The sequence below is a fragment of the Oncorhynchus clarkii genome, chromosome 21, assembly GCF_045791955.1.
Source record: "Oncorhynchus clarkii lewisi isolate Uvic-CL-2024 chromosome 21, UVic_Ocla_1.0, whole genome shotgun sequence".
Taxonomy (NCBI): Eukaryota; Metazoa; Chordata; class Actinopteri; order Salmoniformes; family Salmonidae; genus Oncorhynchus; species Oncorhynchus clarkii.
Window position 1 is genome coordinate 34411998 of NC_092167.1, and position 71538 is coordinate 34483535.

Sequence of the window (71538 nt, forward strand, 5' to 3'; positions counted from 1 at the left end):
TTAAAATAAGTGGTGATCCTAACTGACCTAAAACAGGGAATTTTAACTCGGATTAATTGTCAGGAATTGTGAAAAACTGAGTTTAAATGTATTTGGCTAAGGTGTATGTAAACTTCCGACTTCGACTATGTGGACTGGCAAACATTTATATGATTTGATTATTTATTTAGCAACATAATGGGACCCACCCATACTTATGGGCCCTGCTCAAAAGTAGTGCACTATAAAAAGGGAATAGGGTGCCATTTGGGATGCAATTTTAGTGGGGAAAACCCCATCAGTGCAGAGTTGACACAGCCTTAAGTCATGTGACTTTACCATCTGCAGCAGTTTGATGTGATTTCCCAGTGGTTTTGTGAAATAAGCCATGTAATAGCCAAACACTATGTTCTGCAGTGTGTACAAGGGGGTGGTCAGTTTAGGCGTTTTAGGGATTGGGCTAAAGTACAGACAGCAGTTTACTGGGAACTTTTGGTTAGGTGAGGTGGTTGAGGGTGGAAGGGTTGGAGGGTGTCACTTCAGAATGCGACAGCTGTCGCCACTGAGCCTTGTGTGAGGTGGCTGACGATGGGTGAGGGGGTGCAAGGATGAGTAGAGGGTGCGTTATTTTTGGAGGCTAGGGTCCAGATATCCTGTAATCTACACCCCTACCCCTCGTCCCAACCCTGAGTAGGGGGCTATTTTTAAAAGCACAGGGTAAGGGCAAAATGGAGCCGCTCTCAGCAGCTTTCACATGAGGTAGGTGGAGGAGGGCGGGACAGGTGACCAATTTGGAATGATCTGACACCACCTTCTACACACTGCATCTACTCCCCTCTCCCCATACAGAAGTGGTGGTGTGTAGAATACACAGAAGAACACCAACCAGTGTAAGACAACGTCTTCCATGAATGTCCACTCAAGAGTAGCTAGACTAGAACTTGCCCTGGATTCAGGGTCAGATATTTTTACGGTTATGGTTAGGGAGGGGTTGGGTAATCTGATCCTAAATCTGTGGGTAATGGGAACTCCTACCATGCGTCTATATTCTGGCCATTGGCCCACAGTATGTATGTAAGCATGTATAAAAAATACACAGGCATATAGGGTCAATATATATCTTAACGTGTCGTAACAGAGAGGGGTCCAATGTTTAATTGACATGAGCAGAGGTCAGGCCTGAGAGCGGCAGTGATCTCTCCCCTCTGTGTGTGTGTGTGTGTGTGTGTGTGCGTCTCACCTGTAGGTAGGCCACATGGTACTCCAGTAGGGCCTGGGCGTTGCTGATGTTCTCTTTAGTTCCCACAAAGACAAAGGGGACCATGCCCTGGAGAGAAGGACAGTGTAAGAGAGTGGACTGTTACGCTTCATTATACATTTGGAGGTGGACGAGTCCTGATGTTTAGTCATGGACATTTGGACACATTTGTACATTTACACAAGGGCCAAATAACTGGTGTCTTTAAATTGATGTACATAGAGGTTTCTCTTTGAAGGGACATTTTTTTTTAAATAAAGTGGGGAAAAGCACACTGAACAACAGTGATATACACCAACCGATGGAGTGGGCCCAAGCAACCCCTCCTAGAATGGGTAATGTACAGTACAGACATGCAGCGGAAACTGAAATGGGACAACTGACAGCGTCGACAGACCAAGCCTATGGATTGCAAAATTCCATTCACCTCTTGTTTAGGGGCAGTGTCTTCTCTGCCAGCCCCCTGCTTGCCTACCTCCTCACGGGGAAGCTTTTTGTCATTGTCCCCCTCGATCCGGACCCGCACCACCCCGGACTTGTCCACAATCTCCTGGATGACTTTGCCATTCTTGCCGATCACTTTTCCTGGGAGAGGAGAGAAAGAAGAGGGGGCATTTGGAGACCAAGGATTAACTGGATGAATCCGTAAACATGGGCACCCTCATAGATATCATCCTGACCAACTTGCCCTCTAGTTTATATCAAATTATAAAAGATGCCACAATTCAGACAATCTTTGTTTCTCAGTACATGTGTATGCAGGAACTTTCCTGATTGACTAAATCATGGGGGTGGGGCATCACTCACCTACGAGGTTCCTGGGCACCTGGAAGTAGTCTTCTTTGAACTCCAGGAAAACCCTGGCCAGCTTCACTGCTTCTGGGGTCTGCAACGCAAACACAACATCAATCCAACCTGCCATTAAACACATACAGAGAGAGATAAAGGCTGACAGCCTGCCACACACACGCTGACACACACCAAGACCCCACTCTCACCACAACATACCCACCCACCTCTCCGTAGATCCTGAAGGTGCAGCTCTCCTCCTCCAGTTCGATGGCGGTGACACCAGGCACCTTCCTGGCCTGCTGGATGTTGGCACCGTGGGAGCCAATGGCCAGACCCATCAGGTCTTCCCTTACCTTCACCTCTTCCTGGTACGCGGACGCCAGCTGCTTACTTGTCTGGGGGACAAGGACAATAGGGTGTCTGTCTACATGTTGATGGCCAGTCTCCAAGTTACATTCTCAAGCGTGTTTGATTCTAACTGAATGAACATGGGGTGAGAAGTGTGTGTGTATACCTCAAGGTGTTTAGTGGCTTCTTCGTTGCGGGACATGAGCATGAGCTTGGTACGGATGCTGCGGAAGTGCATGTCGCTCAGGAGAGCAGCACGCTTCACTGTTGTCTCATTTGTTGACTAGAGAAAGCAGAAGTGTTAGTCTGAGAAAGCTGGTTAAAGAAGAAAAAGGGACATTACTAAAAATGCTAGCCTTGAAGCACTGCTCTCAGAGTAGGAGAGCGGATCTAGGATCAGGTCCCCCCAGTCCATATAATTGCCTAATAATGAACTAAAAAAGGCAAACTGATCCTAGATCACTAAGCTTCTCAGAGTAGGAGTGTTGAATACAGCCCCTTAAAGCAGTAGTGGCTGTGATACTGACCAACACGATGAGCTCGTGTGAGGCTGCACTGTAGAAGATGCAGTTGGCTCCAATGGCTTTCCTGAAGTCTTTATGGATGTTGTCGTTCGCACAGCTGTTGGTTAATAAAAAAAGAAAATAACTTGGGTCAAACCACAGTTATTCACAACAGTGCACTATGCTGCTACTGTGAAAGGCTGATGGCCTGCCCAAAAGACAGCTCAAAGACATAGCTCCAATGACAACATTTCGATGTGTATAACTGTCTAAACAAGAAACCCTTCACAAATAGCACCCTATTCCCTACACTATGTAGGAAGTAGCCTTTCAACAGTGCCGCCCCAGTGGTGAGGATGGTGTAGTGTAGTGCACTGCCGGGGTCAGAGGTCAAACACTCACATGTTCCGTAGGTCTTCTGGGATGGCGATGGGGACCTTGTGGAAGGAGTTTCGGGAAGAAGGGCTGTTGGGGTTGACGGGCCGGATGCGTTCGTGCGTGACGATCTCGTTGTATGTGGCGTCGCACGCTGCGTACTCGATAACGTAAAACTAAAGGGTTCAAATAGAGAGACAAAGGTTCTCAGAGATGGCGAAATTGCAAGAGAAAGAAAATATTTAATGAATAGAAATAGACCCAGATTAATATAAATATGGGTAAAATAACAAGAATAATTTTTTTAAAAAGAGTATATTTTACACAGAGCTCCACCATATACCTTTATTAATAAACAACGTTTCAATCCTGCAAGGATAACAAGGGTTTTCAGAGATTGAGAAATGGCAAGAGAAATAATGTGTGCCGAATAATAATAATGGGGACTATAGTGTGTTAGGCTAGATGAGGTACTTCTACCAAACTACCTAGGGAGTAAACAGAGCAAACAATCAAACAGCCACAAAGACGTCAATTATTCATTCCACACAAGACAACTTACATTGAATATTCATAGGGCTTTGGGTCAAGGTTAATCAGAAATGGCACTTCTCTTTAAAAATGTAATTCAGCTAAGGTTTTATTCATGTGATAAATTAACCAATAGTCATTTTCTTAGTCCCTTCTGACAGAGCGAGGGCAAGAGAAAGAGCGCGAGAGAGAGAGCGAGAGAGATGGAACTCCACACAAAGCACAAACCACACAAAGCTGGCATTCCAAACCTTTATCACTGATCAAAATAGTGGTCAAATCCAGCATCAAGCCTCACTAACGGCGTCCGTATGCTTCCCATTCGAAACAGTTCGTGCATATATTATGACGACAATGTGACGTTTCTGTTAGTTTTGGTCGTCGGCAAGGTTTTTTGGGGAACTGCTAATAATACTAGGTACATTTCGTATTCACAAATGCAAATGGTCTAATTCAAAACCAAACTTTATTCACTTTATAAATGAACTTAAACAATATGGCACTACTTTAACTAAAATGAAAAACACAAACATTTTTCTCGAGCCAAGCGGAATTTCGGAGCCAAAGTCCACACTCCATTGGTCATTAGTAGGGATTCTTCAATTAAGTGTTTGTTGTCATTCAACGATACTCGTTTTCATGCACATTGACAAATAGGCTACAGCACCAAACATCTTGGACGTAAAATCCCATTCCTCCTCCAAAACAGCTCGAGATCAGTGAGGTTGGATGGAGAGCATTTGTGAACAGCAGTTTTCAGTTCTTTCCACAGATTCTCAATTGGATTCAGGTCTGGACTTTGACTTGGCCATTCTAACACCTGGATATGTTTATTTTTGAACCATTCCATTGTAGATTTTGCTTTATGTTTTGGATCATTGTCTTGTTGGAAGACAAATCTCCGTCCCAGTCTCAGGTCTTTTGCAGACTCCATCAGGTTTTCTTCCAGAATGGTCCTGTATTTGGCTCCATCCATCTTCCCATCAATTTTAACCATCTTCCCTGTCCCTGCTGAAGAAAAGCAGGCCCAAACCATGATGCTGCCACCACCATGTTTGACAGTGGGGATGGTGTGTTCAGTGTGATGAGCTGTGTTGCTTTTACGCCAAACATAACGTTTTGCATTGTTGCCAAAAAGTTCAATTTTGGTTTCATCTGACCAGAGCACCTTCTTCCACATGTTTGGTGTGTCTCCCAGGTGGCTTGTGGCAAACTTTAAACGACACTTTTTATGGATATCTTTAAGAAATGGCTTTCTTCTTGCCACTCTTCCATAAAGGCCAGATTTGTGCAATATACGACTGATTGTTGTCCTATGGACAGAGTCTCCCACCTCAGCTGTAGATCTCTGCAGTTCATCCAGAGTGATCATGGGCCTCTTGGCTGCATCTCTGATCAGTCTTCTCCTTGTATGAGCTGAAAGTTTAGAGGGACGGCCAGGTCTTGGTAGATTTGCATTGGTCTGATACTCCTTCCATTTCAATATTATCGCTTGCACAGTGCTCCTTGGGATGTTTAAAGCTTGGGAAATCTTTTTGTATCCAAATCCGGCTTTAAACTTCTTCACAACAGAATCTCGGACCTGCCTGGTGTGTTCCTTGTTCTTCATGATGCTCTCTGCGCTTTTGACGGACCTCTGAGACTATCACAGTGCAGGTGCATTTATACGGAGACTTGATTACACACAGGTGGATTGTATTTATCATCATTAGTAATTTAGGTCAACATTGGATCATTCAGAGATCCTCACTGAACTTCTGGAGAGTTTGCTGCACTGAAAGTAAAGGGGCTGAATAATTTTGCACGCCCAATTTTTCAGTTTTTGATATGTTAAAAAAGTTTGAAATATCCAATAAATGTCGTTCCACTTCATGATTGTGTCCCACTTGTTGTTGATTCTTCACAAAAAAATACAGTTTTATATCTTTATGTTTGATGCCTGAAATGTGGCAAAAGGTCGCAAAGTTCAAGGGGGCTGAATACTTTTGCAAGGCACTGTATGTGCTTCCTGCTGCATTAGTTATCCCAATTAGCCTACATTAGAGTGCTGTGTGTGGGTCTATACAAGGGATGACTGAGGGGTATCCCGCAGTGGACGGAGCGTGTGTGTAAAACGCTGATGCATCACACAACATGCACATGACATTGCACAAATGACTACTTGGACTGATCAAGAAAATTAAAAGGGGACTATTTAGCAACAGTACACCAAAGTCTTGGTTGAGATACGGGGATGTTCATCACCTCTTCACACAGAGTGAGACCCGACCATGTTGCATGCAAGCACACAGAATTGTTTTTAAATCACACACACACACACACAGTGCCCCCCCCTACCGACCCCATGCCGGCCCCAGCGTGCACCCGACCCCTAACTCACCAGTCCCTGACTCACCTCTCCCTTCATCATTCTCACCCGGGCCAGCCACCAGCCACATGGCTCCTGCTCATTGGCCCTCGAGTACACCTGTTGGAGGGGTAGACAGGAGATGATTATACCGGGACATACAGGTGTTTATACCTGCTCGGGTTGCAAAATTCCAGTAACTGGCAGGTTTTACTGAAATTCTGGATTTCCTGATCAATTCATCATGCTTAGGGATGCCCCAGAGCAATGATACCAGAACAATTACAAGAAGAGGGGAAACTTTCTGAAATCTACCATTTAACATTAACCAAACAGGTCAGGCAAAATATTTAGTAAAGTGATTATGTAATGATATGATAAACAGTGAGATGGAGTGTCTCTCCATGGCGAAGATGATTAGAGTGCTGCTGTGCTGAAGAATGGAATCCTAGCTGGCTAATCATGTCTAAATTGGACTGTGGTTAATCCGTCTCCACATCGCTCTGCCGTAGTGAACAGGACTCTGGGTAATCTCTGGACTGGCTGGGACCTGGGCTCATGGGTAGTAATCTCCAGCTATGAATGGAATCACGACGGAGGAAGCAAACTAAACCACTGATAGTGATATGGATTAATGTGTGGTATGGAATGCTTTATGACATCACATGTGGGTAGGGTCAGTGCTATCCGGGATCCTTGAGAAATCCCTACCCTTACTTAAAATTAACCATTTTAAAAATGTCAACTTTAATGGGGTAGGGACATCCCAAGTATCCGAATAGCACGGAGCGTGTGGGCAATGGACTAAACAGGAGGTAGAAACCAACCAAGGAAGGAGTTTCCACTGTTTTTCTGGTCAGGTCACACAGTGAGGAAAAACTCCTGGCCCTCAAAAAATAATGAGGGGAATTAGGTTGGAAAATTCCAGAAACATTCCCAAATTTTCTCAGAAATCCCAGGTGGAAGATTCCTGGAATGTTTCTGGAATCTGTTTTGCAACCCAAGTGGGAGATAGTGGGATCTGGAGAATTTGGGGACATAACATGAGCGGGCAGACGTACCTCCACCTCCTCTCCCTCACCGATGTCCTTGTGGTAGTCAGCTGGGGGCGGCAGCCGAACGTCACTGAAGGGCAGCTGTCTCTCTGGTTGCCAGCTTTTTTTGGGGGGGGGGGGGGGGCAGCGAGGTGGAGAGAGCGAGGGAGACAGATCGGGAAAGGGGAAACAAACACCTTTCAGTTACAACAGTAGGAGGAACATCAGCTGACCCCCCCCCCCTCTTCTTGTCATGTGATTTATGAAAGTTCACCTCCTGTCCAACACTTTATATTACATTGACAGACATCGCCACACCAGTTCGGTCCAGAATAAAGTCTGGGTGTGTGATAGATCAGGCTGATGGAGGAGCTATAGGAGGACGAGTTCATCGCAATGGCTGGAATGATACCAAACAAACACATGGAAACAATGTGTTTGTTCCATTGATTCCATTCCAGCCATTACAATGAGCAAGTCCTCCTATAGCTCCTTATACCAGCCGCCTCTGGTGTGTGCGCATGTGTAGCAGAAACTTCCCGGAACACAGACCCTAATGAAAGTACCATAAAGAAACAGGAACGAGACCCAAAAGCGTGTCAACCCCGAACATAACTAAAGCTTAATAGTCATTCTGCCTGAAGCAGTGTTCTCTAGCTGACAGACAAATCACTTGGTGACAGGCAGTCAGTGGGGGCCAGGAAGTGAGATGAATGAGCGTTTACAAGAAGGGGAAAGCCATAAACCTAATAGAGTTACTGGATTACATATGGTAATGATCCTAAGACACCACCTATAATGTACATTAGATCATTTATCTATGGGAAGACTGTGTGGGTGAGAATCAAGCATCATATAAAACTAGGATATCCGGTAGGTAGTAGCGTGTCCTTTTACATAAAACACTCCAAATGAGAGCTCAGTCTAAAAACAGTTCAACCTACTGGCTTCAGATTCACAGAAAGATATGTATGTCAAATGTGAGGGGGTTCATCATAGTTGTATTTAGGGATGAAACGGTTACCGTTTTCACAACAAAAAAAATCCTGACGGTTAGCATTACCGTTTCAATTTTTAATAATTAAAACCATGTTTGATTAGCGAGGTTTGAAAAACTCACAGTAAAAACTGTCCAGCATCAACCAAAGTTAGCAACAGTCCGCCATGTTTTGTGTGAAAACATGGAGGAAGGCAGTGACAGGACCAAATCTGAAGTATGGTCGTATTGTGGGTTTTACAAGCGTGCTGAGGGAAACTGAAATCGAAGATGGTTCCCGGTCTACAGAACATGCAAAATAAATACGTTTTTATTAATAAAATAAATAGCTGCGAAAAGGGGGTAACACTTCAAATCTCTTGAGTCATTTTCATGACCACCACCTACTACTTTATAGCGAATGCAAGGTAATTTAACTTTTAGCTCAATGCATGATGTGGGGACTTTGGAAAGGGGGAAAATGTTATGGTTTGTCTGTAACTTACTAATAGCGTGTCAATAATGTAAACCGAAGCTGTCAGTGTTACCTACTCCTGTAAAAACACTTCACGTTGTTCTGCTGTATGTGTCGTGTGTCTGCAGACTATTTGCCCATTGCACACGATAACACGCTATGTAGTCGTCACCCTACCTAACATATTTTGTTCATTTAAAATCTGGCAGACGTCGACTTGGTTTTAAAGTGTTCCAACAGGAAAAACACTATAGACTCCTGTGTTTATGTCAATTGTTGGGCTCATTGCAATTTGTGTTGTTATTTTAAAACGTCAACACTGCACATTTGATTTGTTTATATATGGTTGTATTGTTCTCACATGCACATTGCTTTACCCGTGTTGTTTTTATATGCACATTTGATTTGCTTACTTTTTTTTATTTTACCTTTATTTAACTAGGCAAGTCAGTTAAGAACAAATTCTTATTTTCAATGGCGGCCTAGGAACAGTGGGTTAACTAAAACTGAAACTTTTACCTCTCATGGCCACATGGTGCCATCTTTAAAGTTATTATTTTAATGTTTACGCACAAAAAAAAGTGCATAGTGATTCTAATTTGATTGGTCGTCTTAGTGTGTATCAGTACATTTAGAACATTTCCAGCACATTTGAACAATACCGAGATAATACTGATAAGCATAAATTGTCACTATAATCATGATATGAAATTTAAACACCGTTTCATCTCTAGTTGTAATATAGGCTAGCTAGCCAATATAATGTAAAGGCCAACCCTATTTTGAAGTCAGTGGCTCAAATATGAAGGAGAATGGTGTCAAGGAGCAGTAAGCCAGCAGTCTCACAGAAAGCATGGCTTTTCATTCATTCACGTAGTATCTTACAACCAGCTACTCCTACACTTCCACAAGGCAAGAGGACAGGAGGGAGGTTGTTGGAACGGCAGAGCCATCCCAAGAATGGCAGGGGCCACTGTCCAGCCCCCCTGCCTGCATACCATAGGGAACTATATTTAGCAGGGGACTATATTTATTTACAGAGTCAACTAGAGAAAGAGGAACAGGGGGTAGGAGGAGGGTGGCTAGCGAGATGGGATGGAACAGTACAGGGGGATATGAGTTCCAGAAAGAAGGGGGTGGCGGGGGGACTATAAAGGTTTTGTGGACAGCTGTGTCCGGACCACAGGTGGTTCTGAAACGGGGATTTCAGGACAGTAAAACTAGGCCAAAGAACTGGGGGAGAGTGATGACTTGAGCAGAGTGGCTAGACTGGTGATAGTGTGCAACTCGGACAGATCTTCCATGAGTCAGTAACTACACAAGCAGAGGGTCGACTCTACACGTTATGTCACGAGAGAGAATGAAAACTTACTTGTTTTCGAATACTATTGTGAGTGAGTCTTCGTGGACATCTTTGATGAACCCCTGAAAAAGAAGAGAGAAACCCCAATCGTTATGTTAGGCAAACGTCTACGCCACTGACTGATGGGAGGGCAGAGGGACTAATGGGTAGACTCATAACCCATGAAAGAACTATGACTGTTACTGAAAAGACTGTGTAGCCATCTTGGGGACAGGGAAATATAACTGAAACTCTCTGGATGTGTGAGAGCTCTGGGGATGTGGCAAAAAAACATAATTATCTTGACAGCAGTAGACAGTCCTGCTGTGCTGGACATCTCTCATTTCAATGTAATAAATGTGGCTTTGCGTGTTGTCAGAGGGTAAAAACAGGTCTGACTACATGGGTATCAAAAGCGCACACGACCGTGCCCACTGGAGAAAGTAATGCGATACCATATCCTTGATCAACAACCATTACGAGACCCCCTCGCCCAAATATGTTCCTCATCCATCACAGTCAGCCATTAACAGATCTATCACAGTGGCATAAACTCTCCATCAGGGTGGGAGTAGAGCGGAGACAGGGGGGGGGGGGGGGGGGGGGTTGCCACGGTGCTCAGTGTTACACTGCCTTATATGGGGCCGATGTCGCTGGCAGTGGCACTAGGGCCTGAGAGGGAGTGTCAGAGCTGAGGTGAGGGAGTTTCACCTGCTGGAAATGAAAGGGCCGGCACTTCCCAGGAAAACCTGCTTAGATTTCAGGAGGCAGTCTAAGCGAGCATTAGGCTATGTATGAAAGCCCTTAGCATTAGATTCCCTCATATTACACATTCTCACAGTAACTTCACAGCTCTGCTGCCACTTTCTCAGGCCCCAGAGAGATGGCCAAAGAGCCAGATGGAAGCCAGATTGAACTGCAATGTCACAACACAAACAGCCACCATTTGTGTCGCTGTCACGCAAAAGTGCAGGCATGGGCACAGACTGGATAGGTAGTACCTACCACAGAGGAAAAACACTGTTCTGATAGCTGCTGTGATGGAAGAAAGGAGGTAGGCCTAATAGCTATATTCCATTACAGGGCCTACTGAAGTAGCCACGTGTTGTGTGATGTAGTGAACAGTGTTCCATTCTACTATCAGGTCAAGGGTCAGGCAAGCCATTTGGCATGGCAGTCGTGGTCACATGACCCCAGGAGAGCACAGCGGTTAGAGTGGTCATTCACGGCCGTACAGTGATGTCACTCCTTCTCCGGCCATGTGCTGTTCCAGGAGGACTAGAACTCCCCACATGCCCAAAGAGGGTCTCCTCTGGGGGTGCCAGGTCTGTGTAGAGTGGGGGTGCCAGGTCTACACCCCTGACATTACTGGTAATAGCAGGATATTCCTTTTGGCATCTGTGTATGGGTTACTGTAACTGTGCAGAAAGGGCAGCGCTGAAGGGGATTGTAGTTTGTGTGTGTTACGCATGTGCAAGACATCAGGCATGTCGTCTTCACCTAAATTATCCAACCAATCTGGTTCCTCTGGAAATCATAATCACACCTTTAGAATACACAGGGAGAACTCGTTCTCAAATAGCTTACCTGGTTAAAAACGTGAAATATATAAATAAAATCTGAACAAGAGTGAGGAGAGAAATAAGCGCGAATGTCCAGAGTGCAAAACTGTCAGCCAGTAAACAGAACAGGTGAGAGGAGTGTAAAAATAAACCACGAGTCAATGAGAGGGGAGAGTGGAGCTAGCTAGAGAAGAGACCGGAAAAAGTGAGGAAACAAATGAGACAAGGCTAAACAAAAGAGGTAGAGAATGACAGAATGGAAAGATGAGGAAAAGAGGGATAGGAAGAGAGCATGGAAAGGGGGAGGACTATGGTGTTGACTGACTGGCGGAGTGTTGAGATTAGGATAATCTGTTCTACCAACACCTGATTCAGTCCCTCAGTCATTGTCAACCCTGGGCCATTCAACCCATAGCAAATCACTAGGGCCTATTCAACTGTCTGCCAGTACACACACACACACACACACTTACACTACAGCAACCATTTGGCACAGACATTGAATCAAGTCATTTGACTCAATTTGAGGAGTCACTAAATAAAATGACTGAAATCGTTGACTTCCCCTTGTTGTGTCACGTATGGTTATTAAGCCATTGTGGTGTGATGATTTTTTTGGAAACAGTCATATGACTGACTGACTAACTAAGTAAGTAATTTGATTCAATGAAATAATGAAGGCTGACTCAGCCCACTCCTTGGAAAGAGAATTGAAGGGGGGGTTATTGCTCGGGATAAACCGGGCGAGCAAACAAACAGATCGATATTTCATTAGGTATCACCATTTCAGATGTGGCATCATTCTCCAATCCACATTCTCGCCAATTTGAGAGGTTAGCTAGCAACTCCAACCAAAGAAAGGAGTGCCCGGGAAGATGTTAGGTGATGCCAGACTAGGTAGCTAACTGGCTAACGTTAGCTAACTGAACAGCCCAAACAGAAAACATAGTTAAGACATTTGGAATTTAGCTAACAAAAACAGGCCACGACAAGCGTTCACCACAATGGCAAACCCTGACGAAGTAGAAATCTATGAATAGCGACCTTATCATTTGATGTTGGGCCTACTCAATGAATGATGCGACCCGAATCTGCCAACTAACAACGAAGATGAACTCACTACCTAGCTAGCTACTCTAGTTAAAACAAAACAATGTCGACTGATTCATATTTGTGGTTGTTTAACGTTAACGCATGACTATCCTAATTACACCGGTCATTTCCTTTACCTTGTAGAAGGCCCCGTTCGAGCCGCGAACCTCCACCGCCAACCCGTCCATAGTAGTCGGTAGGTCCCCACGACTAGTCTTTTCTGAAGCCGCTACGACTCCGTGCGGTTCCGGTACCACCCCCAGCTTCCCTGCCGCTGGCCCGTCGCCGCTCTCCAACCGTTTGTGGATTTCCAGTGTTTCGGGTGGTGGAGGGAGAGGGGTGAAGGGGCTGGGGAGTTGGGTGTTGATGGGATCAACAGATACCGTTAGGTAGATAGTCTCCAGCGGTCAACTTGACGTTTGCTCACACTAGTTAGCAAACTATCGATAGCTTTGTTAGCTGGCGTGCAACGGCAAAATCAAGGTGCTGTCCTGCGTTGAGACGGGGACCGCGGCAGTCAAGTTGCAATGTGCTTCAAAGCTAGTAAACTAATGATGTTAGCTATCGCTAATTACCTAAGTTAGCTATCACCAACACCTTGACTCCGTCACTTGCGGGGATGTTAAAACAGGCATACAAATGCAGCAGTCGATGTAATGTTTTTGTATAAAGTCGTCAAAGGGATTCCTTTATTTTATATTGAAGTACAATTTTGCTAGGAAGACTCCTCCCGATAAAAACGTATGTGGTGCACTATCGCCCGGCAACTCCTTTTACTCCAACCGCCCGTCCCCTCAAACGCACGCCGAGTTACGGAATGACCTCGAAAATCCCACCCCTCTTGAAAGATCCACCCAAAGCGACATCCTGAATGATTATTGGTCAAAATAATCGTCAATCAACTCTAGATTTGTTTTTATTGGTTCAATAGTTAGAGGTTGGTCAGTGTATTATCCAATAAATGAACCAAATATCAATTTTTGTAATATCTATTGGAGATGATTCCTATCAATTATGTTGGCCAAATTAACGTGCTCTTATGCTGCGTTCGTAACCAAGTGGGAATTTACCACATAAACTGAGAACTCCACTTGAACTGGCCTCCAACTCATAATTACCAGTAGGAAACAAATTTATCATCCTGAGCTCCCACTTCTCCCACATTCAGTCCTCTGACGCCACCTACTAAGGAAATTACCATGATAACAGCATTTTCGGCAGTTAAATGCAACAACAAAACATTATTTATAAAAAGCAATCTCTTAATATGGTTTTTGAACACTATAATTTGTTTCCTAGCATGATTGCTGTACTTTTAGTGTATGGTTGACACCGTTTGTTTGCTATTAGCCAATCAGTGTTTCTCAATGAGTTCAAAGCACGTAAATGCATCTAACTGGGGCCGCAGGTAGCCTAGTGGTTAGAGCGTTGGGCCAGTAACCGTAAAGGTTGCTGGATTGAATCCCAGAGTTGACAAGGTAAAAATCTGTCCTTCTGCCCCGGAACAAGGCAGTTAACCCACTGTTCCCCAGTAGGCTGTCGTTGTAAATACAAATTTTTTCTTAACTGATTTGCCTAGTTAAATAAAGGTATAAAAATAAAAAATACACTCAGATTTACTACTTCACAACTGGAAATTACCACCTACCTACCTGGTTATGAACATAGCATTATGGCTAGCCAATTTTGTGGATAACTACATGCCACCATTAGTCTATGGGTGGTCTGCAGTTTCTCAGTGAAATGTTATTGAATGAAATATGCAATAAATCGGTATGACACTTCTTACTGCTCTAAAATCTATTTGCTGGAAAAACAACATTTTGACTGATTTCACTTTTCTATGCATTATTAGAATATCAGGTATAATTCAGTTAGGAAATGCAGGTATTTATATACATTTTGCAACAGGTAAAATCATTTCAATTTCTAGTCCTAGTTGAAGAAATAAAAACAAAAGCTTGTAACCACAGATTCCTCCTATTCTACCCTGGTTGGTCGTTATGAAAGGACCAATCTTACAAAAACCCTATCCGAGGGACCATGGATGGCCATGACAAGAATAAGAGTTTCTTAAGCACAATGTTATGGTTTCAGCACAATGTTATGGTGTGTCTGTGATAAAGTGCTGCTTTGCTTTCTTGACATCATAATAGACCAAACAAGTCCTACAGGCCCTAGTTTTATCATACCTGGACTAGTGCCCAGTTATATGGTCAAGTGCTGCAAAGAGGGACATAGGCAAATTACAGTTTGCCCAGAACAAAGCAGCAACATCTGGCCCTTATATGTACTCGGAGTGCTAATATCAATAACATGCATATCAATCTCTCCTGGCTCAAAGTAGAGGAAATATTGACTGCATCACTACTGGTCTTTGTGAGAGGTATTGACGTGTTAAAAGTACATAACTGTCTGTTCAATCGGCTAACACACCTCAGACACTCATACATACCACACAAGACATGCAACCAAGTCCAGAACAGATGCTAGATTACACACAGTACTATACAGAGCCATGACTACATGGATCTCTCTTCCACCTCAAGTAACTCAAGCTAGCATTAAAATCAGATAAAAAAAACCCCAGATAAAACAACACCTCATGGCACGACGCAGACTTTGAAGAGACACACACTCTAAAACGCACACTCTACACACACCCACGCACTATTCTTAGTAATGAAATGTAGTATTGTAATATTGTAATGTAACAATGGAGCAATGTCAATTTGTATAATGCGCAATGTTTTGTATGATCTAATGTTGTATCTCTGTTTGGGCCCCAGGAAGAGTACCTGCTGCCTTGGCAACAGCTAAAAATACAAAATACTAATTATGGACCAGGGCCTGTATTCAAAAAGCATCTCACTGTAGTAGTGCTGATCTAGGATGAGGTCCCCCTCCGCCCATATTATATTATTCATTATAATCTCAAAGATCAGCACTCCTAGTCTGAGTTACTTAAAATGACATTAAGGGATAGGAAGTACTAGGGGGAAGGCTCGTCCGGCCTGAGTGGCAAGCTGTGGTAACCGAACATGAGGGGTCACAGGTCAAAAAGAGTGACAGCTATAACAACTTTGTCACATGGGTCTGACAGACCTATGATTAAATACATAATTTGGTTGAAAAAGAGCAAGTATGGAGATGTCATTGCATTTTCTTTGCTCCATGTAGGAGGAAGACAGGTCCCACTGGGCACACGTCATTTCACCATGTAAATGTGGGTAATATTTGGCGAGAGATTTCAACCTTTATTCACCCACTCAAAAAGACAGTCTGAAGTTGATTGAATTCTCAATGTGTTATTACTATGGAAAAACAATGTGTGATTTTTGGTTAAGTTGCCATCTAAATGTGTTATCACTGTGCTTTCAACCATTTAAAAGCTTAAAAGCCCAACAAAGTTCAAATGGGAATACCATGTCAGATATTTTATATTTATACAACAATTTAATGTGTTACCACTGTGCTTCATCTAATATCACAACTAAATGACCTGGATTATAGTTGAGATTACATTAAAAGTACACAGCGCAAGTGATCAATGCTGTTCAAGATTCTGATGGATTATTATAGCAATTGTGAACATCTCCACAGACCTGCGACCTTTGCATGCTATCTTGAACATGCATGCTTTCTATGATTACATAAGAAGACATTTATAGTTACAGTAAACAAACCTCAAAATATGGCTATGGACGTGTTACTAATTTCAAGGTTGAATAAATACAGTTACATTCGTTTGTAAGGTAGCCTTAACTTTAGGCTATTTACTGTTTTACAAAAGCATTAATGAATTGTGCTTGGTTGACAACGCAGACAAACATCAACATTTAAAGGATATATAATACTTGAATAGTTTCATCTGAGCCACTGGCTTAATTCTATTCTTGAACTTTTATTTTTGGTTTAGATGGAGACGTGAAGCCAACATATAATTTGTGAACTTGTCAACACTTTAGGAGGCTATTTACTGTAAAAGTGTAGTTGAATTGTGTTTGGTTTTCAACGTTTGAAGAAGATGTATCTTTTGTGCCACTGATTTAGTCTAGTCTAGTCTATTCCAGTTTGTCTGCAATTTAATAATTGATATGTTGGATTCACGTCTCCATCTCAACCAAGAATCAAAGTTAAAGAACACGACTAAATAAAATTAAACTTTGTTTAAAGTGCATTTAACGTTTGATTAGATTGAATGAATTTTTTATTTAGATTTTTGGTTGAGATGGAGACATGAATCCAACATATAAATTATTAATTTGTAGACAAACTAAAGCCAGAATAAGTCTGTCACGTTCTGACCATAGTTCTTGTGTGTTTTCCTTGTTTTAGTGTTGGTCAGGACGTGAGCTGGGTGGGCATTCTATGTTGTGTGACTAGTTTGTCTATTTCTATGTTTGGCCTGATATGGTTCTCAATCAGAGGCAGGTGTTAGTCATAGTCTCTGATTGGGAACCATATTTAGGTAGCCTGTTTTGTGCTGGGGATGGTTGTTTCCTGTCTTTGTGTTCTCTGCACCAGATAGGACTGGTTTGTGTTGGGGTTGTGGGTGGTTGTTTCCTGTCTTTGTGTTCTCTGCACCAGATAGGACTGTTTTGTGTTGGGGTTTGTGGGTGGTTGTTTCCTGTCTTTGTGTTCTCTGCACCAGATAGGACTGTTTTGTGTTGGGGTTGTGGGTGGTTGTTTCCTGTCTTTGTGTTCTCTGAACCAGATAGGACTGTTTAGTGTTGGGGTTTGTGGGTGGTTGTTTCCTGTCTTTGTGTTCTCTGAACCAGATAGGACTGTTTAGTGTTGGGGTTTGTGGGTGGTTGTTTCCTGTCTTTGTGTTCTCTGAACCAGATAGGATTGTTTTGGGTTTTGCCATGTTTATTGTTTTGTAGTGTGTTCATGTTTGAGTTTCTCTTATTAAAGAACCATGGACACTTACCACACTGCACGTTGGTCCTCCGATCCTTCTCGCCTCTCCTCTTCAGACGAAGAGGAGGAGGAAAACCCTTACAAAGTCAGTGGCACAGATGGAACTATCCAAGCAGAAGATCTCCTTTAAATGTTGACATTTGGTTGCATTGAAAACCAAACACAATTCAAAATCCAGTTTGTCTATAAAATAATAATTGATATGTTGGTGTCACGCCCTGACCTGACTATTTTTTTGTTTTCTTTATATATTTTGGTTTGGTCAGGGTGTGACTGGTGGTATGTGGGTTTTGTACTGTCTAGGGGTTTTGTAGGTTTACGGGGATGTTTACCATCTAGGTGTTTATGTAGGTGTATGGTTGCCTAGATTGGTTCTCAATTAGAGGCAGGTGTTTATCGTTGTCTCTGATTGGGAACCATATTTAGGCAGCCATCTTCTTTGGGTATTTCGTGGGTTATTGTCTGTTATGTTGCGCAGTGTTTCGTTAGCAGTCACGGTTGTTTTGTTTAAGTGTTCTTCGTGTTCTTCCTTCAATAAAGAAGAATGTATTCACACCACGCTGCGCTTTGGTCCCCTCCATACGATGACAGTGACAGTTGGATTCATGTCTCCATTTCATACAAAAATAAACATTTTATTCAAGGTTTGTCTACGTTGAAAATTTGTTACAATGATCAAATCGTATTTGTCACGTGCCGAAAACAATAGTGAAATGCTTATTTACAAGCCCTTAACCAACAATGCAGTTAAGGAAAATACCCCCCAAAAAGTAAGATAAGAATAACAAAGTGCAGCAGTAAATAACAATAGCAGTTGAAATGTTACCCTCAACAAAACAGTTAACTTTTTCAAATGCAATGTATTTTCTACATAGATTCCTCATCACAACATTGATTCAACCATTTTGTGTCCAGTGGTGTACTGCATGTCAAGTTGAGTCATTTCAGACATCAGCTCAGTCAACTAAAGGTGTCTGCTCTCAGATTTCCTCAATGCTTCTCCATGGTTGGTTGCATCCAATGATAGATTTTTGCCCATTTTACTCTTACAGTATGTAAGAGTATATTCCCATAGTATGATTGTTAATTTAGTCATTCACATATAGGCTTAGAGAAAGCTTTTCTTAAACCCAAACACTATAGCATGGGGAAAACTCCCCCTTCCCCCACCAATAGTTTTCACCCACACGGCACAATACCATATTGCTGATATTTGCTCAATCTCAGGGCGTAGGCTTGCTGCCATGGCTTTCAGAGTCAGTAAATATTAGCAAATACATTAGTAAAGGGTGACATACACAGACAATAGTAAATGGGCTGCCCTTTACAGTAACGTAGTATGTAACAAGGCACTTTTGATCCCTCGCAATCACCTCCATATTAACACCAGACAGTCACCAAGTCAAGACCAGCACAGACCTCTCAATAGGTGGGTCATTTTTCCTTGTTAACTCTCTGTTGTTACATGGACTGTTATTGCCACATACATATGACAGCAAAGACATTACTGTGTTACACAAAATTGACACCGTGTGCTAGAAATCAAGATTGATTAACGATTCTGTGTTTGGTTTATGCCAAGGTGCCATTTCGGTTCATATAAATCTAGCACTTTGTGACATCTGCTGATGTAAAAAGGGCCTTATAAATACATTTGAATTCAATTGATTGATGTACAATAGTGTTTTGGCTGTTACAAGTTAATGTACAATGTACAACAATGTCATGATTATGGTATTGGATCACAACCAGTGGAGGCTGCTGAGGGGAGGATGGCTCGTAATCATGTCTGGGACGGAGCAAATGGAATGGCATCAAACACATAGAAACCACGTGTTGATGTACAGTATTTGATACCATTCCACTAATTCCGCTCCAGCCTTTACCACAAGCCGCCCTCCCCAATTAAGGTGCCACCAACATCCTGTGATCACAACATCAAATCTAATAGCCTGCATAACACTCAAAAAGTGGTATTTTCCTTCTAGACATTTTGTGGTCTTAGCAGAGATGGCAGACGTTGGAGCAGTTGCCTGCTGTGAAGACATGGGTAGCTGTAAGAGCACAAACCTGTCTGTCTGTCTGTCTGTCTGTCAGTCAGTCAGTCATCTGTCTCTCTGAGGGACAGTCCTATCTCAATTCCATATTGAAATTAACTCAAATTATGATCATATACGAAGCCTTCATCAGCACTATTTACTCTGTTGAACTATATATAACCTCATAAACACCCAGTCCATCCTACGGGATGCTGTGGCTCCTGGTGCTCCTGTTGTCTGTGGTGTCTCACGGACAGTGAGCTTGGCCAGTGTGCGTGTCTCCCCCTGCTGGACGTGTTCTACTGTGCCCCAGTCCCATCTGTTGCTCTATCTGTGAGTAGCTCAATGAGGGAGAGTTACCACATCCAGATAAATACAACAGGTGTCATGACAACTACGACCAAGTGTTTTTCCTGACCAAGTCACCTGACCGGGAAAACCTCTAGTTAGCTCTAGTCCTAGTTTTAAATTCTCTCTCTGTATGACCGGCAGACAATTTTCTGCGCTGCCCTATTGGGTGGGTAGTGGACTGAATATCATCACAACTGTCCATTACAGACAGGTCCCTGACCTGTTCCTGAATTTCTCTCTCTCTTCCCTATAGGGGTCAATGTGTGATAACTGCCTAGTGGTCACATTCTGCAGGCTTTGTGCCTCGTGTCAGATGTCTCGGGAGCTGAAGACACGTCGGATTTTCACAAAGTCAAATTAATTTGTGTTATATGGTTCATGGTGATTGTATTTAAACCAAAGTAGATTGTTTTGTACATCAGTTGGGGTCTCTGTAAGTTACAATATCAGGTCCTGAACCTAGCATGAAAGTACATCCTTGTAGCGGTGTGAGTCAAAATGTTTGTCTTGGGTTAAATTGAGCCAATGGCCGCCATACCCAATACAAATTATAATTACATTTGGTCAGTTTTATGCATAATATGCATAGTGTTTTTGCAGTGTCATGCGTATAAACTCAAGATAGTGCATTTTTATTCTTTCAGAGCAGACATCGTCATGCATCTCCCGTGTATACAAACACAAAACAACAAGGGGTCTAGCCCCTCTTGAGGTTCTTGAGAGAGCAACCACGGTAGTGAGAGAAGAAGTCCATTCTAGCAGCAGCAAGGGATGAAAAATAGACCATGACGCTGAAGAAAAAATACCAGTGCAAAAGATAGGCTATGATAGAGTAGCAGAGGCACTCAAGGTCTTATCTGATGACATTGGGTCTGAGCTCACAAAATATATCAAGAATCTCACAGACCAGTTTCATGGTACTTTTTAAAATCTTTACTAAACGACATGTTACTACTGGCTTTTAGTAAAGCCAGTGTGTCTGTGCATACGGATGACTCAGCAATATACACGTCAGCTACTACAGCAACAGAAATGACTGCAACACTTAACAAAGAGCTGCAGTTAGTTTCAGAATGGGTGGCAAGGAATAAGTGAGTCCTAAATATTTAAAAACTAAAAGCATTGTATTTGGGACAAATCATTCACTAAACCCTACTTCAACTAAACCTTGTAATGAATAATGTGGAAATTGAGCAAGTTGAGGTGAATAAACTGCTTGGAGTAACCCTGGAGTGTAAACGGTCATGGTCAAGACATATTGATACAACAGTAGCTAAGATGGGGACCTCTCCTGGCTCAAAGTATAGGAGAGATTGACTTCATCACTACTTGTATTTGTGAGAGGTATTGACATGTTGAATGCACCGAGCTGTCTGTTTGAACTACTGGCACACAGCTCGGTCACCCATACATACCCCACAAGACATGCAACAAGTGTCACGTTGTATAATGCTAGGAGACAAGTGCCGGAAAACGTAATAGGGGGTTTTATTTTCCCTACCCAAACAAAAGAGCGAGGTGTAAACCTCTAAATAATGCACAGGACGAGACCCATAAAACAAATGCACAATAACACGCTGCATGGTAGCCAGTACAACAGCACAGGTGCTCACAAGACCAACGGACATGGTAACAATAACCGACAAGGACAACGGGGAACAGAGGGCACATATATCCACATACTAATCAGTGGCAATGGGAACCAGGTGTGCGAATTGAGACAAGACAGTCGGGGGTTGGTGGTAATGAATCCAGTTCAGTGACGCCTAGAAGGCCGGTGACATAGACCTCTGGAGCTGGTGAATGGACTGAGCAGCAGTACCAGGGGGATCCATGACAACAAGAGGTTTCTTCACAGTCCCCAAGTCCAGAACAGACTATGGGAGGCGCACAGTACTACATAGAGCCATGACTACATGGAACTCTATTCCACATCAAGTAACTCAAGCAAGCAGTAAAATTTGATTAAAAAAACAGATAAAAATACACCTTATGGAACAGCGGGGAATGTGAAGAGACCTCTGGTGGCATGTCTTGTGGGGTATGCATTGGTGTCCGAACTGTGTGCCAGTAGTTCAAACAGACAGCTCGGTGCACTAAACGTGTCGTGAAATCAGTTGTGAATGTATTGTAATGTTTTTACAATTTTATAAATGCCTTAATTTTGCTGGACCCCAGGAAGAGTAGCTGCTGCCTTGGCAGGAACTAATGGGGATCCATAATGAATACAAAAAATACAAAATATCAATCGGTTTAGTAGCCTAGAATGCTGAGAACTTGCCTATGAATTGGCATATCGAAACAACATCCCTGTCCCAAACAACTGGTCAAGAAATGGAAGGTAAGTGATATTGAACAGAGAGATCGACACTGAGTATACCAAACATTAGGAACACCTTAATTTGGAACACGTTCCTAATATTTTGTCCTCGGAACAGCTTCAATTTGTATAGGTATGAACTAACTCTACAAGGTGTCAAAAGCATTCCACAGGGATGCTGGCCCATGTTGACTCCAATGCTTCCCACAGTTGTGTCAAATTGGCCGGATGTTCTTTTGATGGTGGACCATTCTTGATACACATGGGAAAATGTGGAGCATGAAAAATAAAGCAGCGTTGCAGTTCTTGACACAAACCAATGCGCCTGGCACCTATCATACCCCGTTCAAAGGCACTTAAATCTTTTGTCTTGCCCTTTCACACTGAATGGCACACATACACAATGCTTGTTTCAATTGTCTCAAGGCTCATCTGGTCAGTCTATGTCATCAAAAGAGCAGGTGTCCTTAATGTTTTGTGCCAAGAGACCACTTTCTTTGGACAAGCTATGTTTTCAAAAGTGTTGTGTTTACATGAATTCTGATTTTTTTTTCCCCCAGATGTACACAACATTCTGAAATATATATGAAAACTGAACAAAAATATGAATTCAACATGTAAAGTGTTGGTCCCATGTTTCATGAGCTGAAATAAAATACATTTTCCATATGCACAAAAAGGTTATTTCTCTCAAGTTTTGTGCACAAATTTGTTTACATACCTCTTCGTGAGCATTTCTCCTTTGTCAAGATAATCCATCCACCTGACAGGTGTGGCATATCAAGAAGCTGATTAAAACAGCATGATCATTAAACAAGTGAACCTTGTGCTGGGGAAAATAAGGAGCCACTCTAAAAATGTGCAGTTTTGTCACATAACACAGTGCCACAGAGGTCTAAAGTTTTGAGGGAGTGTGCCATTGGCATGCTGACTGCAGGAATGTCCACCAGAGCTGTTGCCAGAGAATTTAATGTTAATTTCCCTATCATAATCCACCTCCATCATTTTACAGAATTTGGCATTACGTCCAACTGGCCTCACAACCGCAGGACACGTGTAACCACTCCAGCCCAGGACCTCCACATCCGACTTCTTCACCTGCAGGATCGTCCTCACCAGGGTCTTGACCAGTTCGGCGTCGTAACCGACTTCAGTGGGCAAATGCTCACCTTCGATGGCCTGGAGAATTGGATGAATCCTGGTTTCATCTGTACCGGGCAGATGACAGACAGCGTGCATGGCATCGTGTGGGTGAGTGGTTTGCTGATGTCAACGTTGTGAACAGAGTGCCTGTTACGAATCCCTTTTGGCCCGTCTAGGGGTATGATTCTCGCTTGGGGGTGCGAGAGGTCCCGGGTTCAAATCCCGGACGAGCCCCCACTTATGTTACGAATCCCTTTTGGCCCGACAGTCTAGGGGGGGATGGTAATGAGACGCGTAACATAACTCATGCAAATTATAATTGTGACAAAGTAAAAGTGTGAACGTAATAACCAGGACAACTGAAATCTACCGTCAAACTCAAGGTTTATTTGATAAACACACGGTAATGGGGGGAGCAGGAAAAGGGGCTGAGCTGGACCCAAGGAAAGAAACAAATATGCAAAAACACCCCTAAGCTAGACTAGCCTACTTTAACAACAGCTAACTAACTAACCAAAAATACAGTGGGTGGTCCGCCCAGTTCTAACTAGTGTTTAACAAAGTTTACCTACGGATAGTGTATGCCCATGGGCGACTTGTCTTGTTTTCCCCTTTTCCCACCAGCAAACACCATAAGCAAAAACAATACTCACAGGAGATGAAAGTGATTTGGAGGTGCTCAAACAAAAGAGAGGTCTAAGACACAAAGAGAGAGTGAAACACAGAGAGCTACAGACATGGCATTTACAAAGAGATTGAGCTACTGAAATCTATGAAGAACAGAGATCTACCAACATGGCATTACAAAGAGATTGAGCTACTGAAATCTATGAAGAACAGAGATCTACCAACATGGCATTTACAAAGAGATTGAGCTCCTGAAATCTACAAATGATTGGGTTTTTAAACCATGGGGAAGGAACTGTGATAGGGTAGGAAACAGGAGGAGGTGTGTCTTCTGATTGTTGATTGGATTGTTGACTGATTGGGGAGTGATGATTTTCACCTGTGAAGGGAGAAGGAGAGAAAAGAAACACACACACACACACACACAGGATACACACACAGGATAATGGTATCCGTAACAGTGCCCCATGGTGGCGGTGGGGTTATGGCATGGGCAGGCATAAGCTGCATTTTATTAATGGCAATTTATTTTTATTTTTTTTATATTTTATTTTTGCATTTTCCAATTAAGAACATTCAGAACAAAAGTGAAAAGATATTAGACAACGATAGGACAAAGTGACAGTAACAGACGAGCGTAACAAAAATAAATAATAATAACAATTATATAAACAAACATACAATAAGATTTTTTTTTTTTTTAAATAACGAGACATTGGATCCCCTGCCGTAGGCTACATATTATACATTACGTGTGAAACATTATGTGAGGATTATACATAGATTCAATCAATGAGATGTGGGGGGAGATTCTCCATATTGTCAATAAAAGGTTGCCAAATTCTGTAAAATGTCTTTAACTTATTCCTCAAGCAGTAAGTGATTTTCTCCAAAGGGATACAACTATTAACTTCCGATAGCCACATTGCAACTGGCAGGGAGGAATCCAATTTCCATTTCAAAGCAATACATTTCTTGGCGATCGCTAGCAATATTTCTGTTAGCTTTATAGTATGGCTTTGCCTAAGATTGGGGTTAGTAAAGTTACCCAGTAGACAGACCTCCGGGTCTAAAGGGAATGCAACCCCGTGAATTGAGGATATGGTATCGTATACCCCCTGCCAGAAACCGTGTAGTTTTGAACACTGCCAAGTGGAATGGAGGAATGTTCCTTCATCTGAGCCACATCTAAAACATAGGTAGGAGATATCTGGGTTGAACTTGTGCAGTCTAGATGGGGTGATATAGAGCTGATGGAGGAAATTAAACTGGATCAGTCTGTATCTGGAGTTCAATGTGGATGTAACACCATCCCTGCATAGGTCACTCCATAGATCCTCATCAAGATCAATACCCAGATATTTTTCCCATCTAAGTCGGGGTTTATCTAGCCCAGGCAGTGTTAGTCCTGACATAAGAGCATCGTATACACGGGAAATGGTCTTGAACAGTGGTTGGTCTGCTTGGCAGAGTTGTTCAATAGGTGACATCTTAGGTAGGTTCCATTGACCCTTGAGAGTCACTCTAATAAAGTTTCGTAGTTGTAGGTAGCTAAAGAAATCCCTGTTAGGCAAGTGGTATTTCTGTTTCAGCTGATCAAAAGACATAAGAACTCCCTCCTCGTAACAGTGTTCCAGAAGAGTGATCCCCTTATCAGACCATGGTCTAAAGTTACTATTCTGGAAAAACATAGGGATCAATCTATTGTTCCATAAAGGGGTTTTAGGGGAAAGGAATCCCTCTCGTCCGAACAGCTCATGCAGTTTGTACCATGCCAGGACAGAATGTATGATTAAAGGGTTGTCTGTGATGGTTTTTATAGATTTTCTGTCCCATTTGTAAAACAAATCTGCCCCAGTGTCATCATTTACCTCAAGCTTTTCAATGTTCAACCATGAGGGAGAGGGACCATTGTCAAACCTCTGAGCCAGAAACCTAGACTGTGCAGCCCAGTAGTACATTCTAAAATTGGGGAGGTTTAAGCCCCCTTGACTGTAATCAAGGGTCAGTTTATCCAGGCCAAACCTAGGGGTTTTGCCATACCAGATAAACCGTCTGGTCAGCTTGTCGAGAGAGGAAAAGAATGCTGCGGGCACAGGGATAGGGAGAGATTGAAACAAATATAGAAATCTGGGCAGGACTTTCATTTTAATTACATTGATTCTACCCAGTAGAGTGAGAGGCAAGTCCATCCATTTACAAAGGTCAACCTCCACCTTTTGCAACAAACTGGCCAGATTGAGTTTATAGAGGTTGTTCAGATTACCATCCACCATTATGCCCAAATATGTGAAGCCCATAGGCGACCATCTAAAAGGAAACTTGTGCTTGATGGTATGATGGTCAAAGACAGACAACGATTTTGCTTTTATCAAAATTTACCTTATATCCAGAGAAAGAACTATAACACTGTAGTAGGATCTGCAAGTGAGAGAGGGAGTGTTCTGGGTTTGTTAGAAATAAGATAAGGTCGTCCGCAAAGAGTGATAATTTATGGGTATGGGGGCCCACCTCAAAGCCATGTATGTCAGGGCACGTTCTAATAGCCTCAGCCAACGGTTCGATGGCGAGGGCAAAGAGGTGGGGGCTAATTGGGCAACCTTGTCTGTTCCCCCTATAAAGAGGGAAAGAGGAGGAAGTACTCCCATTGGTAGCAATCCTAGCTTTAGGAGATTTGTAGAGTGATTTTATCAAATTTACAAACACAAAACCTAAAACGAACGTTTCCAAGACGCGAAAGAGGTATGGCCATTCAACCCTATCAAAGGCCTTTTCAACATCGAGGGAGACTGCGACACTAGGTATTTTGTTTTTGTTAGCAAGGTGAATTATATCAAAGAACCTTCTGAGATTATTGGAGGACAATCTATTAATTATGAAGCCAGTCTGATCCGGGTTGACCAACAGGGGAAGACATGACTCCAGTCTCTTAGATAGCATCTTGGTGACCAGTTTACAATCTGTGTTCAGGAGAGAGATTGGTCTATAGGAGGCGCACTTTAGCGGGTTTTTCCCTTTCTTGTGGATTACAGTAATCACTGCTTGAGAGAAAGACTCTGGAGAGCAGTTGTCTTCCCTGGCTTTTTTAAGTACCTCCATAAGGTAGGGAACCAACAGCTCCCTAAATACTTTATAGAACTCTGGATGGAAGCCATCCTCCCCAGGAGATGTATTAGAAGGTAAGGATTTAATGGCCTCCAACAATTCAGGAACTGAGAAGTGTTCACTCAGGCGCTCGCTGTCTTCCCCTGACAGGCATGGGAGGTTGAGAGAGGAGAGAAAGGAGTCGATCTCTGATAGATCATCGCTTGATTGGGAAGTGTAGAGGTCTTCATAGAATTTCTTAAAAGTATTATTAATTTCAGTAGGGTCTAAAGATATCTCATTAGTAAGAGTTTCTATTGCATTAATTGTCCTCTTACTTTCCTCTGCTTTCAGTTGCCATGCCAATACTTTGTGAGCTTTCTCTCCAAGCTCGTAATAACGCTGTTTTGATTTAGTGATGGCCCTCTCAGCCTGATATGTGTTCAGAATATTATATTTAAGTTTTTTATTTACCAAAAGCCTGTATAGATATTTAGTTGGGCCTCTTTGGTAGGTTCTCTCTAGCTCAGAGATTTCAGATTCAAGGGCACTAAGTTCCGCACCGTGTTTTTTCTTCAGCCCTTTAGTATAGGAAATAATCTGTCCCCTCAGATAGGCTTTCAATGTGTCCCAAAGAATAAAGCTGTCAGGAGCAGAGGGTTTGTTTGTCAAAGTAAAAATATTGATCTGCTCTTTGATGAATGCACAAAATTCAGGTTGCTTTAGGAGTGTAGAATTTAGTCTCCATCTATATGCTCCATTTACCTTGGTAGGAATGGAGATTGATAATACCAGAGGAGAATGGTCACTAAGCAATCTGGGGAGATACTCGACATCTAACACTCTATGAAACAGTTGTGTCGAAAGTAAAAAGTTATCTATGCGTGTGTGTGTCTTGTGTGGGTGTGAATAAAAAGAGTAGTCCCTATCCTGTGGGTGCAACTGTCTCCAGATGTCTAGTAAATTGAAATCTTTCATGAATGACATGGTGAGCTTGCCGGCTTTGGTAAGAAGTGAGGGTTTATCAGAAGACCTATCAAGAACTGTATCTAAGCAAAAATTAAAATCTCCTCCAACCAGTAGCCATCCTGGTGGTGCTTGAGCAACCTGAAGGAAGACATTCTGAATAAACATATGGTCATCGAAGTTAGGAGCATAAATATTCAATATGGTCCAAGACTCTGAAAACATATGCCCCTGCACCAAAACAAACCTGCCCGAGGGACCAGAGATGGTGTTGTTGACGCAGAAGGGGATGTGTCTACTTTTATAGTAAAATTGCAGTTCCTCTTGTTTTGTAGTTTAAAGGGGACGCAAAAACTTGTCCTACCCATTCCCTCTTCAATTTCTTGTGTTCACTGGCTGTAAGATGTGTTTCTTGTAAAAACACAATGTCAGCCTTTAATTTCTTAAGGTATGTATAGACTCTTTTCCTTTTAATCGGGCTGTGAAGACCTTTTACGTTGAATGTGACATATTTTAGTGGATTAAGCATAGGTTGGGTTTCAAATATGTAACTGAATAGAGATCTATCATATGCAGATAATTAGGAAATGTTTCAACTTTGGTTTGAGCACAAAAGTGACCTGTGTGTCTCTTTAGGAAGGAAACAATAAACATAGAAAAAAGGAAGAAAAAAATAATAAAAATCCCACCCACCCCGATTGTCAGACTAAAACAACAATCCCAACAATCAAACATGAATGCACGTGTAGAGAGAGATACGTTGCTGCTCGCTTTCCATCTTGCTCTTACTAGCTAAACCTTGGCGTAAACTAAAACCTGCCAGCTCTCTAAATTGAAAACAAACGTTGTGAATAGATATTTATGGCTGAATATTTACTGCCCACGGTAAGGGGTGCTTGAGTCTCTTTTCGAAAGATTAACATAAATGGGGGGGGAAAGCGGTGGGCCTAACCCCACTAATTTGCTTCGCCCAGTGGATATGGACTAAACCAAAATATACTCTGTAAATGTAATAGAACTCACCCCGGGAAGATACGGTTAGTTGAAAATGTACAAACCAATTATAGTGACCGGGAGATACCAGCAGTTCAATCCGGATAAGAGAAAACAAACGAACTGCATTTTATCCCCCAGAGAGACTGTCCTGGCTCAGATGTTGCTCAGTTCTTTGAGAAAAGTGTGCACTTCTCCCGGTGTGTTGAAGAGATGGCTTCGGCCTTTGTACTGAACTTTCATCCGCGCAGGGTGGATGAGGTAGCCGGTGATGTTCTTCTCCTTCAGTGCTTTGGCGGCAGGTCTGAACTGCTTGCGACGTCTGGCGAGATCCGCGCTCATATCTGGGAAAAGGGCTGACCCTCTTTCCATCGATGGTGATGTCCCCTTTGGCTCTTGCGAGTTGCAGTATCTTCTCTCTGTCTTGGAAACGGAGGAACCTGATCAGGACGGCTCGTGGGGGCTCATCTGGCCGGGGTTTCGGCGCTGATGTTCTGTGGGCGCGTTCGATTTCCAGCTGCTTGGTGAAGTTGGTTATGCTTAGGACCTCCGGGATCCATTGAGTGAAGAAACGGACCGGGTCACGGCCCTCGCTGTCCTATTTCAATCCCACCACACGGATATTACTACATCTACTCTGGTTCTCCATCTGATCTACCTTGTTTTTGAGGTAGGCATTGTCCTTTTGCAGTTGTATCAAGACCTGGTCATGTCTAGCGATGGTATCTTCAACTGTGCTAATGCGCAACTCTGCCTCCGTCGTTCTCAAAAGGAGATCATTCATGGAGGATTTCAGGTCGTCAATGGAAGAATGGAGTTCAGCCGATTTCTCTAGCGATGGTATCTTCAACTGTGCTAATGCGCAACTCTGCCTCCGTCGTTCTCAAAAGGAGATCATTCATGGAGGATTTCAGGTCGTCAATGGAAGAATGGAGTTCAGCCGATTTCTTATCAATTTTCAGAGAAAGACCTCTGTTACCATCCTGAATTTCCCGGAGGAGAGTAGCCAGCATGTCGGCATGCTCGCAAGATGCTGCTGAGAGCAACAGTCTGGAACTGTCGTCTGAGTTATGTGGGCTAATGCTAATCTTGCTAGCTGTAGCGTTATCGTTATCTTGGGAATCAACAACGTTTTGGTCGTCCTTCTTGCCTCTCGGTCGGAGGTCCATGGCTCTTTGGGAAGGTAAGTACTTGACAATTGATCAGCCGATGTTAGAATATTGTTTCAACGTTGTTATTTAGGTAAAAATAGAATAACTTTGAAGAGCTCGGTTTGTCAACGTCTGCTCAGCTCCGCGGCATCACGTGCTCTCCATTAATGGCAATTTTAATGGACATAGATACCATCCTGAAGCCCATTGTTGTGTCATTCATCCACTGCCATCACCTCATGTTTGAGAATGATAGTGCACGGCCCCATTTTGCAAGAATCTCTACACAATTCCTGGAAGCTGAAAACGTCCCAGTTCTTCCATGGCCTGCATACTCATCAGACATGTCACCCATTGAACGTGTCTGGGATGCTTCGGATTGATGTGTACGACAGCGTGTTCCAGTTCTCGCCGATATCCAGCAACTTTGCACAGCCATTGAAGAGGATTGGGAAAGGATTCTACAGACCCCAATCAACAGCCTGATCAACTCTAAGTGAAGGAGATGTGTTGTGCTGCATAAGGCAAATGATGGTCACACCAGATACTGACTGGTTTTCAGATCCACCTTTTCTTTAAAGATAAAGATGCATATCTGTTTTCCCAGTCATTCATGTGCAAGCCTTACATTATGACCTAATTTATTTATTTGAATTGACTGATTTCCATATATGAACTGTAACTCAGTAAAATCTTTGAAATTGTTGCATGTTGCGTTTATATTTTTGTTCAATGTCTTTGTTAGAAAGAATACTGTATTTCCCTTGATGTAGCGATTCTAAATGTAAAAGATGAACTCTTACTCCACTCTCCCCTATGACAATGCAAATTTCACAAGTGATAGTGACACACACACACACACGCACAGGTTCCACCCACCACACCGATACATTTGGTTGCCAGAGAGAACCTCAGGTATACACTAACCTGTGCTCACTTGAGATATCATTAGCTGTGTGTCGACTCATCCGTCCATGTGAATTGGATTCTGTGTATCCAGCCTTGTTTTCTGCATCTCCACCCCTCCGAGACACGCCGTAGACCTGACCATCACCATCACCTCCAGAAGTAGGTAGGCTGAGATGTATTTTGTGGTTCTTCGATGATAAGTCAACTTTTATGTTTATGTCATAACTGAAAACAGACCATATTAATGTTGATGTGCAATGTGAGGTATCTTTCAAGCAATTTGGAAAGGAAAATTGTTTACAGAAATATAGTGGGTTAAACGCAATATCATTACCATTAATGTGGCTATATCATAATCAATATAGTATATCCGGTAATTTGTATGTGAAATAAATGATGGATGGTGTTTTTGCTTTTGAAATAATAACTTTATATTCGGCTGTAGAGCTGTTGATAAGTTATTAATAAGAGACGGAACGCTGTCATTGCATATAGTAATACGTCAAAGTAAATGCTAAAGTTATCATAGCAGAAAATCTGTGACATTTACAATAGATCAGAACATTAACCGCACACAAAGTTGACCCATGCTGTGAGTACCTAAACCAGTTTATAACCACACCACAATTGAACCACAACTTAAATTGTTTTGAGTGCTCTGAGAGACCAGTTCCGTAGTCTCTAAAATCCCAGACCTAGAGCAACACATAGGCAACAGCACTAGTGAATGCTGGAACATTGTTAATGTGGGAGGCAACCCGGCAACTGACTAACAAGACTACCAGTTCCCTAGAGATGAATTGAAGGGGAGGAGACGTGCTTCTGGTCTTCTGTTTACTGTGAAAAGACCAGGCCCGCCCCTCTGAGCCGAGTATACACATACTTCCTGACAACCAGCCTGCTACTACAGTTTTTGCTCGTCATACCAACCAATAAACACTGTTGTATTAGCTACTGACCTGCTCCCTCTGGCAATAGTGAAAGGAGATGTATTCTTTGTGACCTCAAGTGTTTAAATTCCAGGAGTATCTTAGCTGAATAGCAGAATAACCTGATAACGAAACGACAATTTAATAATTGTGTATTGAATCAGCATGACTCATGTGTATTATTTTCAGTTCCTCATATAACTCAACTCCATATTACCTGGGCAGATCTCTGGCAGTGCTTTTGATTTGCATTGTCCTCTGTATATCCATAGTGATGGCAGTCCAGCCGATGCCTGTAGTGAACATACAGCCAGGCATTTTTCGGTCCCCTGCTGACATAAAGACTGAGGTGTGGAGCAGCAGCATCTGTGACTGTTGTGATGACATGAAGATCTGTGAGTGTATTTAATGTGTGTGTGTGTGTGTGGCCGTGTGTGTGCATGTGTGTGTGAGTAACTTGGTCTGTCTGTCTCCTGTCAGGTTGCTTTGGGTTCTGGTGCCCATGCTGTCTGAGATGTCAGACGAGTACAGACTTTGGGGAGTGTTTCTGTCTCCCCCTGTTGGACATTTCCACCAGCTGGCTCCCAGCTGCTTCTCTGGCCCTCCGGAGCACCATGAGGGAGAGATACCGCATCCAGGTAGAGTGAAACACCCTTGACATTAATCTTTGCTGATATCGTAACATCTCCTATTATACAATTAACTAGTGACTCAAAACAGAGCTGTCAGGTGATGCTAGACAAGATCAATAAATACATAATCATAATGACTGCAATAATAGGGCCAATGGCGTATAATATATAATGGAATAGGGTCAGTAGAAGAGATGTGATATGTTCATTCATGGGAATGAAAGCCACTGTATTAACATGATCTGACAACCCATCTGTCTAATTAATATCTGTCTCATATCCTCCCCACCTACCACCACCGCCTGTAGGGGTCCATGTGCGACGACTGCCTCTTGGTCACCTGCTGCACCCCCTGTGCATGGTGCCAGATGGCCCGAGAGCTGAAGTTACGTCAGCGCCCTCTCCTCCTCGTCAATGTCCCATCCCCTGTCCAGATCAACATGCATCCCCCTCAAGCCTTTTCTAACCCCTCTATGCATCTACAGCCTATGCCTGTAGGATTCTACCCCTCCGCGCCACAATAGAGCCAGCATAAGCAAGAGACAAATTAGGGGGTTGTGGATGAGTGCCATTCTAGAATGTGAAACAGGCAGCACAGCCAGCCAACAATGCATCACATAGATATCTGGGTTTTTTTTATTGTAGGAAAGCAAACACTTTTAGAGAAATCATAACATGATCAGGAAATCATAACACTATCAGAATGACATTGATTGCAATGAATTAATTAAACAAACAAACGTCCTTAGTGTTTTATATAGCTTGTTAAAACAATTATAGAAAAGCAAACACTTTTAGATAAATTATAACATGATCAGGAAATCACAACACTATCAGAATGACATTGATTGCAATGACTTAATTAAAATATAAACGTCCTTAAGTGTTTAATATAGCTTGTTAGACGCTAACACTTAAATTGACACGATTAACACAACCATGCAACTATGGTATCTGATTCATGTACCATATCAATTTTGTACTTTAGAGAATATTAATGTAATTAATAAAATATTTTAACTTTAATTGTCTGAAAATGAATTATTTGGGTGTAGGTATACTGAGATGTGTGAGCACCTATTTACATTGGTTAGCTGAGCAGCACATGGGTTGAAAAAAGAAGACCAAAGTTGAGTCGATTTACCGGAAGATTAATTTGAAAATCACTTTGTTGTGAGTGGACCAGTTCGTTTCATATGGGTCGGTTCCCCGGTTTAAGTGGAGATTTCACTAAAGGGCCAATGGAATGGTCTAAAAAATGCAAACGCTACATACCCGGAGCACCGGGCCTTACAAAACGAATTGATCCCTTTTTTGTCCTCCGTAAATTCATTTTTTTGCCAGTTTGTCCAATCAAGCTGCGTATTTGACAATGAAGACTTTACTGGTAAGGCCATTCACCAATCAAACTTGTTAGTGGGCGGGACTTGTTGCATAGTTTAAAAAAAAAAAACGGACGTGAGGTGTTATATCGGCTTCATGCACCTCAAACGTTTGTTTGTGGACCGCCATTATACGCATAGAAGAAGGGTTGGTGTAACGTTAACGTGTGTCGTCGTCCTAGTAGCAGTGAGGTGAGTTTGTGGAATTTTATTACGGCAATAATGTATTCTTTATTTCTATCTTTTATGCCAAATTAACTGTCTGAACTTGCTTTACGATAATTGTATTGCATGAATTTGACATTTTTATTTTGGTCGTTATATTGAGCTAGCTAGTTAACTATCATAGCTATCGTCCTTAGCTAGCTAGCTAACATTAGCTAAGTTGGCGTGCTAACGTTGTTAGCCACCCAGTCGACGCTGTGATGGAGGAAGTCTTGCCTACTTTCGATATTCCACAGCTAACCCCGCTTTCCAACTTTGCTTACCAGACAACAGCTTGCCAGACTTTAGAAATGTGAACTTAGACATTGAAGATAGTTTGTTTAACTAGTATTCAGCAATTGTTCGGCCAGTTTGAATTCAATTGCACTAGTTAGCTAGCTAACATAACGTTAACCATTGCACTTCCTGTCCATGCCGCCCACTCACTTGACATCACGGTTTTATTTGCAGCCTAACTGGTATATTGACATGCCTCTCATATCTCACAGGCTCTGCGTTAACATAAAGATGGTGAAGATCTTTATTGGAAACCTCCCTAACGAGGTCGAAAAGGATGAGATTGAGGCCCTGTTTACTGAACATGGCACAGTGACAGAATGTGCAAAGTTCAAAAACTATGCCTTTGTCCACATGGATGACCGCAAGTCTGCAACCAAAGCCATCCGCAGCCTGCACCTCTTCAAGCTTCATGGCAGGCCAATCAATGTGGAGCCGAGCAGGGGGAAGAACCAGGGTCCAGTGAAACTTCATGTGGCCAATGTGGAGAAAAGCAACGGCGATGAGCTCCGCACTCTGTTCGAGGAGTATGGAACAGTGACAGAATGTGCCATCATAAAAAATTTCGCATTCATCCACATGTCCAACTCCGATGAGGCCAAGGATGCCATAAAGGGATTAGACAACACTGACTTCCAAGGTAAGAAAATTACCCTCATTAAGATTTACGATTGAACTGTTGGAAAGTCCTGACGTTAAATATGGACTTGCGTGTCACTGTCTGACTGTTAATCATGGTTTTCCTCTCTAGGCAAACGGATTCACGTTCAGATGTCAAAAAGCCGTCCCAGAGGGGAGGAAGAGGATTACGGCCCCCCACCAGATAGGGGTGGATACTGGCCACCTCCTCGTGGCTACCCTGGGGACAGGGGTCTGCGTGAGCCCCCTCATTACAGAGGTCGCATGTCAGGGGGTTACCCTGGCCCCCCTCCACCTCCACCTCCCCCTAGACGAGCCCCTTACCCCCCAGAGCGTGCTTATGAGCGTGAGCGGGAAAGCTACGGGGTGGTCGATTACTATGAGAAGTACAGAGCGCGCCCTGCCCCTTACGGTGGCCTTTCAGGCTATGGAGATGAAAGGCGTGTTGGCGCCATACCCCCTCCACCACCACCCCCTTCTGCCATGGTTAGGGAGCGCCTTGGGGCCTCCTCCCTCAACCCGTACGAGCGTCGCCCCCTCCCTCCTCCGTCCTCCTACTATGCCCGTGATCGCAGTCCCATCAGAAGACCCCCTCCCCCCATGCCCCCCGCAGGTAACGGCTACTCCTATGAGCGCTCTCGGCTCTCTCCTCTGTCCAGGCCAGCGATGTACAGCGTACCACGTACCAGAGACCCCTATGCTGAGAGGGTGCCTCTGCCCCCTCCTGCCCGCTACTCATATTGAAAGCACACTGGTGCTTGACTCAAGGTGAGAAATCAGAAACAGGATAGTACACTATGCAATTACACTCCATATCTAGCTCACTTAAAACAATGGGGAGTGGAAGGATTGAATTAGGGGTGACTCCTCGCATTGACGTTCAGTGTCTCGCTTAAAATACCAGACTAGAAAAGCTCCAAATGCATTGTTTCACCATATCCTTAGCTTTTTACAAACTCTCCAAATCTGCTTCAACTGAACAATGTAAAATCGTAATATGCCTTTTAAAGAATGCTGGAAGTTTTACTGAACCTCAGCGCGTTCCTCCATGAGTAAAATGCGCTTGACTTGTGTGGTTTGCTCTCTTTCCAGGGTTAAATTATCCGACAAGATCGTCGTCTCCTGATGCACGTGGCACTATACCCCCCCTTCGTCTGTGGCGTTGCGTTCACCTGCGACTTACTGGAAGATACTCTATTGCTTGCGGCCACCCATACAAAAAAATACGCTTTTGTCTACGGTTTCGTCCTCTTTCTTGAACTGTTTTACATTTGTTCTGCTTGATTTTATTGTTCGAGGTTCATAAGCTGTTTTGGGGCAAAGGATAAAGGCAGAGGGGGTTACTGTATTTGAGGTGTTATTCTATTTTGAAATGACGCAGTACTCCTAAGGGCTCTATGTTGGCCTAAGACCTAACATAAAATTTCTTCCTTTATAAAATAATTTTCATGGATACAAACCCTCTAAACTGTGATATTCATGAAGGGACTATTTGAATGTTAATTAAATAGCAATCCATGTAATTTTGGTAAACATGAATGTTACGAAGATTCTGCAGATGTCTTTTTCAGAGCTGTACCTAGCTTCAGTTTGATTAATAAACCACACACTCATTTGCATAATTAGTCCAACAACGTGTTAGTGTAATATCGCTTTAACTGGTGTGATCTTGGTTTTGGGTGGTACTTGCCAGTATTCAAGACGTTTTGCGACGCAACTGTTAGCGTAGTGATTTAACTACCTATGCAAATTTGATTTGTTAGACATTTTGTGTTCAATTATATGCCGATTTACATACCTAGATACCCCAAAGCTGCGTTTTATGTATGGTTTTCTTTTCTTTACAGATGCCATTTTTGATTTCAAAGCTTTTTAATAAACAGATTTGAACTATCGTCACTTTGAACTTCCCCATCTTTCCTCGTTATTATAGGCGCTTCATGACGATGCTCATTGCAGTCAGTGAAAGCCAATATGCAGCAGCACTAACTTAATCTATGGCATTTCGGTCCATTCTGAAAAATACGCTTTTCAATGTTTAATTTATACTCAAAGTAGTGGGGAAATTACCCTCTTATCTTTTTCTTTGCGATGGCAAATGTATTATCTCTTGCGCTCTCTGAAGGTGCTTAATTTTACAATGTCAGTTTCCATCTTTCAACCACTGCATGTTCTTCACCATCATTCTCTTAAATAAATGTAATATTTTGGCTTAGTGATCTAATTAATGCCCTCTCCCATGATACATAGGACAATAAGCCCTGGTATGCTTAGCACTTCTGCTTTTTGTAGGTTGTTAGAACCATGATCTGTGGATAGGTGTTGTGGACACAATGTAGGAGACGGTCGTGCTGTCTTTTGCTGTATCCTACGATATGGACATGTGGAGGTAATGTTCAATTAAGGTCATTTATACAGAACTAAGATTTATTGTACTTTAAAGGTGCTACAAAGGATAGATTGTTTTGTTTTTGCATTGTACATTTCAGGTTTTCATTATCTGCAGTAATAGTGGAATGATAGTGTTTCACAGTATTACATACCCACCAGTGTGATTTGCTGTGCTAGTCTATTGGTTTCCCCGCTGAAGCGGCACTTGTCAAAATGGGAAAGCTGTTCTGACTTTGGCTGTTTACCTAGTGGAAATCGCTCTCATTTCCTGGTTGGTAAAATTCTACACTGTTCGCTCAATTTCAGTTTGTGAAAATAAGCCCTGGATAGTGAAGCGACTTATTGTACAATCTTAATCGCTGTGAAAAATCTGTTCAGTGAAACAGGTTCAGCTTCAAACAGCTGTACAAACTATTTTTGTTTTTGAAAATACATTTTGCAGCGATTTAGATGGTCGAAGTCAAACAGCTTTCCCAAATGATAGGCAAATATCACAGCCAACATTAGCGGGTAAATGTTTCAGTATCATTCCGCTATTAGCGGCAGATATATTTAGGAAATTCTGAAATGACAATGCAACAAAAATAAAAAACCTATGTTTAGTACCTTTTTAATTCCCATTTGACACTTTGCCCATGCTTAGTATCCTTTTCTATCAAACTGATTCTCCCATCTTATTGCTCCAATCCCCCGTATCTCGGCCTCTTGTTCTTTCCTTGCACAAGAGGTTGGTACGGAAGTGGAATTCTGCTAGGGAAGGTATTGTGAAATTAATTTAGCAGAATACTGTAACCATGTAGGTATCAGTAATGAAATGTTGGAATAAGTGTCATGTTGGATGTACTAAATTTATTTTTGTAATTGTATGGATGAACAGACTTCCCCAATGCTTAGTATGTCCTTTTTAATGATACTTGCCTTCCATCCTATTTCTCCAATCTCTTCCTCTCTAGGCCATGGTCTTCTTTCCAGTAGTTGGTACAGAAGTGGACTTCTGGTACAGAAGTGGACTTCAGCTCCTCTTGATATTCTGACACTGCTCTTCAGGGTTATGTATGCTGTGAATGGGTGCCACCACTACCAGATCAGTCCTTATGCAGGAAGTGCAATGGCCCATCATGGTCAGACATCTGTGCCATTTTGTGCCTTAGGTTTAATATTTCAGTGAGGTAAAAAAAATGCATCTCTTCGGGCCTCCCGAGTGGCGCAGCGGTCTATCGCATCGCAGTGTTGCGGCGTCACTACAGCCTGGGCTCGAATCCCAGGCTGTGTCACAACCGGCCGTGACCGGAAGTCCCATATGACGGCGCACAATTGGCCCAGCGTTGTCTGGCTTAGGGGAGGGTTTGGGGGCGAGGCTTTACTTGGCTCATTGCCCTCTAGCAACTCCTTGTGGCGGGCCAGGCGCCTGCAAGCTGACTTCGGTCGTCAGTTGAACGGTGTTTCCTCCGACACATTGGTGCAGCTGGCTTCCGGGTTAAGCGAGCAGGTGTTGAGAAGTGTGGCTTGGCAGGTCATGTTTCTGAGTACTCGACTTTTGTCTCTCCCAAGCCCGTTGGGGATTTGCAGCAACGAGACAAGATCGCAATTGGATATCATGAAATTGGGGAGAAAAAGGGGTTAAAATTACACACATTTTTATTTTATTTTAAATAATCTCTTCTTTCTTCAGGAGGGACTTGGGCAGGACCAGCTTGAAGAAAGAATACTGTCTGACTGTTGCCTAATCATTTGCTGACCAGATGAGACTCCTTGAGTTGAAGTGGCATCAGCATACTGTTGTCCTTGATGCTCACCATTTCTATGTACTGTCACCATTAAAGTCATAAATTGTGAACAATTTTTACTGTTGCCATCAGTGTTGCTTTTGCTTAAATGCTCAACTGCAGAAATATTACTTGAAAGCACTGATTTTCAAATGTATGTCATTTACCAATCTAACTACCAAAAATGAATAAATTATTTTTTATGTATAATTGATTATTTTATTTCTTGAGTATGGACAAAATATCCTGTCTTTTTGAGGCACCGTTCACACTATCACAGCTGTTTGATGAGATCACAGAATGGTAAAGGACTTCCTAATATAACTCTGGGGAAGTACAGAGGCATTGAAATGCAACACTCAACGGTAAAGAACTGCAAATGATCCCTGAGTAGGTGCTTTCCAGACATAAAAATACTCTAGGCTAGTCCTGGAGGACAATGGATTTTGTTACTGTGAGCTTATTGGTCATGCTCCTGTCTGGGGTGTGGCTTACTGTTATGCTGAAGCCCCATTGGTTGAGTGTGGCACTGGCAATACCTGCCTTGTGGCTCTACTAAGCCCTCAACCCTGCCACTGGTTTGCCCTGGTTCCTTGCTACATCCTTTGAGACCTGGGTTCATGACTCTGGAGTCTTATTTATTCCTGTCAGTCAGTGATGTAACCCTGGCTTGTTTGGAGCTGGGGTGCAGGGAGAACTTGACAGTGAGGCTAGGGGAGGTGGAGGTGTTTACATCAGGGGTGCCTGGCAGGGTTGCAATCGCTGTGGGGAACTTTGAGAGAGGGTTGAGTGATTCAGTGTGTAGTTGCATAAATGCTGTTAAGAAAGAAGATACTATGATATTAATAATACATTGATACCACTTTGTTTCGATTTTGCTACTCCCTGTGACAGAAAGAGTTGTAGTGTCATGTTACACCCTCTGAGAAGTGCTATTTCCTAGTTTCCTCTGAGAACTGCTATTTCCTAGTTTCCTCTATCCTTTACCTAGGTTGTGCTATACACACTATGTGAGCACTGCAGAGGGGAAGCCCGGGGAAGCTCTCCATGTGGGATGGTTCAGAGACATCTAGAGAGGAGGTTGCAAGTTTTCTCCATTGTCCGGGGCCCAGAGCTCATAGTGACATGTCGGCAGGACTGCCCGACCTCTCGTCAGCATGACGACCATGACGTTCCCACTCTACAACGGATGCTCCACCTGTCACTCCTGAAGCCTGTTGAAATCACCGCCTCCTTGTACATTGCTCACGTGTCCCTCCGTCTCTGTGTACAGGTGAGCTGATGGACCCTTTCCACATCAGGGGCTCTTTAGTAAGGTCATATTAAGGGAGCGCCGTCAACATACCAATCAACACATCTATAATGGCTTATTCGTGAACATTAAAATGTATACCTGGATATTTCCGAGCCCACTAGCCACTTGTTATAACTCACTCTTTTTTACATTTCTGTCCACATCCCTGTATACGGGGAACGAGACGCATAGCCTCTAACCCAGTTGGACCTCCAAAAGAACAGAACCCACTCCCTGGATCACTCACATGGGGGAAACGGCTACCTCATCCACCGGTCCTCTCCGTTCGACTCTGGGGTTTATCGCTGTTTCCAGGAGGGGCAGCTGACAGGGGGTTAACTCCTGCAGATGGATGAGCAAAAGAGAACTGACAGGACCAAGCCCAAGTCCAGATGAGCCATACCTTCCTCAGAGCTAGTGGCCCTTTGCCTGGCTACCCAGACGCTCAGGCCAAACGGCACGCTACTTCTACACAGATTTCTGGATCACAGTGCATTCGGAAAGTATTCAGACCCCTTGACTTCTTCCAAATGTTACGTTACAGCCATATTCTAAAATGGATTAAATTGTTTTTTTTCCCCTTATGAATCTACATACAATACCCCATAATGACAAAGCAAAAACAGGTTTTTAGAAATGTTTCCAAATTGATTAAAAATACAAAACTGAAATATTACATTTACATAAGTATTCAGACCCTTTACTCAGTACTTTGTTGAAGCACCGTTGGCAGTGATTACAGCCTTGAGTCGTCTTGGGGCCCTTCTACAAGGCCCTTCTCCCCCATTGCTGTTTGGCCGGGCAGCCAGCTCTAAGAAGAGTCTTGGTGGGTCCGAACTTCTTCCATTTAAGAATGATGGAGGCCACTGTGTTCTTGGGGACCTTCAATGCTGCAGACATTTTGTGGTACCTTTCCCCAGATCTGTGCCTCGACACAATCTTGTCTCGGAGCTCTAAGGACAATTCCTTCGAACTCATGGCTTGGTTTTTGTTCTGACATGCACTGTCAACTGTGGGACCTTTATATAGACAGGTGTGTGCCTTTCCAAATCATGTCCAATCAATTTAATTTACCACAGGTGGACTCCATTCAAGTTGTAGAAACATCTCAAGGATGATAAATAGAAACAGGATGCACCTGAGCTCAATTTCAAGTCTCATAGCAATGGGTCTGAATACTTATGTTATGTATCTCTTTATTATTTGTAATAGTGAGCAAAACAAAAATACCTGTTTTTGCTTTGTCATTATGGGGTATTGTGTGTAGATTAAATAAATAACAATTCTCAGCAATCAATTTTAGAATAAGGCTGTAACTTAACAAAATGTGGGAAAAGTCAAGGGGTCTGAATACCACTGTATGTACCTCCCTGACCCTTCACCAAATGCAAACACATTCAGGGCCGTCTGATTGGTTCAGAAACCTTGGTGCCTTGCAAATAAAAGTTGAATTACTTGTTAAAGGCTTTGGCAAGTATACGACGTGTAACACAATAATCAAATAAAAACAGTTTTATTATTATAGTCAACATTTACAAAACAGTTACAAAACCATATGATCCTTCCCCATCTTTCATTTAACACTGATACTTGAACTACATGAAAAAGGTCAATATTCAGAAGCTTTAGTTTCACATTTTATATAATAACGTAACAGTCTTAGTAACACTTGCGGAGTGATAAGAAAAACTACACTTGAGGTCCCAATGGCTTGGCCCTACATTCAGTCAACAGTATGATTAAGTTTACAGAATGTTAAATCTCGGTTACCCAGAAGTAAAATTATTGTTAAGGTTTGTCACTTCCTGTCCACGAGAGATTATACAATGTTTAACATCAATATTGTTTAAAGACAACTGCTACTAGGTAAAGAGAAAATCATTGTCTATGAGAGAAACATACTGCATGATTGGTACATGATTGTCTCATCCATCTCTATCGGCCCATGGCTCATGAGTGGTGGGATGCCATTGTTTGAATGGTCTGAGCCTGTATCCATGACGGGAACAATACTTGGCACGCCCACCTCTCTGGAAGGAGGCACTGCCAGCACCCCAAACTCCACCTCGAAGCTCCCCTTTGCCTCTCCATTCTCACGACGTATCAGCAGCTCATACTCCCCGAACCGGACCAGGGCCTTATTCGGCAGCTCTGCCCTCTCCAGGTACCCCAACTCTGACCCGTTGACCGTCACGTGTCCCTTCTGGCTCAGGTTCTGCACAGAGAACAGCATGTCAGGGCTGTTAGCGGTGTGGTAGGCCTGCAAGGCCAGCTGCTTGCGGGAGACCCGTGGGTCGGCCAGGGCAAAGGTGCATCCGTGGGCGTCCCGGCCCAGCCTCAGGGGGTCCTCGGCTGGGTGCTTGTGCCTGGCGTCCACGGGCAGCAGGCGGTAAAGAGCCTTAGAGGCCTGCTGGGGGTGGTAGAGCTGGATCTGGAGGTAGGTCATCAGCTCCTCTGTTTCCATGGTGTGAGGAAGCTCCATGATGTGTGTTATGATAGCTTTTGCAATTGAAAGGATGCTGACTTTCAGTTTCAATTGGTCTGAAAGAAAAACAGAGATAATTAAATGAACTATTTTTTGTTATTCTGGCACTAAACAAGTCTTATTACTAGAAATAGAATAACAGCTCAGACAGAGGGTACTGAAATTACAAACATTTCATTCTATTGCACAATTCCATAGGGAGAAATGTCAGGGTATTTCCATAAATCAGTAGAAAATCTCTTGTTTTGTTAACACTTTTTGTTCTCATTTTAAGGACGACTTGTCAGAATTGCATCATTCCACACACCCAGCCTCATTCAGCATTTCCTCTAAAACTTTCACTTGATGAAAGTAATTTCACTGTGCTATGAATGTAGCCTATTTTATATGGGTCGTTCCATGAAATGAGTGCCTTTTGCCTCAGATATTTTAAGTAGAAATTGTGCACCAATGTTGAATTTTAAAAGCCTGTTATATTAAATGAAGTGCTCTTTACTATAGACCACATGGAAAACACAATACATCAAAAACAAATGTATGAATAAAGATATGCTAAAGTGTCAATATTCAGCATTTTGACATGTTCCACTGCATCCTCTACACTATTAGAAAAAAAGGTGCTATATAGAACCTAAAAAGGGTTATTTGGCTGTACCCACAGGAGAACCCTTTGTAGACCCCTTTTTGGTTCCAGGTAAAACCCATTTGGTTCCAGGTAGAACCCATTTGAGTTCCAAATAGACCCCTTTACACAGAGTTCTACATGGAACCCAAAATAGTTATACCTGGAACCAAAAAGGCTTCTTCCAGGAACCATAGAAGTTACACTACTCAAAATACACCTAATTGGTGGAACAACCCATACTCTGCCAGTTTAGGAAACAGTTTTTCACAACAGCCAGTCTACTATATTGTCAGAAGTGAAGAACATGTTCGATGCAACATTCGTGCACACATGTTTTTCTATAGCTCTAATAACATGACTAGACTTGTCGAAGATTTTACTGATATTGAAATGTCATGACATTCAATCAAACAACAAAACCATTCTGAATGTTCACTACCAAACTTGCTAGGCTATATCTTACCTGTAAAATTAGGTAGTTGTAGCAATTGTACACGCAGCGTCTGAAAAGATCAGGCTACATACAGTAAGTATGCGTCTCCGACTGTTGACTTGCTTACTTGAAAGGGTACAACAACTATTGCCTGCCTACTGGCGCACCAACCTTTGTGCGAACTATACTGGGTGTCGGAGGATAGTAACAAAGATATGTTCTATCTATGATAGTACAACAGAGTTTCTAAACCATACTGTACTGTGATAGTACTGCCGAGAGCAAAACAACAGGAAGGGGATAACCGTTGAGTCAGCAAGCACGCGCTCCACCATTCATGGTTATGACTAGATGGGATACAGTTTTTTGTCAGATTTGACTTTTTGTAACAGGTTAGGAGAATTTGAAGGCTATGAGAATTTATGCAACAGTTTGAGAGTTAACGTAGCAGGTTAGAATAATTAGGTTAAGGTTAGGAAAATGGTTAGTGTTAGCTAAAATGCAAAAAAGGTCAACATTTTGACGTTCATTTGACAAAAGCCGTATACCTTCTAGCATTGACCATATTATATCGCACCACCGTAGACAGTGAATTGCTGCTTGCCTTGGGAAATTCCAGAATTCCCCAATAGCTCTATCTCTTTAGGGAATGTCTGTTTATGATTTCAATTTTGCAGGCTCCATGCAACTTCCTTACGACTTTCAGTAACCCCATATGGAAAAGTAATATATGGCCTTTATATATCAGCAAGGGAAGATTCTGAAAACTCTCAATGGGAAGAAAATCACAGGTCATGTCCCTAGAGCTTTGGCTAGCCTTAGGATGGTCGTTTCTGGGGTTCCACCATAGATTATATAACATAAAATGTAGAGGGGTCATAGTGGTTGAAGCCAAAAGGCTGTTCAGTAAGAAAGAGAGGCAGAGAAGTGAAAGCCTGTCAGTGTTATTCATGTTTGAGAAGGTTGAACCAAAGACAGAACAGATGGGCTTCCTGGCTTTCACTGTTACAAAGAGTTTGCCCCACCTCAATTAATGTGTTTTAAATGCCAAAGAATGGGACATGTAGCGGCTCTGTGCAAAGGAAAGAAAATATGTGCCAAGTGTGTAGGGGAACATGATTATGTTGAATATGGAAACAATGTCAAGGTTAAATGTTGTAAATGGGGAGGGGGAGGGGGGGGTGCACACAGTACAGCAGTTGGTGGATGCCAGAAAGAGGCTAGAGATGCCCAAAGATATAAAATCACTCATAATGTCTCTTATGCAGAGGCATCAAGGCAGATTGGTTTAACTATTAGGCAGAATGATGGAGATAATATGGCTACTGCTGGAATTAGTGGACCTACTGTAAGAAATGTTACTTATGTTGGTCCAGACACGGATAGGATACCTGTTCAGAAATCTTGCGCTCACAAATATGTGTTGTTTCAAAGGACACCTTAATAGTTAATCAGATTGACTTTTTTAGCCTTCATTGGAAAGGTTATCAACCTGCCCGCGTTTTTGGAAAGAAGAACTGCCAAGTTGAAGATTGTGGAAGCAGCTACAGAGTTTTTAGGGGTAACAGATGTTACTGTCGCCATGATTGTTGATATGTTGACTCCTAATAATCCTAATGATGGAATGTCTCAGTATGATTATAATTAGTGTTATTGTTTTTGTTATCCATCAGTGTAATGCTAGGAGCCTTATTTCTAACGGTTAGGAGTTTAACAAATATGTCATTGATTAAGAGATCAAACCTGAAGTGATATGTGTTCTAGAAACATGGCTTTTACATCTTGATTTGATTATTTCTGGTTATTGCTCAATCAGACCTGATAGATCAACTGGACAGGGTGGTGGGTGTGTTAAGTTCATAAGAGAAGGTCTTGTATATCGTCATTTAACTGTGCCATCTGAATATGAATGTGTGATTGTGGAAATCTACATTGCAGGTAGTAATATTAAGTGACACAATTTTTGCAACCCTTGTCGTCAACTATCTGTAGTGATGTTTCATGAAATATCAGGAAAATTGGGCACTAGAGAGATGTGGTTCGCCGACTTTAATGCACATAGTAGTTTATTGGAAAGCACACATACAGATGCTAATGGTACTATTGTGGAAGATATGTCTTAACGATGGATGTGGTACAAGAGTTGATGTTTTTAGAGGGGTTACATCCTGCCTGGACCTCACAATGGCTTCTAACTCTATTGCATTTATGTATGAATGGAATATAATGTGTGTCACGCCATGATCTGCTTCACCTGTCCTTGTGCTTGTCTCTATCCCCCTCCAGGTGTGGCCCATCTTCCCCATTATCCCCTGGGTACTTATACCTGGGTTCTCTGTTTGTCTGTTGCCAGTTCGTCTTGTTTGATTAAAGTCAACCAGCGTTTTGTCTCAGCTCCTGCTTTTCCCCATTCTCTCTTGGTTTTGACCCTTGCCTTTCCTGACTGAGCCTGCCTGCTGTCCTGTGCCTTTGCCCCTACTCTGGATTACCGACCTCTGCCTGACCTGACCCTGGTTCTGCCTGCCACCCTGTACCTCGGGCCCCATTACTCTGGATTATCAATCCCTGCCTGCCTTGACCTGTCGTTTGCCTGCCCCTGTTTTTGCAATAAACATTGTTACTTCAACACAGTCCGCACTTGGGTCTTACCTGAAACCTGATACAATTATTCTACTGTTGGAAGTGATCATTTCCCGATTTCATGCACCATGAACTTTGATGTTACTATTCCAGATGGGGTAACAGTCAGAAGATGGTGCTTTCAAAAAGCAGACTGGGAAAAGTTTGGTGATCATTGCTTAAAGTATGTTGGACAGTTGATGTATGTGCTGCCTCTGTGACCTCTCTGATTTTGAGTGCTGCAAATGTGTGCCAGTGGGCGAGAAAAGGAAGGTGGCTCCTTGGTGGACTGAAGAGGGCACTGTGGCTATTTGAGAAACAAATAGGGCTTACAGAGTGTTGCGTAGGAATATGACTCCTGAGAATCTAGTAGATTTCCAAAGGAAGAGAGCTTTAGTACATAGGGTCATTAAGCCTGTCAAGAAATGTATGGAGACAGATCTGCTCTACAATAGGCAGGATTACTGAGCTGGGGGATGTATGGTCTATGTAGAAGAAGATGACTGGAAGAAGCAAGCATCTCGAATTCCATTTTGGTTGTGGGTCAGAAAATGGACGTAACTGATAAAGAAAAAGCTGATTTGTTGGGGAAGACATTTGCTAGGGTACATAGTGGGGTTACTTTGGATGAAGTATATAAGCAACGCAGGGGTGCGGTTTTAAATGCTCATGTTAATGTGTATAAGAACAGGGATACTGTATTTTCTTTGGATGCTGTTTTTACCATACATGACATGCGTTCAGCCTTGATAGGCTGTGGATTTCCAGCCCCAGGTCATTAACAGTTGTGCCATGTAATGATTAAGCATCTACCCGATGAGGTCATACATGTTCTCCTGGGATTATTTAATAAAATATGGAGTGAGAGAGTTATACCTGGTATACTTCTGGTTTGAAACGTGCAGTAATGTTAACTTTTGTAAAGCCTGGTAAGAACCCTTCATGTGCTGATTAGTTATAGACCAATAGCACTGACCTCTAACTTGTGTAAGCTGTTGGAAAAGATGATAGTCAATGAATTGTCATATTTCCTGGAACATAGAGGTTTATAGCGTCAATGTCAAAGTGAGCAATGAAGTAAAAATAATAATAAAATACTCTGGTCATGAAAGAAGTAATGGCTACTGTCTTTTTTATACATTGAAAAGGCTTATGACACTATGTGGAGAGAAGGCCTACTGATTAAGATGGTTAAGATAGCCTTATTTATTCGCTCTTTTAGGCCGCTCAGCAAGGAAGAAGCCACTGCTCCAAAACCGCCATAAATAAGCCAGACTACGGTTTGCAACTGCACATGGGGACAAAAATCTTACTTTTTGGAGAAATGTCCTCTGGTCTGATGAAACAACAAGAGAACTGTTTGGCCATAATGGCCATTGTTATGTTTGGAGAAAAAGGGGGAGGCTTGCAAGCCGAAGAACACCATCCCAACCGTGAAGCATGGGGGTGGCAGCATCATGTTGTGGATGTGCTTTGCTGCAGGACGGACTGGTACACTTCACATATAGATGGCATCATGAGGGAGGGAAGTTATGTGGATATATTGAAGCAACATCTCAAGACATCAGTCAGGAAGTTAAAGTTTGGTCGCAAATGGGTCTTCCAAATGGACAATGACCCCAAGCATACTTCCAAAGTTGTGGCAAAATGGCTTAAGGACAACAAAGTCAAGGTATTGGAGTGGCCATCACAAAGCCCTGACCTCAATCCTACAGAAAATTTGTGGGCAGAACTGAAAAAGCATATGCGAGCAAGGAGGTCTACATTCCTGAATCAGTTACACCAGCTCTGTCAGGAGGAATGGGCCAAAATTCACCCAACTTATTGTGGGAAGCTTGTGGAAGGCTACCTGAAACATTTGACCCAAGTTAAACAATTTAAAGGCAATGCTACCAAATACTAATTGAGTGTGTGTAAACTTCTGACCCACTGGGAAAGTGATGAAAGACATAAACTGAAATAAATCACTCTACTATTATTCGGACATTTCACATTCTTAAAATAAGTGGTGATCCTAACTGACCTAAGCCAGGGAATTTGTACTAGGATTAAAATGTCAGGAATTGTTTAAAACGGAGATTAAATGTATTTGGCTAAGGTGTATGTAAACTTCCGACTTCAACTGTATACTGCAGCCTATACTGTAAATAGTTGTAGTGGTTTTTACAGCTGTACTACTTGAATACTTGGATTTAAAAGTATATAGTCCTAATAAACTTTTTTCCCTGATATGTCATGCACTCATAATACAAATAATGAAAACCATAATATTGTTTCTTCACTCTGGTTTGATAGTGTCCTTTCCAAACAACGGTACTGTACATAATGTTGGAAGGCTAGCCAGGCCAAACTACAGATAATCTATCCTTTTCTATAAACCAACATATGGCCATCATCATATGACTGGTAACGAAAAAGTATGAACATGTAATGCACTCACTACTGTAAGTCGCTCTGGATAAGAGTATGCTAAATTACTAAAATGTTTTAAAAAATAAACGTGAATGATGAGATCTTTCCTTTGCCTGTAGTCTGTTCCCTTTGTGGAAGTTTACTGCCCTCTGCTGGATAGGTGGTGTACACACAGATCAGGGAAGTCAAGACATCGCCGAAGAGCAGGGTTTCCCAAACTCGGTCCTGGCTAGCCCAGATTCCCAATCACCGAACCTCATAACTAGCTACCAAGAAGCCATTTCAGGCTATCAATCATGTTAGAGTAGCTAGCTTGTCTTACGATCTTAGCTGGCATGCCTGCTGACAAGGTTGGTAGACTTTAGAAAAGCAAGCAATAACTAAATGTACTGAATAAGACTCACATTCCTTTCAATCTTTTACCCAGATTTTAACAGAGATAAAGAGAAGTATGCTTAGACATGCAGAAAAATTAAAAATAGACCGTTTTTTATTATTATTTTTTTTTTATATAGAATTAAGCACAATGATTATGGCTCTAGATTGCAGGAATAACGTTTTAATGTGTTTGAAAAAATGTATGTACGGACGGGGCCTAGCCCCCCTACGGACCACCACGTACTTTGTGAGCCCTCAGATTTTTTGGGTGCATGACGCCCCTGGTCACATGTGAATGACCACACAAAATGGCAGGAGCCATTTAAGTAGAAACACAAATCACTAGTAAAAGAGTTTTACCCTGTAAGGACAACGATGGCGATCAAACTCAAGATGTTGGACACAATTAAAGCTAGGAGTTTGGGGTTTAAAGGAAGTTGTTGATATTCTTTCTTAGAAACACAGGTATACATGTCAAATTTTGTAAGCTTCGTCTTCGACCCTTTTACAATTCAGAGTTGCATCAGCACATGTATTTTAGTTTGATTTGTCTTGAATTGTTACAGATCAGAGATGAATTATTACAGAATAAAATCTAAATTTAGAGGTTCAAAGCAAAATATCTTCAATGTCCAGCTTGGTCCCGTTCCCAAAGAGTATCTCCCCACATGAGGCCACAGCTCAGTAGTAAGTCCCAGCATCAGAGAGGCTGAGGTTCCTCTTGGGGAGGTTGTAGACACATTGATCACTTCTATTTTCGTGTGGGTAAATTATTCTGGATGGGATTCTCCTGAGCCATGTCTGAACCAATAGACACTGTGTTCCCTGCACAGGTCTCAGTGTGTATTATACAGTTCAGAATCACAGAGTCTCCTGGCTGGACTGACTAAGACATAGGCTGCTGAGTAAGATGCTGGTTCCTGGAATCTGCACCCTTTATAACACAGTAAAACCAAGGTTCTCATAATTGTTTTTGTTTTAATATAACCACTTAAAAGAGCCTGATAGGCACATGATAATACATATATTTGTTACTTACCCTAATGCAAAAGAAACACACCCTTTCCGAAGATCATGGCATCAATCTCGTGTGGCACAGTAACACATCCCCTTATCTGATGGTCTGGCGTCCTCAATAGTCAGCACACAACTAGCTCCACTTTCCTTGCTACAAACCAGGTGCTGTTGTTAAACTCCCCATAGAATGTTGGAGTGAATGTAAAGTGATAGCACGCAGACTGAAGCTTGTCCCACTGTCATCTTGAACCAGTTGAAGTAACTTCCTTCGGTTTCAAACCAACTGTGCATCCAGAGATGAATGTATTTAGGACATTAGACTGTCTGGTGGTAGTAGACCACCCTTTAGAAAGGACAAAAACAAAGATTTACATGACTTGAATATCTTCACATGTTTTTTAGTCTCTTCTCATCCCTCTATTCTGTCAACATTTTCTAATGCAGTTTGTGGCGAAATCTGCACCGAGCCTTTACCGTGCACAGCCACTTTAAGTTTTCATACATATGGATTCCTTAAACCTACCTGTACTAAATGTCAGCAAAGAAAATAAACATAGTTGGGTCATTGTATAATTCCACCTCCGATGACGGCATCTTCTCATGCGTAGACTAGTCATCCTCTGTTACAGATGGGAGTGAGAGTCAAGAGGTTATGGGTGTCTTTTTATACACTACTGGAGTGTGGGTCCACAGGCCTGATTGGCTGCTGTGACATCAGTAAACAGACAGAACCCTCCCCTCTGACCTTTTTCTGTCCTCATGCTACATGTCTTCAAAAAGCTATCGAGAGATAAGCACACCCTATGGAACATATGCAAATATGCTTGCCCTCATTTTAGATCTAGAATTTGAATTTTTATGGTAATACGGCATTGATTATTATTGGAAAGCTCCAATTTACACACTCAAACAGTGGTGGAAAAAGAACCCGATTGCCATACGTGAGTAAAAGTAACGATACCTTGATAGAAAATGCCTCGAGTAAAAGTGAAAGTCACACAGTAAAATACTACTTGAGTAAAAGTATTTGGTTTGAAATATACTTATGTATCAAAAATAAATGTAAATGCTAAACTATAGTCAAGTATCAAATGTAAAAAAATAATTTCAAATTCCTTATACTAAGCAAACCAGATAGCACCCTTTTTCTTTTTAAATTTACAGATAGCCAGGGGCACACTCCAACACTCAGACATCATTTACAAACAAAGCATTTGTGTTTAGTGAGTCCGCCACATCAGAGGCAGTAGGGATGACCAGGGATGTTCTCTTGATAAGTGTGTGAATTCAGTAACTAGTACTTTTGGGTGTCAGGGAAAATGTATGGAGTAAAAAGTACATTATTTTCTTCAGGAATGTAGTGAAGTAAAAGTTGTCAAAAATATAAATATTAATGTAAAGTACAGATACCACAAAACAACTACTTGAATAGTACTTTAAAATGACTTAAATACTTTACACAACTGCTCATAAAAAGGTATTAGTAGCATTAACATTATCATTAACATTATTCATTGGTATCACAAATGCTTTCTCCAGCAGTTTAATTCAGGAATCTTGGACATTGTGGCGAATCATTTTACATCAGACAGAATACCATTGGTGCACTTATATATATATATATATATATATATTAGACTATTGAATGTATACACTGAAGACTGTTTTTACATTTACATCTAATTCTGGTGGATCTCAAAATTACCAATATAGGCCCTGACCAGCAGGGGGAAGGTTGCTCTGTACTTCCTCATACCTACTTCCACTACATCTCTATAGTGCTCACACAAAGAGATTGTATCTATACTATTTGTAAATCCTCTCAATACTTTCTCAAGTCATCGAAAGCATTCTGATAGATATCAGGCATCAAATGTGATAAAGTATTTTGTTTCCTTTGTCAGATGACTATCGTAACAACATCAGGTTCTGGTCTGCATATAAACATGTGGTATGAGTGTGGTTCAGGAAGGAGTTTTGGTGTGATGGTGGGGGCTGAGACCTTGGTTGCATCCAAAATTGCACCATATTCCCTATATAGTGCGCTGCCTTTGGCCAGAGGCACTTCTTTTGAGCAGGGCCCACAGGGTGCCATTTCAGAAGCACACTTGTCATTTGGTTGATGCTGTAGGTAGTGTGACAAACCTCTTCAAGGTTAGGAGAGTTTGTTAGGAGAGACCGTCACCAGAGACCGTCACCAAAATCACCCCAGAATGAGAGTTCTTTCGAACAGGACAGTACCTGTATGTTGGTTTCTATGTCCTAGTCCACCCAGGCCTCAGGCATGGTCAAGGATAGCAGGGTTTGGTACACACATCGGGTTCTCAGTCGGTCCAGGTCCAAATACCAACAGGTAAGTCCAAACAGTCCAGGTCATATACGGTAAATCCAGACGATATATATTGTCTCTTTTTCCCCCATCCCCTTCCTCTCTCTCTTCCTGGTTTGTCTTGACCCGTTATCTGTGGGTCGGCCCCACCTTCCGAGCATTCCCCTTGCTTCTGGGGATTGTAGTTTTTGGAGGCCGGCCATTTTGTGATCTGTAGTTCTGGATGGGGTGGCCATTTGAGTGAGAGGGCAGAGCCCGTTTATTAGTTCTGCCGTCACTTATCTGCCATTTATCACTCTGCCCCCTTCTTTGCCACAGTGTGTTTTTGTCAGCTAAAAGTAAACCAAGTCTTGATGAGTGCACGGTCCACCCTCCTGCCTCCCTGAAAGTAACAACATGAAAACTATGGGCTGAAAGTGTTGGACCTGAGGGCAGGTTATCAACCTCCTCAGAATCCCTCAGTGCAGCATAAATAGTGAAATCGAGTGCATGTTGAACAAAGACATCACAAGGCTTTTCAAAGGCATTATCAACACAATTAGCAACATCATTATTTGCATGCAACATCAAACTGCCTTGGTAACAAACCATAACAAATCTCAGAAAGAGCTCACGCTTAAAAAGATACCCCTTGATATTTGTATACTCCCCAAACGTTCCCAAGTCATTGAAAGCTTTTACGTTATGTCATTTATGTGTTATGCCATTTATAACACACTATTTCCTCTGCAAGATGAACATCGTGACAACAACAGGTTGTGGTCTGCATAAATGTGGTACGAGTGTGGTTCGGAGAGACAGAGAGTTTGTAGAAGGTGGGGGTGGTTTTATCTAAAAGGGCACCCTGTATTCCTTACATAGTGTACTACTTTTTGCAAGGGTCCATAGGGCTCTGGTCAACAATGGGTCCTGCATGGTCAAACGTAGTGCACACCCCAGAAAGTATTCACACCCCTTGACTTTTCCACATTTTGTTGTGTTACAGCCTTAATAAAACATTTATTATGTTTAGATTTCTTGTCACTGGCCTACACATAATACCCCATAATGTCAAAGTGGAATTTTTTACAAATTAATTAAAAATGAAAAGCTGAAATGTCTTAATTATGTATTCATTATGTTTTCAATCCCTTTGTTATGGCAAGCCATAACATGAGTTCAGGAGAAAAACTTTGCTTAACAAGTCACATAATAATAATGTTTAACATGAGGTTTTCCAATGCCTTGCAAAGTAGGGCCCCTATTGGTAGATGGATAAAAAAAGCAGACATTGAATATCCGTTTGAGCATGGTAAAGTTATTAATTATACTTTGGACGCTATATCAATACACCCAATGACTACAAAAATACAGGCATCTTTCCTAACTAAGTTGCCGGAGAGAAAGGAAACAGGTCAGGGATTTCACCATGAGGGCAATTGTGACTTTAAAAATTTTTCAGGATCGGTGTCCTGTCAATTGGACAGTTGTAAATCATGTAGCGCAGTGTGTCATGTACGCAGATTTTAGCGAAACAAATAATGTCGGTACATATAAGTGTCTTATATCGGTTCAAAGCTTAAATTCTTGTTAATCTAACTGCATTGTCCAATTTACAGTAGCTATTACTGCGAAAAAATGCCATGCTATTGTTTGAGGAGAGCACAAAACAACAAAACACTTTTTCACCGTGACAGGTTTGATACATTCACATCTAAAGGTGAAATGGGTACTTACATTCTGAAATCTGGCTCTGATATGTCATCTTAAGGGTCCCAGAGATAACATTTAGTATTGTTTTGTTAGATAAAATCCTTTTCCATATCCTAAAAAGGTCCATATAGCATTCACAATCTATTTTGTATTTCCACGCATTCAACTTGCAAAGAAAGGAATTTGTGAAATGTTGTTTCACCAGTCACATTATGTTCGTATTTATTCCTCAGACACCCTAGAATGTAACCAGATTTCACTATATCGTTTGACATATAGTATATCCTATAGGACACCAATTTTAGTATTTTAGTAGTCATGGCGCGCCGATGACACGGGCAGTGTTCACTTGATCGACTGTAACTTTGTCAAATGAGCACCAATCAACAAAGCTAGCTAGATAGCCAATGAGCTGGGCTTTACAAGAGTATGTGGAAACCCTGTATCCATCGCACAATCGTCCAGCTAATCTTGTGCACCAGAGGGCTTCTTCCTTTTGGAGATTCATGCAAGATTCTGGCGAAGCGCATTACGCATATCTGTGAGTTATGAAGTTATGAAAACTAAGTGTTTTGCAAATGTTGAACAATATGGCTACTAATACTGGAAAAGCTAAATCAAAGTCCAAGTATACAGATTTTGGACGATATTCTTGCAGAAAAATGTAATAGATAACAGCTAAAGGAGAGAACGCTAACGTTACCTGCTAACGTTACCTTAGACTGGTAAGTAAAATACAAGTCTTTATATTTAAATGATTTTATATTGTAAATCCGAAAGCCACAACATGTCAAAGCCAACATACAATACACATTGGGCACCCGACTGGCACAGTCGTCTAACACACTGCAGTAGCTGGTTCGAATCCAGGCTACACCTCCTCCATAGGGAGGCGCACAATTATAAGCGTCATTGTAAATAAGAATTTGTACTGACTTGCCTAGTTAAATAAAGGTTAATTAAAAAAACAAAAAAGATTCTTGGTACACAACCTTCACCACAGTGTTCTCCACTCAAATATAATATATGTTCATAGATGTGCTGTTGTTTATTTGATGTATTGCTAAAATAAAGGTTCAATATAATAAGTAATAAACTTGAGTTCTTACTGATTTTTCTAGTGGTAAAGACTGACTTCAAAGAGACCTCATTCAAGTTTTCCATCCCCCACTCAGCCTAACTTCTGCTCTCTCTGGCTCCACAACAAACCCCCGCCCCCGCCTGGCCATCTCGAGGTGTGAATACCCAGCCAGCCTACAAGTAGAGGATGGTAAGTGCTTTACAGCTGAAAGGGACTTGGGACCAGCAGCATAATCTTGTGTAGAGGGCGTGTTGTAGGTACAGTCATTGTAAATAACGTGTACATTAATTTATTCATTTATTTATATATTTTTTTACTTTGTGTTTGTAGTGTCTTCACTTATGACATTAGATCAGTGTTGGCTGCTAACTTGGCCCTTATCTTAAATATTTCACCTCTGTGTTTGGAGACCAATTTGGCTACTTGGTTACATTTGGGCAAATTGTGAAGGACACCTGGGTGACTTCATACTAAATGTCATGTAGCTTGCTCATTCTTCAAGTTATCAGTACAACAAAAATACAAAAAAAAGGTTGTTTTTTTCTTTGTATTTTCTTCTACCAGAGCGATTGTGTTATATTCTCCTACATTCATTTCACATTTTCACAAACTTCAAAGTGTTTCCTTTCAAATGGTACCAAGAATATGCATATCCTTGCTTCAGGGCCTAAGCTACAGGCAGTTAGATTTGGGTATGCCATTTTAGGCGAAAATTGAAAAAATGATGCTGATATCTAAGAAGTTTTAAAACAGTTACAGAATTGAATGCCTGAAATAGGAGAAAACTGAGAATGGATCAACAACATTGTAGTTACTCCACAATACTAACCTAATTGACAGAGTGAAAAGAGGAAGCCTGTACAGAATAAAAATATACCAGAACATGCATCCTGTTTGCAGCAAGGCACTAAAGTAATATCGCAAAAAATGTGGCAAAGCAATTCACTTTTTGTCCTGAATACAAAGTGTAAATGGAATGGAGCTAAGCACAGGTAAAATCATCGAGGAAAACCTGGTTCAGTCTGCTTTACACCAGACACTGGTAGATTCATTCACCTTTCAGCAGGACAATAACCTAAAACACAAGGTCAAATCTACACTGGAGTTGTTGAACAAGAAGAGAGTGAATGTGCCTGTTTTGACTTAAATCGGCTTGAATATCTATGGCAAGACCTGAAAATGGGTGTCTAGCAATGATCAACAACCACTTTGACAGAGTTTGAATAATTTCGAAAAGAATAATGGGCAAATCTTGCACAATCCAGGTGTGGAAAGCTCTTAGAGACTTACCCAGAAATACTTACAGTTGTAATTGCTGCCAAAGGTGATTCTAACATGTTTTGATTCAGGGGTTGAATACTTATCTCATCAAGTTATGTTAGTGTTTAGTTTTTCATTAATGTTTTACACATTAGAATGTGTCTTCAACTTTGACATTAAAATAGTATCTTGTGTCGATCGTTGACAAAAAAATTACAATTAAATTAATTTGAATCCCAATTTGTAAAACAACAAAATGTTTAAAAAATCTAGGGGTGTGAATACTTTCTGAAGGTACTGTATAAGGAATAGTGTGCCATTTCGGATGCAGACCTTGTTTGATTGATGTTATAGGTCGATATTTTTGTCAGTTTGTCAGGTAAGTGTAAACAAGGCTTTGATTGGCGGCAATATGAAACTATGAACAGAAAGTGTTGGAGGTCAAATAAGGTCAAAAGTATTGTTTGTGGGTTATCAGAATCCCTGTGTCCAGAAGAAATACAGATTTCCTAAAAGTGCATGTTGACCAAAGTTACCACACAGCTTATCACAGGCCCTAGGAGCACAATTAGCAACATCATTATCTAGTATGCAAATCAAACTGCCTTGGTAACCAACCATAACAAATATAACTCAATGTCTCAGAAAAGATGAGGTGTGATCTCAAAAGCACCGAAGAAGAAAATGTTGATGCCAAATTTGTGATGGCTTGATGTCTGATTGTTTTATTGTTTTGTGGAAACTTCTGACCACAAAGATGTATGTGTTTTTTCTTCCATCGAGGTTCACACCAGCAAGGTGACACTGACCACAGTTTGAAGATGCTGAGTCTGCAGCGAATGCGTGAGATGAGTCTGCTGAGAGTATTGACATCTGCCTCGGCACATTCAACATTAGCGCAGTAGGCCTAATGGTAATGGATCCATTCCCCATGCATTCAAACACGTCACTATGCTATGCACTATGGTTGAAGTAGGCCTACAAGTGTTAAAGATGTGGAATAAAACACATTAAATGTGTGGTTATTTTACTAAGCAGCAGACGGCGGTGTACAGGTGTCCCAAACCCCAGGTGTCCACCATACATACCAATGTACATCATGCGTTCATATAAATTAAACCATAAAAATTGTGATAACAGCAGATAATGTTTTGAAATATCATAGCGTCTGTCTGTCTGTCTGTCTGCCTGTCTGTCTGTCTGTCTGTCTGTCTGTCTGTCTGTCTGTCTGTCTGTCTTCCAGCGGTTCAGGTTGCTTGTCTTTCTTCAGCAGAGAAAGCGTGTTTACCACAGTGTATATTAACATACCTTAAGGGAACATTTCGGCATTTCGTGTATGATCAGTGAGAAAGTCCATATTGCAAATGTACGGTCCCTTACTAGACGTCCGAAATCGTTTGTAAAATTCGCGGTCGGCGTCGGGCCGTGCGGTAGGGCCAGACCTACCGGGAAGTCATCAAATGAACTTTGTCGGACATTCGGTTTCCGTTTTATAAAATAAACAAGTTTTTGACCGTTTTTCCGCTATCCCGGAATTTCCCACAAGAGGGCATACGGAATCATATGGCAATTTGGCAAAATTGGGCCTTATCTCGAAAACGGAAAATATTTCGAAGCCGAAACTTGGTGAGCGTAGGTTTGGCATAATGGGCAGTTGGCCCCGAACAAGATGGCGTCTAGGCCTCGACGGTTTTTGAGTTATGGCCGTTTTTCTGGGATTAAAGGTCCTTAATGGAAATAGAGAAATTATTTTTCCACTTCAGGTCAAAGTCAAGGAGCCTCCGGTGTCAATAAAAAAAGAACCAGCCATTTATCTATCGTCATTTAAGAGAAACGGAACAATGACAACTTGGCGATGGTCACAAATAGGCGTTTTTTTTTTTCAACGGTTACAGATCCAGTTGCAGGGTGTTCATACGAATCTTTTTAAAGTGTGCTGCGGAGCTCTGCGAGATTTCTGTGATTTTCTATGATTTTCTGAAATAACACACACATACTAAACCCTCCGTAAATAACTCAGTTCTTAACGTAAAGACTTAAAACTCAGGATTCTGTAAAAGCATACCCCAATGAGGATATGTGGTGAATTATAGCTTCCTGTGCCAACCGGAAGTGCCTTAAATGGTGTCTCAGGGGCTGTTTCGAAGGGTTAAAAAAGTCAGATCTGTCCAAAACTTCATATATGTGATTAGGCAACCCCCATGAACTGTAAATCAGTCATTTTTCCCCAAAAAATTCAAAGGAAAAAAAAATCACACTAAAACACAACTTGAATGGAGGGACGTATTGGGGTGCGTAGAGACAGACAGTGGCTGCAATAGTTAGCTTTGTTGGAGCTAAAAAAGAACCGTCAGACCTAGAGTTCCGAAACTTTAGAAACCTGTTCTAGACCTCCGGTCGATGGTGCGTGGTGAGTTACGTGGCTCTAGACGGTTCTCGGACCGAGAAACAGCCTCGTACATTTGCAATACCTTCAATTCATTTTGACCATTACGAAAATGACGACGTTTAGAAAAGTCTCAGAGACGCAAGGCTAGGTGCATTGAAACCAGCTCGGCCCATAGAGACAGACCCCAACGTTTCTGTCCGATAGCTCGTTCAAGGTCCCCGTAGCAAGGCATGGAAAAAAGTGGATTTTCAGCACCAATTAGGGTTTTTCTCGGACACCAAATGACCTATCGAGCCGAAACTCGGGATTCGGGGTCGCCTCACATAGGACTTCACATAATGTCCGAACTGGACCCGCAGCTAGAACGTAACTATGTGTTTTACCTTTTTATTATGTTTTAAACTAAAGGCGCTGTGAATTATGGGACTGCTCTGACATATGTGATAGTTGGCTTCTAAATGAGTAGTAAAAAGTGGGTTTGGTGTCATAATGACATCTAATTGACTGATGGACACTGACTTGCTAGTTGACTTTTGTGCATTTGCAATATGTTTAAACGGAGAGGGACCATCACCAAAATGGCATTCTGAAATCAACACAGAAAATGGCATCACCATAGTCTCCAGACTGTGCTGAGTTCAACGAGCTATCCCGCTTGACCGTAGCTCGCTCGGTCTAAGCGCAACGACCATTAGAAAAGTAGGCCCAAAATGAAGCCTGCCCCACAATGTCATTTGCTTTTGAGTGACAGTGAGAGAACCGTTAGGGTGAGAAGAAAAATTCCACCACATGAATGTTCCTAAGGTCCTCCCGATCTGTACAAGCCTAACCTTGACCGTGTGGCATTAACCCTTAAGAGTAAAACAGTGTTTTTTGATCTCACAGATTACAGTGTCATCTCTCCCCATAGGAATACATTGCCTGCACCCCTAATTTCAACCTGAAGTCTATATGGGTTATGAATGCCGTATGAACCTGTCTTCGGTACCAGTCCATCAGGCCACTATGAGGTCTACCTGTGTTGATTCTGAGCTTCCTGGACCAACCGGAAGTGGTTAAAATGCCCCTAAAAGTGTTTACCCATACCCTGCCTGCAGTTTGACAGACATAGTGCATTCAACCCTGTGTAAATCAGTCAGTTCTTAACGTAAGGACTTAAAACTCAGGATTCTGTAACAGGATACCCCAATGGGGATATGTGTTGATTTATAGCTTCCTGTGCCAACCGGAAGTGCCATAACTGGTGTCTCAGGGGCTGTTTCGAGGGGTTAAAAAAGTCTGATCTTTCCAAAACTTCATATGTGTGATTAGGCAACCCCCATGAACTGTAAATCAGTCATTTTTCCCAAAAAAAATCAAAGGAAAAAAAAATCACACTAAAACACACCTTGGATGGAGGGACGTATTGGGGTGCGTAGAGACAGACAGTGGCTGCAATAGTTAGCTTTGTTCGAGCTAAAAAATAACCGTCAGACCTAGAGTTCCGAAACTTTAGAAACCTGTTCTAGACCTCCGGTCGATGGTGCGTGGTGAGTTACGTGGCTCTAGACGGTTCTCGGACCGAGAAACAGCCTCGTACATTTGCAATACCTTCAATTCATTTTGACCATTACGAAAATGACGACGTTTAGAAAAGTCTCAGAGACGCAAGGCTAGGTGCATTGAAACCGGCTCGGCCCATAGAGACGGACCCCGACGTGTCTGTCCGATAGCTCGTTCAAGGACCCCGTAGCAAGGCATGGAAAAAAGTGGATTTTCAGCACCAATTAGGGTTTTTCTCGGACACCAAATGACCTATCGAGCCGAAACTCGGGATTCGGGGTCGCCTCACATAGGCCTTCACATAATGTCCGAACTGGACCCGCAGCTAGAACGTAACTATGTGTTTTACCTTTTTATTATGTTTTAAACCGAAGGCGCTGTGAATTATGGGCCTGCTCTGACATATGTGATAGTTGGCTTCTAAATGAGTAGGAAAAAGTGGGTTTGGTGTCAATTGATATCCGTTTGGTGTCATAATGACATCTAATTGATTGATGGACACTGACTTGCTAGTTGACTTTTGTGCATTTGCAATATGTTTAAACGGAGAGGGACCATCACCAAAATGTCAGTCTGAAATCAAGACAAAAAATGGCATCACCATAGTCTCCAGACTGTGCCGAGTTCAACGAGCTATCCCGCTTGACCGTAGCTCGCTCGGTCTAGGCGCAGCAACCATTAGAATAGTAGGCCCAAAATGAAGCCTGCCCCACAACGTCATTTGATTTTGGGTGAGAGTGAGAGAACCGTTAGGGTGAGAAGAAAAATTCCACCACAGGAATGTTCCTAAGGTCCTCCCGATCCGTGCAAGCCTAACCTTGACCGTGTGGCATTAACCCTTAACAGTAAAACAGTGTTTTTTGATCTCACAGAATGCAATGTCATCTCTCCCCATAGGAATACATTGCCTGCACCCCTAATTTCAACCTGAAGTCTATATGGGTTATGAATGCCGTATGAACCTGTCTTCGGTACCAGTCCATCAGGCCACTATGAGGTCTACCTGTGTTGATTCTGAGCTTCCTGGACCAACCGGAAGTGGTTAAAATGCCCCTAAAAGTGTTTACCCATACCCTGCCTGCAGTTTGATAGACATAGTGCATTCAACCCTGTGTAAATCAGTCAATTCTTAACGTAAGGACTTAAAACTCAGGATTCCGTAACAGCATACCCCAATGAGGATATGTGTTGATTTGTAGCTTCCTGTGCCAACCGGAAGTGCCATAATTGGTGTCTCAGGGGCTGTTTCGAAGGGTTAAAAAAGTCAGATCTGTCCAAAACTTCATATGTGTGATTAGGCAACCCCCATGAACTGTAAATCAGTCATTTTTCCCCAAAAAATTCAAAGGAAAAAAAAATCACACTAAAACACAACTTGAATGGAGGGACGTATTGGGGTGCGTAGAGACAGACAGTGGCTGCAATAGTTAGCTTTGTTCGAGCTAAAAAAGAACCGTCAGACCTAGAGTTCCGAAACTTTAGAAACCTGTTCTAGACCTCCGGTCGATGGTGCGTGGTGAGTTACGTGGCTCTAGAAGGTTCTCGGACCGAGAAACAGCCTCGTACATTTGCAATACCTTCAATTCATTTTGACCATCACGAAAATGACGACGTTTAGAAAAGCCTCAGAGACGCAAGGCTAGGTGCATTGAAACCGGCTCGGCCCATAGAGACGGACCCCGACGTTTCTGTCCGATAGCTTGTTCAAGGACCCCGTAGCAAGTCATGGAAAATAGTGGATTTCCATCACCAATTAGGGTTTTTCTCGGACACCAAATGACCTATCGAGCCGAAACTTGGGATTCGGGGTCGCCTCAGCTAGGCCAACACATAACATAAGAAATGGACCCGCAGCTAGAACGTAACTACGTGTTTTATGGTTTTTTTATGGTTTGAACCCAAGGCGTTGTGAATTTTGGGCCAGCTCTGAAGTATGTAATAGTTGGCTACTAAACGAGTTGGAAAAAGTGGGTTTGGTGTCAGTTTGTATCAGTTTGGTGTCAGAATGATATCTAATTGACTGATGGACTCTTGTCCACTTGACTCTTGTACATTTGCAATATGTTTAAACAGTGAGGTACCATCACCAAAAGCGACATTCTGAAATCAACCCTAACGAGCGATTGAGATGAACCAGAATCACTGCAAAGCCATCCCGAGTTCATCGGGCCAGTCAATTTCACATTCCTGCAGGATTTTTATAGCATGACAAATTCGTGATGGTACCTGCCCATTAAAACATATTGCAAATGCACAGTGACTTTGAAAAAGTAAGGAAAAATAAACAAAAAAAATCAAACTTTTTTTTTTTTGGGTGACCAGTTGCACGTGCATTTGCAATATGATTCTATAGTGAAAAAACATATTGCAAATGCACAGTGACTTTGAAAAAGTAAGGAAACATAAACAAAAAAAATCTAAAAATTTTTTGGGGGGATGACCAGTTGCATGTGCATTTGCAATATGATTCTATAGTGAAAAAACATATTGCAAATGCACAGTGACTTTGAAAAAGTAAGGAAACATAAACAAAAAAAATCCAAATTTTTTTGGGGGGGTGACCAGTTGTACGTGCATTTGCAATATGATTCTATAGTGAAAAAACATATTGCAAATGCACAGTGACTTTGAAAAAGTAAGGAAACATAAACAAAAAAAATCTAATTTTTTTGGGGGGGGGGGTGACCAGTTGCATGTGCATTTGCAATATGATTCTATAGTGAAAAAACATATTGCAAATGCACAGTGACTTTGAAAAAGTAAGGAAACATAAACAAAAAAAATCTAATTTTTTTTGGGGGGGATGACCAGTTGCATGTGCATTTGCAATATGATTCTATAGTGAAAAAACATATTGCAAATGCACAGTGACTTTGAAAAAGTAAGGAAACATAAACAAAAAAAATCAAACTTTTTTTTTTTTGGGTGACCAGTTGCACGTGCATTTGCAATATGATTCTATAGTGAAAAAACATATTGCAAATGCACAGTGACTTTGAAAAAGTAAGGAAACATAAACAAAAAAAATCTAAATTTTTTTGGGGGGGATGACCAGTTGCATGTGCATTTGCAATATGATTCTATAGTGAAAAAACATATTGCAAATGCACAGTGACTTTGAAAAAGTAAGGAAAAATAAACAAAAAAAATCTAAATTTTTTTTGGGGGGATGACCAGTTGCACGTGCATTTGCAATATGATTCTATAGTGAAAAAACATATTGCAAATGCACAGTGACTTTGAAAAAGTAAGGAAACATAAACAAAAAAAATCTAAAAATTTTTTTGGGGGATGACCAGTTGCATGTGCATTTGCAATATGATTCTATAGTGAAAAAACATATTGCAAATGCACAGTGACTTTGAAAAAGTAAGGAAACATAAACAAAAAAAATCTAAAATTTTTTGGGGGGGATGACCAGTTGCATGTGCATTTGCAATATGATTCTATAGTGAAAAAACATATTGCAAATGCACAGTGACTTTGAAAAAGTAAGGAAAAATAAACAAAAAAAATCTTTTTTTTTTTTGGGGGGATGACCAGTTGCACGTGCATTTGCAATATGATTCTATAGTGAAAAAACATATTGCAAATGCACAGTGACTTTGAAAAAGTAAGGAAACATAAACAAAAAAAATCTAAATTTTTTGGGGGGGGATGACCAGTTGCACGTGCATTTGCAATATGATTCTATAGTGAAAAAACATATTGTAAATGCACAGTGACTTTGAAAAAGTAAGGAAACATAAACAAAAAAAATCTAAATTTTTTTTGGGGGGGGTGACCAGTTGCATGTGCATTTGCAATATGATTCTATAGTGAAAAAACATCACCAAAAGCGACATTCTGAAATCAACCCAAACGAGCGATTGAGATGACCCAGAATCACTGCAAAGCCATCCCGAGTTCATCGGGCCAGTCAATTTCACATTCCTGCAGGATTTTTATAGCATGACAAATTCGTGATGGTACCTGCCCATTAAAACATATTGCAAATGCACAGTGACTTTGAAAAAGTACGGAAACATAGAATCAAATTATTATTTTTTGGGTTACCAGTTGCACATTTCAGATCACCAGTTGCACATTTCAGATCACCAGTTGCACATTTCAGATCACCAGTTGCACGGAGGAAAATCGTTACTTTTGACTTTGACTTTTGACTTCCTATGAAATCATATTCCAAATGGAGAAAACATATGCCTTATGCACTAGTAAAAAAAAAAAAAAATGATAATAAAGTATGACTAAAGTATGTTGATAAAGTTCTTATACATGTGTAATTGACATAAAAATTGAAAGAATTTTGAAAAACGGTCCAGAAAGCACTTTTTTAAGGATGTGTGAAGTTTTTTACCAAATTTTGACATTTTTGACTTTTGACTTCCTATGAAATCATATTGCAAATGGACAAAACATATGCCTTATGCGCATGTAATTAAAAAAAAAAAAAATTGATATCAAAATTGGACAAAAGTATATTCATACAGTTCTTACATATGTGTAATTGACAAAAAAAGCGAAAGAAATTCGAAAAAAGGCCCAGAAAGCACTTTTTTAAGGGGTAAAAAGTTTTTGAAAAAAATATCATTTTTTCAAAATTTTTCTTTTGGATGTTGACTTGGGTTGCATTTCCAATATGAAAAACCCAGGTGGAGCGCACTCGCCCCCTGTTGGATTTTTGAGGTGTTACAATTGGCAATTGCCATATGGCATTTGCCATATACTTTGCACGAATCAACGCCGCTTTGGGTGGTATTGGACATCGTGTACATGGTTTGTCCAATGCCAATATCTTGACATTCATTTTTGTACAAATCAGGGGGGTATTCCCTTACATGGCCTAACAGTGTCACCATTATACACACAACATAAAATAAAATAATTTTATACAAACAATATGTATTTTATTGTTTATTTCACCTTCAAGATACATTACAGGTATTATGAGTTTGGTCAAAAGGGACCCAGTTTTGTTGCAGTTCGCATCCTAAATCTTATTTATACAGAATTAGAGATATTCACCCATGTCAAAGTCATCTTTAATAAAAAAAAAAGTTAAAGTTAAAAGTTTTAGAATAAATTCAAAATAATATTTTTTAAGATTGATTGCTATCTTTCTGTCAAGACTAGAAGAGACCCAGTGATGTTCACCTCAGCAGGTCTCGCTCTACACTGAGCTGCCACTTTCTGTCATTCACAGCACAGGAAGTGATGCTCCCCTCCTCCTATATTTAAAAAAATGATATAGATATATATTTAACCTTTATTTAACTAGGCAAGTCAGGATGGGGGGCAGTATTGAGTAGCTTGGATGAATAAGGTGCCCAGAGTAAACTGCGTGCTACTCAGGCCCAAAAGCTAAGATATGCATATTATTAGTATATTTGGATAGAAAACACTCTGACGTTTCTAAAACTCTTTGAATGATGTCTGTGAGTATAACAGAACTCATATGGCAGGCAAAAACCTGATAAAAAATTCAACCAGGAAGTGGGAAATCTGAGGTTTGTAGGTTTTCAAGTCTTTGCCTATCCAAGATACAGTGTAAATTTGGTCCGATTGTACTTCCTAAGGCTTCCACTAGTTGTCAACAGTCTTTAGAACCTTGTTTCAGGCTTCTACTGTGAACGGGTAGCGAATAAGAGCTGTTTGACTAAGGGGTCTGGCAGAATGCCATGAGCTAAGTCGCGCGCGGCCGTGAGAGCGAGCTGCATTCCCTTTCATTTCTAAAGACAAATGAATTATCCGGTTGGAATATTATTGAAGATTTATGATAAAAACATCCTAAAGATTGATTCTATACAATGTTTGACATGTTTCTACGAACTGTAATGGAACTGTTTTGACTTTTCGTCTGGACCTAGTGCTCGCGCCTTGTGAATTTGGATTTGTGAAATAAACGCGTGAACAAAAAGAAGGTATTTGGACATAAATGATGGACTTTATTGAACAAAACAAAAATTTATTGTGGAACTGGGATTCCTGGGAGTGCATTCCGATAAAGATCATCAAAGGTAAGTGAATATTTATAATGCTATTTCTGACTTCTGTTGACTCCATAACATGGCGGGTATGGCTTGTTTTGGTCTCTGAGCGCTGTACTCAGATTAATCCATGTTGTGCTTTCACTGTAAAGCTTTTTTGAAATCTGACACAGCGGTTGCATTAAGGAGAAGTATATCTTTAATTCCATGCATAACACTTGTATTTTCATCAACATTTATGATGAGTATTTCTGTAAATTGATGTGGCTCTCTGCAAAATCACCAGATGTTTTGGAAGCAAAACATTACTGAACACAACGTGCCAATGTAAACTGAGATTTTTGGATATAAATATGAACTTTATCGAACAAAACATACATGTACCGTGTAACATGAAGTCCTATGAGTGCCATCTAATGAAGATCATCAAAGGTTAGTGATTTATTTAATCTCTATTTCTGCTTTTTGTGACTCCTCTCTTTGGCTGGAAAAATGGCTGTATGGTTTTCTGTGACTAGGTGCTGACCTAACATAATCATTTGGTGTGCTTTCACAGTAAAGCCTTTTTGAAATTGGACACTGTGGTTGGATTTACAAGAAGTTTATCTTAAAAATGGTGGATAATAATTGTATGTTTGAGGAATTTTTATTATGGGATTTCTGTTGTTTTGAATTTGGCACCCTGCAATTTCACTGGCTGTTGTCGAGGTGGGACACTAGCGTCCCACTTGTACCAGAGAGGTTAAAGTGGCATTGTTTAAAGTGACTAGTGATGCATTTATTAAAGTGTCCAGTGATTGGGTCTCAATGTAGGCAGCACCCTCTCTGAGTTAGTGATTGCTGTTTAGCAGTATGATGGCCTTGACATAGAATTTGATTAACCATGTGATTATTCATGTCTTTATTCATGACTATTTATTATTCATAACTTCAGAGTTCACTGTTCGAAGTAGGACTATGATAGAGTAGGCTGTCCTCATCCTTCTCTGTTGGTCTCAGAATAGCCAATCAGTCCTGGCCTGGGCCCAACACTCCAGCCATGTAAGACAGTCACTGTAATCTGACAGACAGAACGACTAGTCTACACATGAGGAAGATAATGACGAAACTGTCTTTCCAGCCCTCTGTTATTTCCAGCAGGTAAGGCCAGGTACACTATATATACAAAAGTATGTGGGAAAAAAAGTATATTCAGATTACCTTCACAGTAAAAAATATGTCCTACCATTGTTTTCAAAACCTCCACACAATGACTCCATACATCAAATCAAATTTAACTTCTGAGAGTCCATTGCTTGCTCAAAGCCATGAGTGGGCCTGTGGCTGTGACATTTAGCCTCCTTCTGAGGCTGTTCGGAAGACTCTGGCTGTAGTGTCTATTTTTTCATTTTGAGTGTTAATAACAATAACCTGGGTGTCCTCTTTAGCCTTGTCTACAAGGCTTGCTGCCACCAAATGCGCCTTGGTTTGGGCATGAAATCTTTTTTTCCAAGGGGTATTTGTTTTGTTTTTTAAATTTAGGATGTTAACCTACTGAACATTCCACCCACTCTTTTGCTTGTTTAATCCCTCCAGTCGTTTCGAGACCCAAGCTCCCTACCTTTGCATGTTGTACAGCCCAACTTTGAAATTATGAATGACAAGCCAGGGGTTATACGTTTGCTTGTACTTGAACTGCAAATTACGCCTGCTCCGAGCACTTCGCCAGGGGATGCACTGACCCCCTCCCCCAGATCTCCATCTCCCGCTGAGTCTGACTCGCTAGCAGCCCTACTAGCTAGTGGAGGTGCCAGTGGTGATGCTGAACTGGCAAGATTAGCAGTGCTGCTAGCTAAGGCATCACCATCAGGAACAGTTTGCCCCTCACTCCTCTCCTCCGGCAATAACAGTTCTCTGGCTCATTCTGGGTTCGATTCACCATCTTTCTCTGGATTTTTCGACTTGAAAATTGTCATCAAACTCGATTGTCTTTTTTTACCCATTTTTTTGTGGGGTGGGGGGTTTCCCACGATTCAAATTCAGTAGTGAGACGACTAAGCCTACGCTAAGTGATGTGATTATGTAGGAACCTCTTCACTAGCTGACCACCACTACCAAGACCTGTGTCAAGATCAGTTATTTACAACGCCGGCCCTCCCCATAACTTATGTACAGTACAAAGAAGAGAGCAGGTCTGGAATCAGTGTGACAGGATAGGATGATTACACAGAATATTTACAGCACTTTTACATTATGGTCTTTCTGGGGGGCAATTTGATTTAACGCGGATCGGGCCGATTGGGGCTACTCTCTGGCAGATGATTACACGGACTGTTTTATACAGTCCGCCCAGCGGTCTAAGACACTGCCTCACAGTGCAAACTGCGTTTCTACAGATCCTGGTTCAAGACTCTTGCTGGCTGTGACCGGGAGACCCATGAGGTGACGCACAATTGTCCTTGTCCCATCGCGCTGTAGCGACTCCTGTGGCAGGCTAGGCGCATGCACGGTCACCAGGTGTATGGTGTTTCCTCCGACACAACATTTTTGTGGATGGGTATAATTTGTATGTATAATAGTAATATTTAAAATGACTGAACCGGGTAATTTTGTATACATTTATTTAAAATTGCATCGGGACGCTTCTGGGGGGGATTCTGGTAAGATGCAGGCAAAATCGGCTGAATTCTGGTAGACAGAAACGGTCTGATGCACTTGGGCCGATTCTGGGCAGTCGTTCATTTTGATTCCCGGACTAGGTCGACACCCGATTCTGGACCGATTCAATCAGTTCCGGCCTCCTGGAAGAGGGCCGCTTCTGGGCCGATTCCTCATTGCTAGCTGGGAAATGTTTAACGAGCAGGTGTCTACATACTTTTGGTCATGTAGTTTATATTGTGTGTTCATGGTGTTCATCTAGTAACTATTATGGACTTGTTACAGTACATGCTTGAACTATGATATGTGTATACTTTATTACAGTTTTTTTCTGAATGCTTAAACCCTAACAGTGATTCTTGAAGCACTATCCCTGAAACCATTAACACTTGTAGCCAATGCATTTACCAAGTGTGCCAAACTCAATGTACGTTCTCTGCTTTACACTCAGTTTGAAATTCTATAACACACTTTTTGCAAAACTGTAAACACAACTGATTGCTTTACACCCAGTGTGCAATTTAATAACACACTTTTAGCGAAACTGTAAACATTGATCTCTACATTGCTCCACTATTTCGCCAATTGCCTTTCCACTTTGACACGTGAAAACACTTTTAGATAATGAATTCACTTACAAATCAGAGCTTGACCACTATAAATAGGCCACATGTAAACATTTGGTTTGGACAACAATGGTGGCCAATGTTGGACAGAGAGTCAGAGGGTCAGAGGGGTGAGAACTAGAGGAGGACGAGGAGGAGGAAGAGGAGGACGAGCAGGACGATGACGAGGAGGAGGAGGAGGAGGAGAAGGAGGAGAAGGAAGAGGTGAATTAGGACAGGGGAGAAGGAGAGGATGGGGAATCTGCTATGCCCTGCACTCAGAAAAAGCAAAAGTGTTTTCATTTATACTATCATTGCGTAGTTGGTGCTTTGTGTGCTTATTCAAATGATGGTTTGTGTGTACTGTACTGACGCAAAAACAACATTTTTAAAAGAGTTTGAAGAGTTTTGCATGAATTATTTGCTTTTGCAAGAGATGTATAATGTTTTGCCGGTTTGGTGTAAGGCTTTGTGGTTAGTGTGTAGAGTTTTGCAAAAATAGCCTGTAGTTTCAAAGATAATGCCTAAGCAATCAGAAAAAACTGTAATACAGGCCGTAATTGTTAATTGTTCTTAACCGACTTGCCTAGTTAAATAAAGGTTAAATAAAAAATTTAATTAAAATGAAAAACATTTTTTGAAGCATTATCTCTTGCTGCTGTCACTCAGTCTGATGTTTGGAAGACCTTCATCCCTGGAAAAACAGTTATTTTAGAACGCTTCGTTTCTGGAGTGCTTACCACAGTCTAATGGTGTATGCTCACAGTTGAACAAGCTCCAATGTTAATGCTAAGTCTTTATGCTTCCAACACAGTTACATTCAATTGGGAGTTTAATAACCTCGGTTTGCTGCGGGGAGGAGCAGGAACCTTTTTGTGAGGACTATTTCAGATGCCATGGTGTCAGACGTGGGGATATATTACTGTCGTGAACGCCATTATGACCCCATGAATTTCAGGACTGGCATATTTCTGATTCATGAGGGTAAGTATTTCAGAAGTTCAATTACGTGGCCTTGTCAGAATCTTTGTTTATGATAATCTTATAATGAATATTTAATTCAATATTTTTATTCAGTAGAACCTTTCTGTTTTTATGTGCAATGAACGGTGCAGATACCAAGACCTAGCATGTTGTTCAGGAGGCTGTGTTTGAGACAGTCCAGCCAGGAGACTCTGTGACTCTGAACTGTACAATACACACTGAGACCTGTGCAGGAGAACACAGTGTCTATTGGATCAGACATGGCTCAGGTGAATCACATCCAGGAATCATTTACACCCATGGAGACAGGAGCGATCAGTGTGAGCAGAGCCTTGAGGCTTGGTCTCCTACACCGTGCTGTGTCTACAACCTCCCCAGGAGGAACCTCAGCCTCTCTGATGCTGGGACT

At 41.7% G+C, this 71538-nt stretch overlaps 4 protein-coding genes across 11 annotated transcripts in view; 2 read left to right on the forward strand and 2 right to left on the reverse strand.

Moving 5' to 3' along the window:
- The window catches only part of LOC139378944 (FMR1 autosomal homolog 2), a 25609-nt gene extending 12176 nt beyond the window's left edge, over positions 1-13433 (reverse strand). Inside the window, exons 1-11 of one of the 4 annotated variants that reach the window (XM_071121574.1) lie at positions 12752-13433; positions 9991-10043; positions 7195-7288; positions 6182-6253; positions 3283-3431; positions 2905-2998; positions 2544-2660; positions 2254-2424; positions 2045-2123; positions 1665-1822; positions 1220-1306 (exon numbers count right to left, since the gene is read on the reverse strand). In XM_071121574.1, coding sequence (XP_070977675.1) covers positions 1220-1306; positions 1665-1822; positions 2045-2123; positions 2254-2424; positions 2544-2660; positions 2905-2998; positions 3283-3431; positions 6182-6253; positions 7195-7288; positions 9991-10043; positions 12752-12802 — 1125 coding nt within the window. In that variant the 5' untranslated portion in view covers positions 12803-13433. Of the gene's footprint in view, positions 1-1219; positions 1307-1664; positions 1823-2044; positions 2124-2253; positions 2425-2543; positions 2661-2904; positions 2999-3282; positions 3432-6166; positions 6254-7194; positions 7289-9990; positions 10044-12751 lie in introns of all 4 variants that reach the window. The other 3 variants (XM_071121575.1, XM_071121573.1, XM_071121576.1) reach the window with 3 other exon arrangements.
- A 17487-nt stretch (positions 13434-30920) lies between these two features.
- Positions 30921-33635, forward strand: LOC139379428 (plac8 onzin related protein 6). Of its 2 annotated transcripts, none has more exons than XM_071122240.1 (4): positions 30921-31283; positions 32322-32444; positions 32530-32687; positions 32990-33635. In XM_071122240.1, exons 2-4 carry the CDS (start codon positions 32324-32326, stop codon positions 33203-33205), a joined length of 495 nt encoding a protein of 164 aa, XP_070978341.1. In that variant the 5' UTR covers positions 30921-31283; positions 32322-32323; the 3' UTR covers positions 33206-33635. The 2 variants fall into 2 exon arrangements, with proteins under 2 accessions (XP_070978341.1, XP_070978340.1); XM_071122239.1 differs by having other exon boundaries at positions 30921-31279.
- Positions 33636-34113: 478 nt separating this feature from the next.
- Positions 34114-39567, forward strand: LOC139378945 (RNA-binding protein 4.1-like). 4 transcript variants are annotated; one of them, XR_011628349.1, is made up of 6 exons: positions 34133-34255; positions 34777-35204; positions 35316-35971; positions 37496-37592; positions 38548-38715; positions 39267-39567. XR_011628349.1 is itself a non-coding variant. In XM_071121577.1 (4 exons), the coding sequence occupies exons 1-3, from the start codon at positions 34161-34163 to the stop codon at positions 35945-35947; spliced, it is 1155 nt and encodes a 384-aa protein (XP_070977678.1). In that variant the 5' UTR covers positions 34114-34160; the 3' UTR covers positions 35948-35971; positions 36296-37098. The 4 variants fall into 4 exon arrangements, 2 of the variants coding, with proteins under 2 accessions (XP_070977678.1, XP_070977679.1); XR_011628348.1 differs by having other exon boundaries at positions 38548-39567; XM_071121577.1 differs by lacking the exons at positions 37496-37592; positions 38548-38715; positions 39267-39567 and adding an exon at positions 36296-37098 and having other exon boundaries at positions 34114-34255.
- Positions 39568-42151: 2584 nt separating this feature from the next.
- On the reverse strand, positions 42152-44536 carry LOC139379429 (TRAF-interacting protein with FHA domain-containing protein A-like). The gene is made up of 2 exons (XM_071122242.1): positions 44228-44536; positions 42152-43195 (listed from the first exon to the last, which is right to left on the reverse strand). The coding sequence occupies exon 2, from the start codon at positions 43134-43136 to the stop codon at positions 42540-42542; it is 597 nt and encodes a 198-aa protein (XP_070978343.1). The 5' UTR covers positions 43137-43195; positions 44228-44536; the 3' UTR covers positions 42152-42539.
- Positions 44537-71538: the final 27002 nt, after the last annotated feature.

Excerpts from the sequence above, each read along its gene's own strand:
- LOC139378945 (XM_071121577.1), top strand. The coding sequence starts at position 34,161 with ATGCACCTCAAACGTTTGTTTGTGGACCGCCATTATACGCATAGAAGA. Across the intron at positions 34,256-34,776 it reads GTCGTCCTAGTAGCAGTGAG|GCTCTGCGTTAACATAAAGA; the intron begins GTGAGTTTGTGG and ends CATATCTCACAG. Across the intron at positions 35,205-35,315 it reads AGACAACACTGACTTCCAAG|GCAAACGGATTCACGTTCAG; the intron begins GTAAGAAAATTA and ends TTTCCTCTCTAG.
- LOC139379429 (XM_071122242.1), bottom strand. The coding sequence starts at position 43,136 with ATGGAGCTTCCTCACACCATGGAAACAGAGGAGCTGATGACCTACCTC.
- LOC139379428 (XM_071122239.1), top strand. Across the intron at positions 32,445-32,529 it reads TTGTGATGACATGAAGATCT|GTTGCTTTGGGTTCTGGTGC; the intron begins GTGAGTGTATTT and ends GTCTCCTGTCAG. Across the intron at positions 32,688-32,989 it reads GGGAGAGATACCGCATCCAG|GGGTCCATGTGCGACGACTG; the intron begins GTAGAGTGAAAC and ends CACCGCCTGTAG.